This window comes from Falco biarmicus, chromosome 6 (genome assembly GCF_023638135.1).
Source record: "Falco biarmicus isolate bFalBia1 chromosome 6, bFalBia1.pri, whole genome shotgun sequence".
Lineage (NCBI taxonomy): Eukaryota > Metazoa > Chordata > Aves > Falconiformes > Falconidae > Falco > Falco biarmicus.
This window is the reverse complement of record NC_079293.1, coordinates 66,829,402-66,900,936: the sequence shown is the minus strand read 5'-3', so window position 1 is coordinate 66,900,936 and position 71,535 is coordinate 66,829,402. Positions and strand designations below refer to the sequence as shown.

At 42.7% G+C, this 71,535-nt stretch overlaps 3 protein-coding genes across 11 annotated transcripts in view; 1 reads left to right on the top strand and 2 right to left on the bottom strand.

The window, feature by feature from the left end:
• The first annotated feature begins 20,042 nt into the window (after positions 1-20,042).
• Positions 20,043-24,612, top strand: MTRES1 (mitochondrial transcription rescue factor 1). The gene is made up of 4 exons (XM_056342769.1): positions 20,043-20,201; positions 21,712-22,150; positions 22,986-23,058; positions 24,146-24,612. The coding sequence occupies exons 2-4, from the start codon at positions 21,720-21,722 to the stop codon at positions 24,320-24,322; spliced, it is 681 nt and encodes a 226-aa protein (XP_056198744.1). The 5' UTR covers positions 20,043-20,201; positions 21,712-21,719; the 3' UTR covers positions 24,323-24,612.
• Positions 24,613-30,975: 6,363 nt separating this feature from the next.
• Positions 30,976-52,833, bottom strand: BEND3 (BEN domain containing 3). Of its 7 annotated transcripts, none has more exons than XM_056342768.1 (6): positions 52,529-52,831; positions 45,519-45,640; positions 42,457-42,501; positions 41,766-41,989; positions 34,771-36,711; positions 30,976-31,776 (listed from the first exon to the last, which is right to left on the bottom strand). In XM_056342768.1, exons 3-6 carry the CDS (start codon positions 42,488-42,490, stop codon positions 31,762-31,764), a joined length of 2,214 nt encoding a protein of 737 aa, XP_056198743.1. In that variant the 5' UTR covers positions 42,491-42,501; positions 45,519-45,640; positions 52,529-52,831; the 3' UTR covers positions 30,976-31,761. The 7 variants fall into 7 exon arrangements, with proteins under 7 accessions (XP_056198743.1, XP_056198742.1, XP_056198737.1 ...); XM_056342767.1 differs by lacking the exon at positions 30,976-31,776 and adding an exon at positions 31,929-33,787 and having other exon boundaries at positions 52,529-52,822; XM_056342762.1 differs by lacking the exon at positions 30,976-31,776 and having other exon boundaries at positions 31,929-36,711; positions 52,529-52,820.
• Positions 52,834-66,174: 13,341 nt separating this feature from the next.
• PDSS2 (decaprenyl diphosphate synthase subunit 2) overlaps positions 66,175-71,535 on the bottom strand; it is a 120,141-nt gene continuing 114,780 nt past the window's right edge. For 2 of the 3 annotated variants that reach the window (XM_056343775.1, XM_056343774.1), the window contains one exon: positions 66,175-68,422. In XM_056343775.1, the coding sequence (XP_056199750.1) occupies positions 68,264-68,422 (159 nt within the window). In that variant the 3' untranslated portion in view covers positions 66,175-68,263. The other variant, XM_056343776.1, reaches the window with a different exon arrangement.

The following is a 71,535-nucleotide window of genomic DNA, read 5'->3' as shown; positions in this document are numbered from 1 at the left end:
AAACAATGAGGGTACTCAAAACACGGTTTCTACCCATTTTACAGTTGTTCAATAATCCTTCCTATTATGGCTCTAAATGTTATAATTAGCTGTATGTACTCAATCAGTTTTGAATCCTACTAGCCTAATCAATCAGACAATATGCATTTGTTATTGTAGTCTGGTCTATATACCCCTCCAGTCTCAAAGTTCAGTCTTACCCCTTAAAAACCATTTGAATTTTATACAATACATAGTAGACAAAATATACAGCTTTTGTCATGTAAAGTTTACATATTTCAGTATAATGAACAGAGACTTTTAAGTCCAGATTATGCACACTAAACAATCTGAAAAAAAGTCCACGCTGTGTTTTCAGTGACAGTTGTTGAAAAGAGGGAAGCAGAACAATTGCTTTACAGAGGCATTGCTTCCTTTAATAATTTGTGCCACATAAAGAATACTTTCCATGCTAGGTCATTCAAGAGAGATTTTGGTGGAATGCGATCATTCAGTTTATGCAGCAAAATCAAGCTACCACAATTTAATTCTGCTGTGTGCTCAATTTTTACATTGTGCACCCATCAGTTGTTAAAGCAACGCTCCTGCTAAGCTGAAAGCATAAAAGAGTTTCAGGTTGCTTCTGAAAAGCTTGAAAATGTTTTATTCATGTATTTGTAGCACATATATTGCAGGAAGTATTGCTGGATTCAAGAGAGAATTGAATGAGCCTTCACAGATGAGATTTTGTTAGTTGAGGATTTTGGTTGGGCTGTATAAAATGGATGATGTTTTTTCTTCAGCTCCAGGTCATTCATTCCGGACATTTTGATGAAGACTAAACCAGAGCAATTATGCATTCATGAGCAGGATGCTGAGGGCTTCACTTGGAAAAATGAAGGCTGATAACCAAAGTAAGGATCAAGTATCTTTCCCAAGGCTACTGCATAATGATGAAAACATCACGTCTTAAAGTACGTGCTGCAAAACAAAGCCTAGTGCTGCTTTTAAACTGCTGCAGATAAAATAATGGATTTAAAATAACCAGCCTCTTCGTCTACTGGAGCACAGTAGACCAGTACAGTGCATAAAATGTAATGTGGACTCTGTAACGAAGAGCTTTGTGCTGCTAAGCGGCAGAGCTGACAGATCCTATTTCAAAGTTATCTTTAATGCAAAAACAATTGTATCCATTACAACAAAATTGCTGCATGATAAAGCCTGCTACCTCAATCATTTCAGTCTCGTATTAGAAATCAAATCCCTGTGAAGCCTGAATGCACACAAAATGCAAATCACTCCAGACTGCCTCCAATATATGCATGTTTATATACATCCTGGCTTTCAGATACAAGGTGTCATTGTGAGCTCTGCTGCAGGGGCGGTGTAATCCGAGTGCAGGGAAATGCTGACTCGGAAATACACACGGCAAAGAGCCTAGCCCTGCAACTGTTTCTTCTCATGAGCCCTTACAGGTCAACGAGCTGCATAAGAACTGCTCTCAAGGGAAATGACTCCATATGAAATATTGTACTAATGACATTAGAGAGTATGCTACTGTCTTGAGCTAGCTTGAGAGCATTTGCATTGTACAGGCAAATCCTAAATGTTGGAGGGATTAAGCTAAAAGCTGAGAATGGCTTGTCAAAATAGTCCCAAGTTCATTTGAGAAGTCATTTATTGAGATGTTAATAATGTCACATCTCCGTAGACATAGTGGGGTTATCCTTCGCACAACAAAGCAGCACCATGCACGCTGCATGCAGAGGACAGCTTGGCATACATTATTTCATCCTGCTGAAAACAAGGAAGCCACTAGCAGAAGCTTATGGGTTTAACAGCATTGGATCTGGCCCAAAATACTTCACTTGGTGGAGATTTTTGTTGAATGAAAGCTGTTCATTCAAAGTCCCTGTAGTTTCTAAACCAGCTGAAAAACTGCAACGTGAAAAAACCTTAAGGGCTATTCAGAATATGATGTTGTGAAAGAAGGAACAGTAGGCTGCACACAAACTGTAAGTGCTCATTTTAGGCTTTTTCATTCAAATAATAGCACTATACTTTATTCAGGACATATGTGGCTAGCATGTTTACAACAAAAGCTGCACCATCCATCAATCAGAAGCAGAATTGTTTCAGAGTCATCACAATGTATGCTATCCAGACACACTCCAGCTGGACAGATTTGTGAAAGTGAGAGGTGTAGGTAAAAGCTGGTCCCAGCTATCATAGGTGTAATTTAAAAAAATTAAATAGTTGTGAAGTGCATAGGCTCCATTCTGCTCCCTTCCCTCCCACCTTCCCATGTCGTTAAATAAATCCATCATGTCCTCTTTGCCTGTGTGGATTTCTTCATCACTGATTCCATTGTTCTGTGATGGAATGGAACAGAACAAAGGTTACCAGATCATTTTTCTGAATCACTCATCTGGTCTGATGAAAACTCAGAAAATCAAGTGACTTAGATGCTATTAAAAAAGCAAACTGGTCCCATTTCTTCAAAAACAACAAAGCAGCCCCCAAAAGAAAACAAAAGAGCATGCCGCCAATTAAGCCAGCCATCCCAATCCACTTGAATAGTTAGCATAAACTTGATTTCAAAATACTTCATCTATTTTACTGGTACATCGAAGAATTAAGGCCCATTGTTGCAGCCTTTCTCATTCTGTCTTTTGGAGAGCACCTCCGTCTTCAGTGTTGGGTTTTTGTTTTGGTTTTTTTTTTTTAAAAGATGCATAGCCATGTGGTTTATCTTCATGCTTTCTTCTAGGGCATTCAGAAACAAACTAAATGAGGGATCAATGTGCTTTGATACTCCCTGCACATTCCAAGAGTTATTCAAATGGGAGCTTTGATAAACTCATCCTGCTCTTCAGATTTGCTCAGCCCACTGGAAAAGTAAAGGAACACAATCAGAAGCCTGCTGTGCTGCATTCCCTCCAGAGCCTTGGGAGGCCTCTCCAGGGGCCTCTGCCACTGAAAACTGCAGACCCTCCTGCAGCATGCCTAAGTAGCTAGGTGTTTTAAAACACATTTCTCACTGTCTAGGGAGTAAAGAGAATTGCTCTGAATATTGTTAGGCCTTTAAGAGTTATTAGAAAGGAGCATACCTGAAAAAAAAACAACCACCATCGAAGACAACTTTGGAATGTCGTGAACTGTAAATGCTTTTGTATACTTATCCAGTTATTTTTTGCCTTTCAACAACATATTGCACAAATTCCTACCTCTTCCAGCCTCTGTCCTTCATCAAGCATGGAAAAACTTGTATTATTATTAGGATATTCTTCTTATACTAGTGTAGTCTGCAGGACTCAAACCTCAAGCCGTTAATTCACATACTTGATAACCAGAAGCTGAAAGACACCTTTGGCCATTATAAGGCAAATAACTCATTGCCACAGTAAGAAATAAAGGGAAACTGAGCAAGAACTGTTTGTATAAAATTAAAGCATAGTAATACTTTGAAAGGGAAGAGGCTGTAATAAGTATGGAAAACTTAGTACAGTTACTAAAGATGTTAATCAAGTCTCACTCACTGGTTTCAGAGTAGCATCCAGACTCCCTGTGTCACCAGACCTTACGAAGAAATAAAACTAATTACACTTCAGCATTTCTAGACCTTAAGGTTTTTAATCACATATACTGTCTTGCTTAACAGTTCATTCACTTTATGCAGGCAAGTTACAAGTTTTTGTAGAAGTGTCTGGAAGTGCATCTAGAATGCATTGCCTGTCCACTGTTTTATTTACAGGTTTTTCCCAAATGAAAATCAGTAGCTAATAAATCAAAGCATAATTACACAAACACAAAAATACAATCATTAACATTTTACTGAGTACAAATGATAAGCATAAGGAAATGTCCATGTACACTCACTGACATGAATTTGTGTTAGTTTGCGATTAATAGATGATACTCTGAATTGGTGGTAATGTAACCAAAAGACAGATGTATATTTAAAAAAAATTGAGAGCCACCCATGTTTGACATAATATACTGAGATAAATATCTATACACAGTGATATGATCATGTATACTCACATGCGATCATATCAACTTTATTTTTGTTTCTCCCGACAAGATATTATCATCAAGGTAGTTGAACCTCCTCAACAAAGCTTGCTTTGATCAAGTACCAGATACTATTATCTAAACTGTAGGATGATACAGAAACAATCTGTGCAAGTGTAGCAATTTTGATTCAGAAAAATTTTTAAAAAGTAGTATTTACAAAGATTTCAAATTCAGTGATTAAGACTCCGGTCTTCATATTCCAAACACCTGATCATTTAATTTCTTATTTTTGGTCGTTTGCTCTCCTCTCCCCATTCCTTCTCCTCATTAGAAGTATTAGCCCATGTTTAAAGTAAACTATCACAATTAAAACTCTTCAAAAAAACCCCAAAGAGTAAGTTATTCACATTGTGCCAAAAAAAAAAGAAAAGCAGCACTAGAGCATTACTCAAAAGATTCCAAGATTCCATAAATCCTTCATAATTAAGGAAAGTTCCAGAAGCAAGAAGAACTTATATGACTTGTAGAACTTGGGAGGAGAAATAGGGAAAGAGGAAACTTCTACCTCTTGACTTTTTTTTGTTTTGTCTGAACTAAATTTACAAAAACCTCCTGGTACTTTTCCCAATGTTGCCACACCTCCTTTCTCTGGCACATATGGTTTAATATACAAACAATTTAAATAAAAAGTCAAATTCAAGTTCCCACCATAAATAATTCAACTCTTAAGAAAACTGGTGGGGTTTAGCTATTTCAAAACTAGCCCTGCCTGGCTAGCTATTTGGTTAGGACTCAGAAGTTAAATAAGAGGATTCTTACAAAAATTTAGTATCCTAGCCTTGTAACAATTTAAGTGAAATCTAGAAGAAACCCTTTCCACTGACATTTTGTTTCTTTTGCATGCATCCTACTACCCATAGGTTAGAACCACATAGCCTGTGCGAGAAACAGAACCGTTTGAGCTTTTCTGTGTTTTCTAGTAGTTCTATGAGCCTGTTGACTTTAATGAATTTAAACGGAAAATAAAGTCTCTTCAAGTCCTTATTCTATATGGTAGATAAACCCTGTAGCCTTTTTTCTTGGTGGTGTCACTATCCATCCATATTATAAGATACAGCATTTCTTCTCAGCTTTAAATCAGGGGTTGTCAATACTGTCTCTTTTTGCTTCCATCTTGTTTTTCGAATTCCAACTCATTTGGTGAAAGAGGTCATCATTTTATGTCCTTGAAGTCGGTCTTCTCACACTGGTCAGCTTTGGAAAGACAGAATACTGAGTGCTTCTCTAGGTCAGACTGGTACTAAATTGAGTATGGAGTAGAACCAAGCTGGTTTGATGCAGAGTTTGGACTGATTTGTTTTCATGCTGGGTTGGAGATCTAGCCATCTCAGATGGTTCAGGAAACTGGGTGGGGAGTGGTAGCCATTTCCATGCCAGAGTCTCTTAACAGCAAAAATACAGAAGAGAAACTGAGAGAATGAAAAGAAGACTTGTGGTTGAGTGAAGGGAATTTCCATGTCCCTGAGGGGTGGTATTGTTCACTGAATTTGTGACAGCTGACAGAGAAGTGGAACTTGAATTGTTTGAAGGTGTTGGATTTGTTCCATTGGGATCACAGTAGATCTAGAATGCAAGGGGGAGGGGGAGAAAGAGTAACAAAAAAGGGGGTTTGTCTTTTTTCATTTTTAGTTCAGAAGACAAGTTAGTAGTAATGAACAATGCGTAGCACCAGTCAGTCACAATATTCAGATATGATACACGCAATTGCTCTCATGACTCATGGCGTAGTTAAGGACAAAGACATATTGAATTGCACACACAGGATTCATTAAAGAAATAAATTAACATTTTTCTAAAAGTTTATGTTGTTACATAGTTATCACTTTATCAAAACCCTGCACTAAAACTAAAGTTGGAATAGAGGTAGCTTTGGAAAAAGCTCACACCAAAAAAGAAGAGTAAATGTAAAACTATGCAAAGGAATACCTTACAAGCAGAAAAAGAAAACCCAAAACTAAAACAACTGCACAAATTCATTGGCTTTGCATACTAAGCCACAAACAGAAATATGAGTAAACAATGATGATGAATCTATTGATACTGTTTCTGGGGCTGTTTTTGGGGATCCCTTTCAAGCAATGGTGAGGCTTATGTGAGCAGGGTTAGTATTTCAGCCTCTCTCCTACTCTTGCTATGGTAGTACTGAACTGCAGAACTTAGAACAATGGAACTACACTGATTAAATCATAACCTATCAGCATGCTAGAACATACAAAGAAGAAATGCAGTAGAGAAACCATATAGTATTAGCAAATTAAACAAATGCTGAGAGAAAGCAATACAAAAATACTCCCCCCCAACTCTGCATTATAGGGATAAAGCACGAAATTGTGCACACTATGTAACTTCAGTATCAAGCTATTTCCTACACATGCACAGGAAAACTTTCAGAGCTAAGCTAACATGGTCTTCAAGTAAAAAAAACCACACATGCAATTCATCAGGATTAAAAAAACAAGGGCAAGAATCACATAACTGTTTCTCAAAAATGACCATAATATAACAAGCTTGGCTTCAGCTCTGTGGCAAAAAGTTATATTGTACCAGAGCATTTTGGTAAGCTCTAGTAAGAGAGAGAAGTTAGTTCAATAAATAATACTCTCCATAAAAGGTGTCTTTATCTTACACTTTTAGTGCTGCCGGGAAAATTAATTTTCTTTAGCTGAAAAAATTATAGCCTCTCAATCCTGAAGCCATGAAGTCAATGTTATATTTGTTAGAAAATTGCATGAGTGTGTTCTTTAATTACTTTCTACAGAAAAAACTTATCATAAAATATCAGGTTGGTGTAAAGCTTCTGGTAGGTAGGGTTCTTGGCAACCAGCAACATGCTGGAAGCAATCTAGGACTGCAGGATAAAAATTACAGTGTGGAAGTTTCTGTTGAAATCAGTCCGAAAGTGATCAATAATGAATTGCAGAGTTAATAACCTACAGCTGGATACAAGGCAAGTCCCAGCCTGCCCCAGAATTTTTCTAGTCTTCACACAGAGTCTCCACTGCTGTTTCACATTTGGTTATACATTCTTAAAGTTTTCTTAGCCTTGAACAGAAAGCCTAGTTCCTGGATTTTTTTTCTTTTTTCATGGTGGAAAAGGAAAGGCTTAGAGCCAAGTTCTACAACATCACGGTAGATAGGACCCCAGACAGATCTTCTTAACATGCATGTGACAAATACTGGTAACTCACAGGGTCTGATCCTGTTCTCATCACTGATAAGGGCAGGACTCCACAGAGAGGAGTGGAGAAGGGATAACGCTCTTCCTCACAAACAAGGCAGGGAGGGGAATATTTAAAACGGTCTCCAGCAATCCTCTTGCTGTTTATTTTTACGATATTGTGTTATTGACCCTTTTCAAAAGGCAGCGTTTAGGAACAACGTCCACCTGAGAGCCTCACTTGGCTTAGCTGCATTCGTTACCCTGGCACCACGGGTACGGCTCGGCCAGCACAGCACCGAGACCGATGTCCTTTTGCTTCAAGCCCCCAGGTCTCCCGCTGCCGCCACGGGCCCCACCCACGGCCCCGCCGCTTCGGGGGTCCCGGACCGGGGTCCCGGTGCCCTCCCGCAGCCGGCTCGGGGTCGCAGGGGTCGCCCCTCTTCCCAGCGGGGGAGCGCTCCGCCGCCGCTCGCACCGCGGCTCTCCCCGAGGAAAAGGAAGGAGAACTCCGACTTTTTTTTTTTCTTTTAATTTGACCAGAGTAACCCACGGCACCGGCACTGCCGTCCCGGGGAGCTGGGCCCACACCCGCCCGGTCCCCCGGAGGGCGGGGGGCCGAGCCCACCCGCGGGCGGCGCGGCCCCTCCCCAGCCGGGGCTGCCCGGGCTCGCTTCTCTCGCACCCCGCCACCGCCCCGGGGCGGAGGCGCCGCCCGCCACCCACGGCTGCCCGGCGAGGTGCCGCGGCGGGCTGCGAGGCGGAGGCAGCACCCCTCGGGGCCACCCGCCCCACGGCCCCGCAGGAGAAGCCCGTCCCTCCCAAGGCGACCGCCGCGGGTGCGGGGCTGCTGCGGGAGGTCTCGGCGGAGCTGCTCTCCCGCCTCTCGCTCTCGGGCCGGCAGCGGGGAGGCGCCGAGCCGCTCCGGGACTCACCTGCGTGGGTAGGAGGAGGGCCAGGAGCAGGAGCCCCAAGCCGAGCCGTGCCGCCAGCGCCGTCCCCATGCCCGTCTGCTACTGCCCCGCTGCTACCGCTGCTCCTGCCGCTGTGGCTGCGGGCGAAAGAGATGCGCCGCTCGGCCGCGCCCGGCCTTTTTATGGCAGCGCGGGCTGCCGTGACGCCCCGCCGCGCCTTCCCCCTCCTCCTCCCCACACCTCTGCTCCCGCCCTCCGCCCGCCGCCCCCGCGGCCCTGAGGGCTCCGCTTCCCCTCCCCAGCGCCGGGCCGGGGCGCGGGGGCAGCTCCTGCGGGGCCGCGCTGCCGGCGCCGCGCTCGGGTCCCGCTGGCTGCTCGGCGGCGTGCCCGGGCGCTTTGTCTCCCCTCGGTTAGGGCTTACGGGCGGTGGTGCCTTTGTCTGGTGCCGGCGGCGTGTGCGGGCATCGAGGGGCTGGCACGGCGCTGCAGAGGTTGCGTTGCAGTGACTCCGGAGAAACGTGTTTGTAAAAGCATTAGACTTTTTTATCCGCGCCCTCCCCGCCCCCCCCAAAAAAATAATCATGAGTGAGTGAAGGAAAGGTAAAGGCTCTAAGTATTTCTGAACGAAGGGAACAGCAGATAAAAGGCCGAGGAGTTGAGATCCCGCCTTGCTCGGAGCTGCTTTACCACTAGTGCTAGGACTTCAGGCTGCAGGTTGCCATTTCAAGCAGTCTCTGGATCTAAATATTTGATCATTACCATTATTTCTTAAAGAGTAACAAACCTGTGGAACAGAAGGTTCTTCCAGCTGCAGCCTCTTTGTAGGTAAGGTTCCATCTCTGACACAGTAAATACAGTAGTTACGTGGCATCTCCACCCTCAACAGACCAGGACAGTCGGCTGTGCCAGCACCTCACCGAATTGGTCAGGCATCTCAGTGCACAAAGTAACAAAAATGGTCTGTGTCCACTTTATAAACTACAAAAAGAGACACTGATGTGCTGATTTCATTGTGACAGTTATTTCCATTGAAAAGAAGAGGAAGATGTTTTGTTAGCTCAAACTAATAAATGGATTTTAAAATTGGGTACATTCATGTTTACATCAGAGCAAAGTGTGAGGAGGTGTCCGAGCTCAGTGCTGCATAACTTGTTGGCCATCTCCAGGGGCAGGACAGCTCTTCCGAGGGTACTGCTAGAACTCAGTCCCAAAGCACAAGAAACATGGAGAGACACGCCGCAGACCCAGATGCTGGGACTTGTGTTAGGCGAGGATGTATCATTCTAAATCCATCCCCACATTATTTGCTTCAGAATGCCTGACAAAGCTGTAGTTACTTTGTTTTTGCAGGAATAAAGGTATTTGGTAAACCGTACCACCCAAGACACCAATCCTTATTCTATACCAAGATGGAGGATCTTCTGAGAGCTACACCAAGTCCAAAGCACTGATGAAGTAACATTTCCCTGGTTTTTTAATAAATCCTTGATCACAGTCAAATTCCAGTTCCTAACTATTAGAGGCATAGTCTATCTGTAGAGTAACTATGGCAATAGTCATCAATCTGAGGATCTTATGTCTTTGAATATTCACTGGTTGTCTGCTGAACGCTGGTTGCCAGAAGATGGGTTTATCATTATTATAGAGATGTAAGAAGAGAAAAAAGGAAACTGTGATGGACTTAAAACAAGAGAGGTGTGACAAAGCTGAAAACATTCCTGTCACTACTTTTCCTTGCAAAGAATTCCCTTTAGTTGTCACAGTTAAATGAAATCACAAATGGGAGGGAAGGTCACCTTTTCACTCAGTAGGCATGGCTAACGCTACAGAAAAGTGAAATTCCCTGTGAGAGAAGTCATGTGAATCGTAGCAATAAAATGAGGGCTCACACTATTCTGATGCCAGACCCCCTGGAGGAGATGCAAAAGGAAGGGAATCCAGTTAGGGCTCTACGCTAGCCAAAGCAAAGAATATTCTAGTGTAAAGCTGACAGAGATGGTTTCCATTATAATCTTTCCCACCTTGTCTGGGAGAAAACGAAGTGATACAGCTGTTGCATGATCCCATGGGGATCAAAGCTAGCTGTTTCAGGTTAAAGCAGCAGCTGAGACATGTTAATGTCAAAGCTGGGACAGATGAGAATGAGGGAACAACTCTCAGATGGCTTTTCCCATTCTCTCTACCCAGTGCATCTTAGCTGAGGTCTGGAACTGCACCTGTAAAAAATAAGGATGATGCACGGTTCTTGTAAGGTGACATGAACCAACACAGCATTATACAACTGCTCATTATTATTATGTAGTGTTAGCATTTTAACAAGTTTCAGCGAAAATGGGGATATCTTGCTAAAAATATTATTAACTCTGTTCCTTTCTATTTAAAAATAAATAAAAATGCAGAGGTTTTAAAACATTTGGCAGAAATTATAAATGGCTGAAACTATAAAACTATGTTAAATGTATGTTCTGAGGCCAAAAAACACGCCTTTCTGAAATATTCCTGACATACTAAAGCAAATAAGGAAATGTACTAGCAGCACAAGAGAAGCGCTAAAAATATTTTATGCCCAAGGTTTTCTTTGAAACTTTTGTCATTGGAAATTATAATTATAATGCCTATGTTCCATTAGATTCCTACAACTAACTCTCCCCATTCAGGAAAGCTGCAATAGTCTTGATTCCTCCTGAACACATAAATCACCTGTGCTCCCAATTCCAAAATCTTTACTTTTTGCAGCTGACATCTATAATGAAGTCTGCAAAAGATGTATCTGAGCAAGAGACCAGAACCCAATATACGGATTTTTCTATGAGGCAAGAAGCACTGTAATTGAGTTGAGAACTGTACGAAGTGAAGCACTGCTATCTGGTGGCCAAAAGGCACTTCTGATTTTTTCTGTCAGAAAATACAATATACTCTCTCAACCAAACATACCTTGATAGTGTGCTCTAAGAGCTTTCATGTTGCTGAGATACAGTGTTAAATATTATTGTTAAATCCCCATTGTTCTGCTTTCTTTTTTTTTTTTTTTTCTAGGTCAGAATAGTACTCAGCACCTCTCCCAGTTAAATGCATAATATCTGATGAGAAAGCTTAACAAAGAGAAGAGAAAACTACTTTGATCTTTTGAGTTAAATGTAAGTTCATCCATATATTCCACCAGTGACTTTTAAGTTGATTGAACTTTACAATAAGCATAACTTTCAGTCTAGTGTTCAGAAGCAAAACTTGTGCTGTTTTGTATAATGCATTATCAAATAAGATCAGCTAAAATGACTGGTAGAAAAAGAAAGTTAGCCATCTATAAAAGGAAGGAGAGAAATAGTCTCTAAGACACCTAAGTAATGTATTTAAATTTGGACAACTTTAGCAAAATAAGTGTTGTCACTTTTTTTTTTTTTTGAGTGAAATTCATGGGAACTAATTTTGACTTAACCATTAATTTACTCCTGCATTTTAGCTGCCAATCTTTATCAATCTAAACTTAAATATTTTAGGAGCATCAGCTGCCAATGAGAATCACTGGATCCTGTATTCCCAACCTAATCTTCATCCCTCTGGCTGTGCATAGACTAGAACTTACTAGACCTTGTGGCTCGTTGCAGGGCCTTCATCCATCTCAAGCTCATGCTAGAGTGCACTGCAGCTCTCAGTACTCACCTGGGTCCTATTATGAATTATTTTAGTTAATACCCATCTGTGAACATGTTATGCATTCGTATATTAGAACCTGACCTTTTTTCAAAGGACAACTTTGAAGAGAGAAATCCAACTTTGCAGTGTCTATCGACTAGCCCATATGTGGTGATCTACGCTGACACCATCTGTTGATAAGTTCCTTTGATGTCCATATTGCCATATGGGTTTTGCCTTGAGAAACTCACAGGTCACTATTTCCTAATATATAGGAACACTATTTTTTCATAAGCTAGGCTGGCCCTTCTCTTGCTACTTGTTTAGCAGAAAGGACGTATTGTGCAGCAGCATCAAAGCTCCAGCCATGTAATCAAAAATTGCTGGCTTTTTTTGAAGCATCCTTCCTTACAGTTGCACATTCACTATCAGTGCAGAACAAGACTGAAATACTGATGGGAGCTGACTGGTTGGAACAGATTTTAGGCAACAGGACAAAGCTTTTTGGCGTGTGTCTTGGGTAAGAACTCGAAATATATATTGAGGGTTACATTCTCTTTTCCAGTGGAGGGTTTATATTAAATTTAAGTTAGTAGAGCTTCTAATGGAAGGAATGGTTGGTGGTACTGTAAATCTCCACTTGGTAATAAATGTTGATTGGGTTCCACTATACGTGTCTTCAGACATGGGCCTTGTTGCTATAATCCAGACCCTCATTACACCAGGATTCCAGCAGTGCCACTGTTTCCCTTCTATGTCAATCTGAGGCAAAAAGCATCAGGCTGCTTAATTAGAGGTATATCGTTATGGAAGTAAACAAAGCCACAATTTCTAGCCTGGAAGTTTGAGCAGAAGTGAAAGCGTGATTCCAGAACTACTGTCAAGAAGAAATGTTTAAGAGCTGCTGCCCTCATACCCATGGATCTTTTGGCTACTGGGTGGACTTCAAGGGATGGTGTCAGCTTACACAGATAGGTGTGGCTTCAGATCTGCTGGAAAGCACACCTTTCTCCCTTAGTCAAACAAACTCTTGGGTGACATCAATAGAAACAAATTAAATGGTAGCAGAGCCTGTTCTTTGGCCTTGAGGCCAACTGACGTGTCTAGCTGCATCCATACTATTAAACTCTCCTAGCTTCCAGAAAATGGAGTCTGAATCTAAGCTGCCTATAGGTAGTAGTTGTCCCTGGCCTGGGCCAACCCCTGAATCATGCTCAGGAATTGTTTGAGATCATGCTATTTGGTATGGGACAAAACCAAGACAGAGCTTTCCTTCGGCTCATGAGGCATAATGTCAGATAACAGGCCTATAGACATGAAGAGGTAAAAATTATCAAAGCTCATTTTCTCCATCTTCTGATTTGAGGCAGGTTTAAATATAATTCTCAGACAAAATCCATGAAGGGTGGTTCACAGCCCATAGGCTTCCTGTTTCTTTGCCAAACTATCTTTGCAGAATATTTATCTTAATACAGAGTCTTCTTTGCTGCAAATTTAAAGTAATGATTCATTACATCGGCATAGTAAAGCACACAGATAGTAATGATGGCTAGATTTGTAACAAAGTGTTTACCAGCTGAAAATGTATGAGGCACTTTGCTTTGAGAGCAGAAAGGAAGGGTTGTGTGACAGCAGCCATCAACATCTAAGTGAGTCTCCCTGGAAACCCTTAATAGAAAAAGGGAAACCAGCGCTTCTATGATGTCATTAATCTCATTTCTACATAGACATCTGAAACAGAATAATCACATCCTGAAGATACCTAGGTCTTTTCACTGACTATCAAAAGAGTGTAGATGTTTAGCTCAGACATTTGCCACTATATTTTCCTTATTTTGAGGAACAGGTTGAGTTCCTTCATAGGATATGTATGCATTTTTGTTGCTTCCCTTTGTACTTCATTAGATCATGTTGCCCAAAGTAGCACACTCCACTCTGCTGCAGCAGCAGCAGCTTCATAATGTTTGTGGTCTGATGCAATTTTGAGATTATCTTGCTCCATTTCTTGAACAATAGTGCAACGTTAGCACTTTTACCAGCTCCTTGAATTTTCTTTCTTTGATAATACTTATTACTAATTGCAATTAGTGCAGCCAAGTTCTTCTCACCATTAGCTTGAGCCCTAGCTCTGTAACTCCAATTTCTCCCACTGGATATGATATTCTGCATTACCTCACTTACCAGTGGATGCAAAGTTAGTTATCCTGATATTATACTACTGCTTCATTCTGTGTCTTTCCAAACAAATGAAAAAATGTTCACTGAAAATCTCTGGATCCTTACTAGTCATTTTAACCATCATCATTAGTTTATGACTGTTGGGATTTCTTCTATCCTTGACACATTTCAATACTTATGTTTTTAGCCCTGCCTACCAAACATTTGATTTTTTTCTGGAAACAGTAGCAGTCTTTATCTTCTCTTGAGAAGTGTTGAAAATCTGTATTTCACAATTTGAATCTAGTATTCTTCCATTTCCCTTTTTTGTTTGTTGCTTGCTTATTTTTTATCTTTACTTTAGTGCCTTCTCTTTGCCACTAGACAGGGCAGATTTTTACCCACAGTTATCAAAAAGATAGTCCATATAAAAAAAGGACTGCCTTACGGAGCACTCACTTTCAGAATTCATTCCTAGTCATGACTGCCGCATGGCATCCTGAGAAGCTTATTCTTTTGTAACTTTTCTAGCTAATTTCTAGTTTGGGTATGGGACAGGCAGAGATAACAAGGTAATGCGAATGACTCATGGAGAACTCTGATAAACAGGAACAGAAAAGGTGAAACTGTTTATTTTAAAAGATGAAATAAGAAAAAATGTGATTCAAAGGTGTATAAATAGACAAGTTCTAGAAGGTAGATCAGCTCTTCTTCCATTTCATAATAGAAAAAAGGCCTAGCCTAGGATTTGAGAAGATGAACTGCTCAAAGGAAACGTATCATGTATCACCAGGAGTGTTAAAACTTCATGTATCTTTTAGATGGTGAACTGTTTCTCACAGGGTATCATTAGGCAAGGTGCAGAGATAGAGTCGTCACCTAGTGATGAGAACATCCAGAGTTTAAATTGCAAGTGTTGCAAGGACACACTTCCTTGGGAGACAGACCATCCCAGATCTTGCTACTATGTGGTTTACACATTCTATCCCTCCCTATTGCACCTTTATTTATATTATTTCTTTCTTTACATCAAAGCTTTATATCAAAATTTTATATCAAAATACAGATACATTTTTCTTTCTTAATGCTGTAACATTTATAAATGCTAACCAAGGCAACTTTGTCCTTTAGCCACAATGGAAGCTGAAGTACTTTAAACAGCTTTTTTTCTCCTTTAAAAAGCAAACCTCACACAAAACATAATCTAAAAAAAGAAAACTTTAATTGTACACAGATGGAGGAACAATCTAAATTTCCTCATTGGAAATCAATTATGTTAGACTTGCATGCATATATCTTGAATTAGTTACTATCAATTAGAGAAGATAACATTTTATTCTAATAGTAAAGCCATTAATCTGAGGAGAATACAGAGGAAACACAGAAGTAAACAAATAATTCAAACTAATTAACATTTGCTCGTGGAATGTGTAGTTTTATGGCTAATAAGTAAGGTTTGAATAACAAATGTTTAATTGATTGCTTTTGCTTTTTATTGCATTTGTCACCCACTGTTACCAGTAGCTCGATAAATCTTATAACAGCAGCCAAGACCAGCAGGACCTTAGCATGTTCACTACAGAATGAATGAAAGCCTGGAAGCCTGTCTTAGGGAAGAGCACATTAATTTTTCCTACCAAAAATTGTTGTGTTTTAGACAATTGGCAAAAAAGAAAGGGAGGGAAAACCAAACAAAAAAATCTCATTGCAAACCTCTCACCAAACTGGGGATTTGAAGGATTAGCAGTGAAACTGTGGAGAATTTATTTTCCATGTAGCTGGATTGGATACCAGGCTGACTGAAGGAAGTTACTCACTGTTTTCCTCCCATTTGCTTAACTACTGTTGTAACACTGATTTTCTCTGGCAAGGCAGCCATGTATTTCTGGTTTAGGTGGGTCACCATGCTCTGACTTATTAGGGTGGCCTCTATCAGCTTCTCCAGCACTAGTCAGAGCAGTCTGCACTGCCCATCTCCATTTTCTTTCTCATTATGGCTCAACGTAGCTTCTACTGTAAAAGAGAATAGGCAGACAAAAGCCAAATTAGTCAGGTAGTGAAAAGGATGAGGGGGAAAAAAGTTATACTTTAGCAAGGGCCTATATCTTCATCTATTAAAGAAATATAAAACAATACCTGAAACTCATCCACCTTACTTTACTCATCTAATTATCCATTGTGAGTTTTCAAGGAATAAGTAGGCGGCAAGCAAAGGTACTTTGTGAGACCTTGCTCACTTCTGGAAAGGGATTCCATGTGCAGGATGCCAGTGTGACTACAAGAAAAAGTGGACAGAAGTTCATAATGTGGTTGTTATTGCAAGAGATGAACTGGCAACACAGACAGTTGGTAAGTAGAGATGAAGCCAAGTTTCAGTGTGCATGGGGGCTGGACACATTAAAAGTATCTTAAAGAGCATAAACCCCATGGTTTATAGTAAAAATGGCAGAGTAGATGCTATAGGTAAATGTGTGAGAAAGAAAAACCAGTTTAGAGCAGCGTGCCAACTGAAAAGGCAGTACTGGAAGGGCTAGAAAAGGAGCTTCTGCTGCATGAAAGCTTAATTTCCAGAGTCAGCCTTTAGAGAAAGAAATGGTAGGATTATTTGGTCACAGACTGGATGCAAGTAACAAGCTAGAGGAATTGGCTCCAGACTATGGAATAAGAAAAGAGAACATCTCAGCACTTACAATAGGTGTGACACTGGAAGAGATTAATTAGCAGTCAGGGAGCTTTAGCTCATTATTCAAATTAATATGGACAAACTTAAAGGTGATGCTCACAAGAGGACACTGTGCTTTCCCAGGCTGCATGAATATGAATTGAACACTGTCTAGTCACCTTCTCAGTACACTTTGAAATAAGCAGTGTCATTTAAAAGCTGTGTGGTTCCAACAAGGTAATGCTGATGCTAAATCTGCAGTGACAAGTAATCTGGTGAGATGTGCATTGCAGGATGTTAGAGCTACTCACCGGGCTAGAATGGCCACATGGTGCTCTTGACTCTATTTTGAGATGCAACAAGCGTCAGAAGATCTGCTGCTGTCACTTGACCAACTTGCAGGAAAATAAAGGTAACAAAAAACCCTAGGCAGTGGGGAGAGAATTCCCAATTACAGATTCCAACATACAAGTCACAAGATATTAAGAAGTTTTCCTCTGAGCTATCCAAACTAAAAGACTAATCTCCTTGTGAATGGATCATAGTGAGTATATTGAAATAACAGAAAATGAAAACCGTAAGCAGGAGAGGAATTGCCCTTCCTAGACAGAAGATGCTAGACAGAAGATGACTCCACTTGGGGGGGGGGGGGGGGGGGGGGTGCGGGGAAAAATTTATAAAAATAATTCTATTACAATAACCATGGGAAGAAGAATACATCTTGGTCAGACTAATTTCTCACCCAGACTTCAAAAGGATACATAGACCACCACTCTTCTGCCAGAAATGAATGATCAGTGGTTTCAACCAAAGCTGAAACTTTTGACTGTATGTTGCTGAGGTGTCATATGATTTAAAAAAATAAAAAGCTTCAAATTGCCTGAAAGCAGCTTAAAGAACAGCCTTGTCACATACGTGTCTAACTACCCCGTGTTGGAGCAAAGCCTCTGGAGAGCGCAGCCTGGCAGCTTTGCGAGGGAGCTATTCGCTGCCATCTAATGGTAAACTGGAAGAAGAGAAAAATTAGATATTGGTTTTCACCCCTCGGAACGTTTTGGTTGTAATTACAATTTGATATAGTTAAAACAGGAATAATGAACATTAACTTCATCGTTGCCTTTTTGGCCATTACAAATGCATTTAATGTCCCAGGTTGGAAGTTGTCAAGACCTCACAACTGGAGCACAAATCTTGAAGACAATCACAGCCCTTCTTACTATGTGGCATGGAGGGAATCTGATGACAAGGAGACTGGAGTGACACTGAAGCTCCTCTACAGTATAGGGCTGAATGAATCCTGTCAAAAACCTTGGTAAGCATCTTCTTTTGTGACTGAGATATAATAGAAACATGATGTACCTTCTAACTACTGCAACTAGAACAATGGCCCACGTAGGTGGACTAGAAAATGAAGCAAGCATGACAGAAGTGGTGTCTCTGCGATTGTGCAATGATGAGATAAATCAGATGCACGATGCCTGTTGATGACATCCAAGTTACATTTCCTCTCTGATGGAGAGGGACCTGTCTGAGCACTGCATTATTAACCTTCTGCAAACTGCAAGGCCTGCAGGAAAGGATACCCAATGGTGAATTGATCACTTTCTGGTTTTTAAGGTGTTGCTATATTATCATATTTGAAGAACATAAAAGACAGAGTGACTTTAGGCATGTTCTTTACCTTGCCTTTCAATATGAAGATGCAATAAGGATATATAATGCCAGACTAACCTAGAAAAGCACTAACACATACTTTTGTTTACTAAGAGTAAGTTATCTTTCCTTTTAGCAAAGTTAGAGTGTGACTTTAATCCTGCATGAGACCTAAGAGCTCTGAAAAGAATAGGGTGTATGGAAAGCTGGGGGTGGGGTGGATGGGAGGTGTTGGGTTTTGGGTGTGGGTTTTTCTGCCACAGAGGAGGTAGCATTTCTGCTCAAGGAATCCTCACCGTTCGGACCTTCATTTCTGTTCTGACTCACTATGTGCCACTATGAATGCAAGAACGTTACTCTTACCAGCTGTATTTTTGCCTCAAAAAAGATGTATGTTTATTTTTTAGACACAAGGTGGGGTGGGGGGAAGTGCTAAAAAGCTAACAGCTATATTCCCAAGAGAAATTGATCAGAATCCTACAGAACTGGACACTGGAACATTCAACATACACAAAGACATAAAGATGTTCACAGCTTCCTTCCCAGTGAGGTTTCTAAAGAGAGAAAACAGCTTTGCTAAGGAATTGCTCCATTACAAAAAATCCCTGACATAAAAACCTCTCATTCAAATGTTTTATGACAAAGTTTATACAGGGTTAAAATTAAGCAATCACTTATAATGTCTGTACTAATTGCACAACTGCTGTGCACCGGTAGCTCCACAGTTGCACCACTTGCCGTATTTGCTGGTGATTTTCCAAGGGAGGATCAGTCTGCTGAGTGAGGTGACGGGCATTTTAAAGCAGAACTTTAAAGCTGAGAAGCAATTTCATTTGTCAAAATTAACCTGAACAGTGTACAGCCGTTTACATCAGGACAAAATGCTGCCAACCTGCTGGGGCTGCATTTTGTACCCGTTTTGTACGGATGCAGAGAGTTCCCCAAAGGCTGAGCCACCAGAGCATTCAGAAGCACCAAGAGAGGTGTGCTGGTGCGTGGCAGAGAGAAAGCTGGGAGAAGGCAGTTGGAAGGATGGGCCTCTCCTAGTTTCTGAGCTCCGAAGGAAAGGGATTACGAATTACCACCAGTAACAGAGGTGCAGAGTGAAAGAGTGAGATAAAATGGGAACGAAAGTAGCAGAGATAAGGACAGGGGAAACCCAGGCCACAATGGGATTTGGATTAGATTGTTATGGTGACCAAGCCTTTCAAATTAATCTGTGGTCAGAGAAAACCTCAGCATCTGCTGGAGTCATGTCCCCAGTGAGAGAATTCCACTGTCTTCTGGTTTGGGCATCTGGGCAGAGCCTGAGGGGCTGAAAACACGGGTTGGCCCTCGGCACTGAGGGCCGGGAGGCCTGAAGCAAAGTACTTCAGCAGGTATTGCAAAGGGAGTGATGAAAGGCATGTAAAATCAAGACGATACGAAAAGTATTAACATAACCACTCCCGAGTGTTTGGAGTGTGAGAGCCGGGGAGCAGGCCGAGCGGTGAGGGGGGGCAGGGCCCTGCCCGCCGCGGGGGATGCTGCCCAGGCACCCCCGCAGGCAAGCCCGCGGTCTGCCGGGCCCTGCCGAAAGCAGCGTACGCTGGAAGAGCCAACACCGGAAAAAACAACGATGGGGAATCAGCTCGGCCGCATCCCGGTGGGGCGGGAGAGCGGCGGTGGCGGGATAAGGGGCTCCGGCGGCTCCTCCCGGGGACCTCCCGCCGCGGGGCTGAGGAGCGGGCGGCAGCGCTGCCGCCTCAGCCCGGCACCCTCCCAGCTCCCTCCGGCCGCCGCGCTCAAACCGGCGGGCAGGGGGCGGCGAGAAGGGAAGAGCCACCCACCTCGCCCGCAGCCGGTCCGCCGGGAGCCGGCCCCGGTAGAGGGCGCCGAGCCCAGGCTGAGGCGGCTCCGCTGTGGCCTGCGAGCGGCGGCGCGGGGACGGCAGCGGCAGGCCCGGGCCCCAGGCGCCTGGAGGAGCCAGGTAATCGCGCCTCGGCCGCGGGCCCCGGGCCCCGCCGGGCCTCCCCGCGCGGGGGCGGGCGCCGGCCGGCCTCTGCTGGGGCAGCGGGCAGAGAAGCCGGGGCTCCCCGGGCGCTCCGGCCCGCGGCGGGCCCGGCACCGGAGGGCCCTACCGGCGGGCCAGGGCCCGTCCCTGGGGCTGGGGCGGGGTGGCCTGCGGGCCCCCACCGCACGCCGCGGAGGCTGGCGTCGGCTTGGCCACCTGCTTTTGAACGGGCTTCCAGCCTCCCGCCGCGCCCGGCCTCGCATCCCCCGGGCGGGCCGGCCTACCCGCGCCCGGGCTCCGTGAGGGGAAGCGGCCGCCGGGGGCGCTGCTGGCCCCGGGCAGGGGCTGCCGTGGCGCCCAACGCGGAGCAAAGATCGAGCGCCAAAATAAGTAATTACAGGTGTTTACACTTTCAAATAACTCCTCTAGGAATTTGTCCCCCAACTGAGGAGAGGCGTAAGTCTTCAGCGAGGACTGCACCAGCCTAAATTTTAAACCATGTGTTATATATTTTAAGTTCACATATTTAAATACAGAAAGCCGAGGGAGGTGTGGTTGGTTTTATTTGGACGGTAACTGACTCGTTGATCAGGGCTTTTTGCGGGCCACAAAAAGTGCCTCATTCAGATTTCGGCCGAGTTCACTTGGATGTGGGGAAAACAAACCCTAGTTTTGTGAAGAAACGCTCGTTTCCACACTTCCAAGGCCATAATAAAAGCCAGTGCCCCACGTAGCTAGGAAGGACTGTAAATCAATTTCTAAGAGAGCTGAAAGACATTTGGGGTTTTTGGGGGGTGTTTTCACCTGCTTTTCCCAGGCTAGAGATTGCTCCAGAAGGCAGTAGTACTGGGAAGCTAGCACATGAGAGGGTTGTTGCTGGTGTCCGTCCTGTTGGGGTACATGGAGGAGTGTTCCTTCTCCTGAACGCTAGCACAATGCTGATTCCCATTCAGAGAAGTGGGAGAACGTTGTGCAGCATTCTGCCATGTGGGAGTGTTGTGGTCTGAGCAGAAGCTGAAGTCAAGCTGCTTTTGACTCTTCTGGGCTTACTTGCTTGCAGTATTGAGCAAGCTGCTTTTATTGAGAGTGAGTGATAATAAATGTAGGTCTCCCTGTGGTTTTTATAACATAGTTAACTTCATTTCTGTTTATTTTGTGAATTGTATTTCAGATGTAGGGAGGAAAATGCCACAAATGTGTTGGACAGTTAATATTAAACACCAGAAAAGGAATTACGAAGGGAGTATTCCGCTGGGGGTTTTAGTGTTTGTTTTTCATGTGGTGTTTTAGCTCTTTGTAATGGTGGATAGCGTAGGAGAAGGGCAGATCCTAAAGTCAATATAGCCTTGTGCTTTTAGATGATGTACTGCTCTGTGGGGAACAAGATAATAATCTTTGCGGTAACTATTATGCCATACCTGGAGAAATCCTTCCAATAGTCAGAGCAGTTGCTAATTTTTACATATGAATGTTTGTTTTATTTTAGGGTATGCTATGACTGGCTTCAGACTCCCCGTCACTACTTTTAGAAAACTAAATGTCTGGTTTGGACTGTGGGAGAAATTCCCCTCTAATAAACTGTATCCCTCTTGGAGGAGAAGTGTATTCTGTAGCTGTCAAGCAAGCACAGTAAACTACAGAAGATGTTTCAGTTTTTCCCCAGTAAAACTCTGTGCACTAAAACTTTCCCCAGAGTATATCTCTGTACTTTCTCTGCGGAACAAAAGTAACAAAAGCTCTAAAAGGAGCAGACAAACCGTACAAGAAGAAGAGGAAGAAGAGGATGAAGATGAAGGGGAAAGCAATTGGGAAGATGAATTTGAAAATGACCCAAATGTAGTAAAAGATTACAAGGATCTTGAAAAAGTAGTGCAGTCTCTTCGATACGATGTGATCATGAAAGCTGGTCTAGACATTGCAAGAAAGTAAGTAAGGAAGAAACAACCTGCTGATGAGAAAGATGTCATGCATCTAAAATTTGAGGTTTGATACCCTTTTGTTGCTGGAATAACTCAGTATGTGAGTTTTCTTTGGGTGTAGCTGTCTTGACTGTCTAAAAATATGTTTCGGTTGTATGGGTGTTCTCGTTTGTTTTACCCTACCTCCCTTGAAAGAGCCTATTTTCTGCTTTTCACTGTCTGCGATATTTCTAAGATTGCTGTGGAGGCATTTTCTATCAGCCACTATTCATTTAAAATGAAGAAAATGCAAAATACTGTACTAAGTAATACAAAAATATCTAATCTGAGATTGAGGGAGTAAAGTATATGCTACATAATGGCTGTAGAAATAGGAGATGGTAAGTATAAACCTAACATACCAGGTGAACCAGGTTAATGTGCAGTCTATAAATATATCACAATGTTTGATCTAATGCAACCTGCAGAAGCCTTATATTGCAGTGTTGTTAGAACAGAGTATTAGTATAGCAATCACTTAAAAATTATTAAACTGGGCGGTGCAGGAAAGGGGACATTATTCGTTGGATATTCAGGGGACAGGCCTTTAGAAATGACTTTTTATTGCTTGCACCTGTGGCACAGAGCAGCTATACTCTATTCCTTTAATATCTATGAAAGACTTTTTCTTTAATTCCAGTTCAAGTCTCTCCTGACCTTAAATAAAGGTATCCTTTCTGCGCAAATTAGAGTTGTGGAAATGTGCCTTGCACATGAATGGTGTTCTTGTGTATCTGCAAAGAAACAATTGCATTTGGTCTGCTGCACATTGTAAATGCAATAAAACCTTGTTTTTCTTCAGTAAAGTAGAAGATGCATTCTACCATAATGAACTCAGGCTGAATGGAGAAAAACTATGGAAGAAAAGTAGAACTGTAAGACTTTTTAAAATTTAAATCTTTTTGTAAAGTGTAAGAAAATAACTAAGGCATGACCTCTTCTCCCTAAATCGCTCTGCAAAGGTGAATGAATAGCGTTGCTAACACCACTTCCAGCTTTGTGTGTGTGTGTGACTGTGATTCCCTGGGTAAGACATTATTATCCCCTAGGGGAGACAGGAGACTTGTGTTCTTAGAGTAAAATCTAAGGCTGAAAGTCAGGAGGAAGGCAGACGGCAGCAAGGGCAGAAGTTTCCAAGTTGCTGAAGGAAATGAATGATATATATGCAAGGTTGATGGAGTAGGAATTATTACATCTGAGATATTGATGGAGCAGGCACATGATTAAAGAAAAAGAGAAAGTTTGATGATGGAAAGGGATTGAAATTGGGGTAGCTCAGGACATGTTATTGTACCTGTAATAGAGCACACAGGAACGCAGTTAGGAGAAGAGCCAGAAGGGTTGCAGCCCATACTCTTTTACAGCAGAGCTCACCAGAATGGTGACATATTTGTATGCACCCCTTCTGTGAGGGTGATCCTAGGTGGTGTCATCAAAGGACAATAGGAAAAAAAGGTTTAGTACCCAATCCCTTAAAGTTAAGGCTAGTTTTTGATAGGCATACTGCTTTTGTGACACTTGAAAGGAGCACAAGCAGTTGAAGAGTGCTCTGGTTTTTAAAACACTTTAAACTGTTTTAAAGGCAGGAGGGAGAACTTTGCATTTTGCTGTTTTGTGTCAGCGTTGATAAAAAAAAGATTGGCAGGAAACACCCTTCAGGAAAAAAAAATACCACGTTACACCTTTTTCACTGAGTTAGGTGTTGGTTGTAGAACAGGAAGGGTAAAGCTCTTGGCGGAGAAAGTTGTGAGATTTAATTGCCTGTTGCCAGGGCTTGCCTAGATGTTCATAGCTGGAGGATCTATAGTCAGTCGGTCTAGTATTGCTTGCCTTCCTCTGCTGCTGTGAGATAAGGATATTAAACGGAACGAAAGGAACAAAATTAAAATTGGACGTAGACTGTGGGGATTTGTTTTCCCCAGGGAATGTTAATAATCACTCATCTTCTCTTTCTGTTTCCAGGTGAAAGTTGGTGACACCCTGGATCTCATAGTAGGTGAAGATAAAGAAACAGGAACTGCTGTAGTTATGCGGGTAGTCTTTAAAAAAGTATCTAACAAAACCGAAAGTGAAAAATACAAAGTAATTTTGAGGCGCTGGAAAAACTTAAAGGTGCCCAAACAGGATGTACTTAAGTAACAGTGGGTTGCATGTGGCACTGTAAGATTTTTGCAGAAAACCATTATTTGTTGTTAAATATGAATTTTGGTTAAACAAAATTACAGTACCCTTTTTTAAGGGCTTGTGTCAGAATATTAGCTCCCTCTGCTGTGTACATCAATATTCATACAATAAGCCTGTCATTTTTTGCTGTTAGTTTTCTTTCATGGTACTGTGGGATAAAAGAACCAACCCTTACGTTTCCAGGCAGTTCCCTTACAGATGTTAGAAATAATGAACCAATAAAGACTAATTTGATCAGTGTTTAATTGCTGTCTAATTTTGTTCATTGGAAAGGTTACATTAAAGCTGACAGTACCACAAGCAGAACTGCTTTCTTAGTTTTCTCTCTAGATTCGTGAAATAGTTAGGGATAATAGGGATAAAACCCCCAGTTATGTAAAATTGCTTCCTCTTTCATTATTGGTTTGGTCTTGGTTAAGAATACCAACTCTGTGCTTCTGTACGCTCCTGCTATACCAAGAATACAGAAGGATACTGATTGCAGCTGTGTATTTCTAAGCAGGAATCCTCACGGTGCCACAGAATGAATGATGGCAGTGATTGCTCTCAGGGAGAAGGCAGATCAGGGAGGATATGCATGTAGTACTGCTGATTTTTAGTATTTAAGTAGCCGTGCAGAGCAAAAATGAAATGTTGGCTTGTCACATATTCATTTCAGTGTGGCATTTAAGAGAATATTTAATACTTGGGTGATGTAAAGATCCAAGCAAAGGTCAGACCATACTGTGGTGAAAAGCTCATGTCTGTCTTACTACAGGAAAATACTGTCAACTTAGGACAGGCATCTTTGGAGTAACTGTTCACACTTGAAAACATTACAACAGGGGTCCTCAAACTTTTTAACCAGGGGGCCGGCGTGCGGATGCAGTGGCAGGCAGTCATCTGCGGCTGCTTGGTTTCCCCCCAACCCCCGGCGGGGGGGGCTGTAAATACCAGGGGCCGGATTGAGGACCCTGGGGGGCTGTAGTTTGAAGACCCCTGCGTTACAACCTATCCGTCTCCCAACACAAGCAACTTGTGTGAACTGTGGCACAGGCAGAGATTTTATTCTGTTTCTATGTGTTTAGACAGCCACAAGCAGGTGTGTGTGTGTAGGACAACTGGCCAGTAGGAGCAGCTAGCTACTGCTCGTCCAGTCCATGGTCTGCTCCCTACCTGCTCTGGAGAGCCCAGAGGGAAGAAGAGAGTAGGCAGCAGGAGCATATTCCAGGACACATTTTCTTTGGTGTTCCTGAAATCTAAATGCACTGGCAAGGAACTGTTGCTCACAAAGCAGACCTAGTGCTCTGGTTAAGCATCAGACTATGAGGTAAGCATAAAAGCTCTGGGAAAGCGATGACTGGTTTTCACTGCATAAATTGTCTCCAAGGTGAGAGGAAGCGATACTGCTCACCTGGTCAGGAGTGCATGGGAACTGTTGGGCTCAATTGCCAACAGTTACTTGATGACTGTTTAAGCAGGCTGTACCTGCTGCTGTCTGTAGCCTTAAAAGTGGTGGCTACTGTGTGTGGGATTTAAAGTAATTTCTAGCTTTCTTTAGGCATAACTAAAATCTGTGCTATTTTGGGCTTTTTTTAATGAATGTGTAGATGCTTAAAGATGCAGATATATGTGTAGTTAATATTTTAAAGGCATAGTGACCTTTTAAAAACATTGGTTCTTGAGAAGACATGATCCTGGAAAGCTTTCCTAAGGGATTTTGGTGATCCTTATACTGCAGACGTTAAGGAATTCAGCATAGCAAGCACCCAGAGGAACATGGCAGGCTGTACTTTCATTGCGGGCATTGCTGTCTCCACTGTCTTTGTTGGAGCTTGCACCAAGTGCTATGGAAATAAAGAGATGAGCTGCATCCTCTGCTCCCCCATCCCACCTACCATTGCTATTGTAGGTGGCTCCCATAATCTCCAGGGTCACCGAGAGAAACAAGTAGAAAGATGTAAAGCAGGGGTCCTCAAACTACGGCCCGTGGGCTGGATACAGTCTCCCAGGGTCCTCAATCCGGGCCCCCTCACCGGGGGTTGGGGGGGAACCAAACAGCCGCAGATGACTGCCTGCCACTGCATCCATGCACCAGCCCCCTGGTTAAAAAGTTTGAGGACACCTGATGTGGAGGAATGAAACTGGGTTAATTAACATTGATAATATACAGCTGTGGGCTGGCTTCAGGGGTGGTAGGCTGGCTGATGGGATAAGGTGCAGCTGTGGCTGGTTCTGTGAAGTAGTTGAATAGCTCTAAGGGGTATGGAAGAGGAGCACTGGATGAAGAGAGATCTGGAAGAAGTGGAGGAAGAAGAGAGAGTGCCCTGGATGGAGACGAGAATGATGCCGCAGAGGCAAGAAGCAGAGGGACCAGCCTGAAGAGTATGAAGAAACAGCATGAACAGTAGATGAACTGTTGAAACCTTGTGGGGGATTGGTGGCTGTGCTGGGGCAAGGTGTGGGAGCCACTTACTGAAGTTAACCTGGTATGGGATGGTAAAAGCCTTGTTGCAGCCGGCTAGTTTTGAGAGTGCTGTGACAGAAAGATGTGTTATGAGCAATATGTCAGTGAGCTCCAGTTGCTGGTCAGTGACCAGTTGTTACCTAAGTGCTTGTCAGAATGTGGTCACACTGCCTGCCGCCTCCAGCAGCAGTAGCTTACACACCAGCGCTTATAGGGCCAGAATAGGACCCCATCCACGAGCCCCAGGAATGCTTTGGGGCTTGGGGATAGCCAAGGTACAGACATGAAGGAATTAAGTTTCTGAAAGAGTCTGTTCTGTGCAAGATAAAAACAGTTAACAACAAAAAAAGCCAACGTCTGCCTGGCATCCAAGATGGGCAAGAAAGCTGCATCCCTGAAAGCCAATGACTTAAGACAGAGCACTGGCAGGGTAACTTCTTGAGCTGCACAGAATATGAATACAGTATTAGGCCAGAGCCATAGATTTTAACTTCTGCAAAAGTCTATTGGGAAGTAAAGTAGACAAGAGCTTGCAATCAAGACTAGCCCTTTCCTAATGATGACAGAGACCTTTTACCAGTCTGTAGTGACAGAACAAGGGGCATTGGTTTTAAACCAGAAGAGGGTAGATTTAGATTGGTTATAAAGAAGCAATTTTTTATTATGAAGGTGGTAAGACACTGGAACAGGTTGCCCAGAGAAGCTGTGGATGCCCCATCCCTCAAGTGTTCAAGGCCAGGCTGGATGGGGTTTGGAGCAACCTGGTCTGGTGAATGATGTCCCTGCTGATGGCAGGGGGTGTGGACTAGGTGATCTTTAAAGGTCCCTTCCAACCCAAACCATTGTGTTATTCCGTGACTGCTACCAAAACCAGGTCTTCACTGACAGATGGAAGGTAGAAGCGGGCTTTGATTGGTTTAAGTGTTGATCCACTAGCGGTATCCGCACAGTAAAGGAAACCAAAGGCAGGCTTTCTAATGAAGTGATGGCTGGGAGCACCCTCTGTGGATTCAGGATTGAAATAGTTGGAGAGAGAACTGTACCCATTGGCTTCAGGAAAAAAAAGCTTCAGCCACAGGCAGGGTGATCTCGGAGGGAAACTATGACAACAGGAAGGTGAGTAGCTGTTCCACTTAGCTACATTGATCAGTGCTGGATAAGCTTCTCTGTATTGATCAGACCTTTTTATTGGGGCCAGATGCTGCTGAGCAGGTTGCGCTTGTTTCTGCAGCCTTCAAACATTTGGACTGTGAGCTAAAGAAGGACAAGGCTTGGTTAATGACTGATGTGTGTGCCAGGTGAGCAGAGCCTGTATGAGTTCTCAGAGGTGTAGGAACAGGCACATCACAGCCACAGTTTTTGCCGGACATTCAGGTGGCTTTTAGACAAAGTAGGCTCACATAGAATGTGTGTATGTAAAGGACACCTAAACTTATTCGGGAATCGTCTGTGCATCTTCCCTTTATCAGCTGGGAATGGAAGGTGATGGAGTTCATCTGATAACATGGTCAGGTGTCTGGTCAAAGGACACGTCAAAGTAGTAAGAAGTGGTCAAACAGAAGTTTTAATGATCTTCCTAAAACGGAGACTGCCACTAATCAAGTACAAAATTGCTACTGCCACTGACTGCTGAGTGGTGGGAGACATATACATGCTTTTCCTTCTGCTCAAGAGTTCTGGGTACGGACAGTGAATGGGTAAATGATCATCGCTTCTGCCCTTCTCTCACTGCTGTAATGAATTTCCTGCTCCAGGATACAGGCATCTGCATGGTGGAGGAACTACATGAAAGGGCTTCCTCGCAAAGATACTGCCGAGAGGTCATAAAGGATAGTTTGGACGGCTTGACACGTGACTAAGTTCACTGGAGGCTGCCGAGATGACTGTGCTGTCCCAGCTACGTCTGCATTAACCACGGACGAATCCAACCTTATGCTGGCTGCCAGGCGTGGAGCCCAGAATGGCCACCATCCCTGCCCTTGCACAGAGGGATAACCTGATCTAGAATTTGCCTGGTCCTGTAAGAGGCAGGCACCGTCAGGTTGTGGGTACAGGACCCAGCTGTCACTGCACAGCACCCAGCGTTATCTGACAGCTTTGCATGTTCCACCTGCTGCAGGAGCAACGTTACATGCTGCAGCACCTGCTGCATGTGGGCCAGCCTGCGTTACGGAGCAGGGTGCGGGAGAATCCTGTGAAGGAATATTGGGGAATCGCTTACACAGGAGCTGGACTCAGGTCTAGCAGAAGAGTCAGCCTGGGCAACTAAAGCAGGCACATACTGACACTCCTGAACGGGTTCTGAGTTCTGCTGCCTACAGATCAACGTGGAGGGGGATTACACTCTGACTCCTTTGGCCCCCAAAATAATAGGTAGTTCTTGTTTCCTTAGAACAGAAAAGCATCAAAGTGTTTCTGGGTTTTATTTGTTGTTGGTTTTTTCTGTAATGGCACATCAGAACAGGACAGCCTACCTTCAGCGCTTACCAAATTACAGCACCCAACCGCCTGTGCAGGCCAGCTGCAGTGGCCATTCTATGATAGCATGTGGGGAAAGGAATGCAAAAGGGGGATGCGTGGGAGCCCTGCAAATCTGAGTAATGCTGAAGCCAAAATTCTTGTTTCCAGTACTTCAGCATTCAACGTATATATAGACAAGCACTTCAAGGAGACCCTGGTTTTTTTTTTAATTCTTGGAACAAGAGAGATAGAGAGCAAGAGACAAGGGAGAGCATTACATGACATAAACCCAAACTCTAGGTTTTATACGAGGGATCAAATCACACATGTAGGATGTGATCCTATTGAGTGATTCGTTCCTGCTGCTGACAGGTACCTCTGGATTTTTCTTTTTCAGGAAACGTTTGTAGACCTTGCTAACACATGACCTTACCAGCTAACCAAAGTGGTACAGTCCTCAAAGTGTTAACATTAAAGGAATATTTTGCCTCCCAGAGAAGTAAGCACTAACACACAAGACTACAAAATGCCTCTGGAAACAATCACAAACAACTGTTTTGCCATAATGAAATTTGTGAAAGAAACTGGGAATGATTACTTGACATTGGGGGTGGGGAGATACTAATTAGCCGTTTTCCTCCAGTCTTCACTAATCACAATTTGTTTCCATCTATTAACACAAAGTTTAGTGTGACTGGACACGTGGTGATTTTGCCCACTTTTTGGCTATTACAGCTCTTCACTTCCTGCAAGAATCAAAGTTCTTTCTGAATTGTTAATGAAAGAAAAATGTTCAGTGGGGACCACAGCGCCCATCATGGAACAGATCAGGAAATGGAGTAAGCAGATGGTCTGCCCATGTCTCAGGCTTTTATGGCCACTAACTAGAAAGGACAGCATCTAGAAAATTACAAAAACGAACAGGCTGGATAAAAATAATACAGTGTAAGGGGCTAATCTCCTGCCAGTCAGATGAAGTTTAAGGAAAATGAGTATGATAGAGTTCTGATTTTGTTAGGAGCCATCTGCTTCCAGTGCTGAGACTGGCCAGCCCAGGGCAGCTCCTTCAGCCAGGACTGCTGCAGGAGAGCTGGCTTCTCAGAACAGGGTTTGTATGAGCTGTGACAAAGATAACGATGAGTATTATGTATTCTGTGAGAAACTTCTGTAAGAAAATAAGACTATCACTACCAGTGAGAAGTTTAAATGAAATGACTTTTATGACGGAGAGGGTAAAATCAGAATTTTGAAAGCACTGTCACTGCTATGAATTTAGCCGTCTTAATATTTACCAGCACAAAAAAAGTAGGTAGAAGACAAACCTTCTTTCTTTTTCTGCCTTTCTTAGCAAAGACAGAGAGAATTAAGACAGGGAACTAAACCCTCACTTCATCTATCCATTTTAAACAACTTCAAGCACATGTTTTCAGAATATTCCTGAGAAAAAACCCATAACCCTGTTGATGCTGAGTTGCAGTAACAATGGAAAAAAATCAGAAAGTCAAACTGTGGAAATGAAGAAATTTTGGCAATGACAGTGATGGAGTGCGTTTCATTTACTCATAAAAATCATAGGCTTGAGAACCTGCCATGATTGTTCTCCCATAGATTTTAAGTACAATCAACTAAAATATGCATGGTAAATAAGAACACCTGTCAACTTATGCCCCATCCTCAACACATGCAAGCTTAAGACACTGAATTTTCCAGCTGTTTCATATCCCTTTAATCAGCAAAACAAAATCTGAATAAAACCAAACTATGAATAAAACCTGCGTATCATTTGCTGTGCTTCTTGGGGCTGTAGAATTCATGTTAGCCCCTTCCAGCATGAAATAAAACCTATTGTGCCTTTGTAGTGTGGAGCACACAATCCTGTTTCTCTCTGCTATAATATAAATATCAAACAATAACTGAAAAGAGACAAATGACAGATTTAAAAAAATGTACCTAAAAATAAAATTATATGCATTTTGAAGATAAGAAAAAAAGTCACAAACATTTCCTAGAACATGAAACACTTCGGTGGCTGTAATGCATCAACATAAGGTTGACTTCAAGTAAAGATTTTTCTCATTTGCAAACTTGTTGATTCTGTCAGCTGAATACAGTTAACAGGCAATGAACTGTTGCATACTTATCTCCGTTCTGGTGTGCTGTTTAACATTGTTTACAGAGCTTCTAAGTCAGTCTTTCATTTGTGAAAAATGGGCCAGACACAAAAATAGACAGGATATATTACACTTTCTTTCAGAAAGCTGTTAGAAGTGGGCTATTCAATGCTAATCCAAAGTTGATAAATTTAAACTGTAAGAAGTAGATAAAGACACTTCATATTCACCTTAACGGGCTTTACTGACCTGGTAGGTAGAAGGTAATGTTCATCCATAGGAAGTCAGTGTGCGCATGGCTATGCAGGTTCCAAACGCTTCAATACATAGCAATCTTCCTATCATAGCCTCACTTTCAAAATGACAAGTTTGTTCTTTTAAACTAAAAAGGTCTGAAAGACAGGAAAATTTTTAAAATGGCTGCAGCAAACCAAGGTTTTTTCATTTACGTATTGTCCGACTTGCTAAGGTTATCTCAGATCTTAGTAACAGACTTCAGGAAAAGATGCCTGCTTGTGCTCAAGCAATCACCAGACAACATTCCTCATGTATGAAAATAATATACCTTTAATTTATTTACAAGACTGACCAACTGGATGAAGTGGCTGTACTTCAGATGCACTGCAAGAGCTTTCATTAGTGAACTATGTCGCTGTCCATATGTCTGTATTTTCTTGATATGTTATAAAACATACAATCAAATGACTCATGATAGGGTTGTGAAGAGTGAGATAAAAGGAATGTACGCAGCAATTAGACAGAAGAGAAAAAAACAAAATATTACTATCCAACTTTCAAAAATGTAATTTAAAAGGTGAAGATTCTTTTTTCACTAATTAGTAGATAATATGAATGGACTGATTTTTTTATTTAATCTACAGTAAAAGTCAGTACATCTCAAATTTGCATGCTAGCTAGTAACATCTGTCAATCGTACAAAAAATTAATATATATTGAATTATTCTGGGAGCTTCAAAATCACTAAGTGGTGAGACATGTATGACATTAAGATAAGAAAATGTAATTATATTTCTTACCTTCTGGCTAGCCACTCACAACAACAAATTAAGCAGCTGTTAATATTTTGTCATTTTATATCTCCCATGAAAGTGCATGTAAAAAATTTAACAGAGGTGCTAGGTAGCATACAATTACAAGATAAAATCCTGGTTTCCAATACATTCAATTTACTAAATTTATGCACTAAAATGAAAGGTAAGATGCAGACATTGTGGTATCAGTTCTTTATCTTTGGTAAAATGTTTTCATTTTATTATAGCCATATTTGCTCTGATATCCATTTTGTGCATGGTCTGCTATTATTTAAACCAACGGGAAACATTAAAATGGATATAAACAGTATCAGTGTATTATTTAGTACATTCATGACTTTCTTCATACATTCTTTGAGAATGTTGCTAGCATGTGGGGAAAATGAGCAAATGCTACTATCTATTATGATTTACTCCTGGTTTAACATAATTTTACTAGTTCTTGCCATCAGAAAAAAACGTTTTGTTTTGCTTTCAAAAGAAAGGGATCAATATGACTCTAAGAACAACAAATTCTAAAAATCTGAAGTAAAAATATCAAGTATTTTGTACTTTCTTAAAAATTCTACAATAGAAAATTATACTGGAACTGACTTCAAATTTGATACTATGACCCATCTAAGGAAAAAAAAACAAACCAAAAAAGGACCACAGAGAACATCAATTGCTTCAAGGTGTTCCAGTGATGTCAGTAAGCAATCACTGCCTTTACTGTCTTAAAAGTCCATGTTTGACTCTCACCATTTCTATCAGCATCAAAAGAAAAAATAAAAGAAGAAAAAAAAGAGGAAAACTAGTTTTAAAGCAGCACTCTTCAGTGACAAGTCATACAGCAAATTCATATTGGGTTCTGGGGGGTCTTTGTTACAATTGAACATATTAATGATGCAAACTTGACCGTATGAACCTAAGTTATACCTACACAGTTATGCCTCCAAATAACTACTAATTACACTAAATCAGTTTGGCAAAGTGAGGGAGTTCAATATCCCTACACCCAAAATATTCAGACGCTGCTGCATTCACGCAAAGAATGAGTTACATTACCACAGCTCGTACATGGGGGACCCTGAAACACTGAATTTCATCACAAAACCAATCTTTGCACGTACTTTTTATATATGTATTTCAATATGAACACTGGAAACCTTTGGAATCATATTGATAGAGAGTAAGGTGTAAAATTTTTTCTAAGTTCCTGTTTCAGGTCTTTTTTGTTGTTGTTGTTTCTTTGTTATTTTACAAATAGAGTGGCAAGCAGGCGATGGCAAGACATTCCACGGGTATAGGCTTGGGTCTGTTCTGCTGGCTTTATTCAGGTGAGCCATCCTCAGTCACACCAGCAGTGACACTGGACAAAACAAAAAAAAGAACTCACAGGGGCAGGATCAAGCTTGTGGTGTCAATATAAAAAAAAAACATTCACATTGCGTCTATGCTCATATCTCAATTCTTCAATAGTTAATTTGACATGGTATTATTTTCAGTATCTCAGTATCACCAAGAACAAAACAAATGGGAAGCTGCAATTACTGTAGAAGCACAGTCTAATATTCCAATGATTTCCAATGAACATGGCACTTTCAAATTCAAATTAAGTTTAAATTTCAAAGACTGTTTATAAGGGTATAATGAAAAATTGCCCCTGAAGAGCATGATTTAAAAAAAATAAAAATTATTTATTACTATAAAGTGAAAAAAAGGAAGATGCAGAAATGGGGAGTGGTGTGATACAGTTTCAATACATGTATTTGCACCAGTCAAAACCATGCTTTCAGTGAGTCATTGATAGCTCTATCACCAATGACTTACGGTCTTTAGCCATGTACAAATGTAGTAAGCCACTTCCCCACCCCTGCCGTGCCCACATAGATGCCACACACATTAAAACGCAACAAACTTAGTGCCTGACTGTCCTAGATGCTGAGCGCTCTCAGCTCTCGACAGGCCCTTCAGTCTAAACCAAAGCATAATCCTGACAATAATTTAGTGGTCAAAGTCTTATGAATTTAAAAGAGCCTGTCACTTTTTTTCTTTCTTTGCTTTTTTCAGTATATCACACTTTTTTCTGTTAGGACGCCGGCATCTTTCATCAATGCTCGGTATACATTCATAATGCCATACTTCTTCCATTTTCTCCACAGGGTAAACTGCCTCCACGTAATGACGGATCAGTCTCAGTCTGATAGGATCGAGCTGTTTTTTGTTACAAGCACCTGAATGGTTGTATTGCAGTCTGAGATTCTCCGGAGTAAAGAGCTCGGGAAAGAGTCTTACGAGAAGCCTGGCAGCAAAGTTGCCGACAGACAGGCTCTGCTGCACTATCTCTCTTACCTCCTTATCAGACAGCAAATACAGAGAAGGCACAGGGAAGTCTGGATTAGGAACAACGAGTTCATCGAGTGGTATCTTGCAAAAATCCTTGCTGCTTCTTTCTGGTGGCAGTGGTGGCCCTTCGAATTCTTCTCGAAACCTCTCGGCATTTATTGCATAGCTGAGAAATTCCCTCCTGTCGGGCCCTGGTATGTGGATTTTCCGTTGCTGTTGGTATGTGCGCCTTTGCTCCGTGTCTCTTCGTCGACACCTCTCGTCAAGCTTCCCAACAAACTCCAATGTCCACACTCTGTCATTCTTTGCTCTGGGGTACAGTATCTGCACATAATGTCGAATTAATTTAATTCTAGTGGGGTCGAGCTGTTTCTTGCCTAAAGATCCACTACAGTTATATTGCTTCCGTAAGTTTTCATGAGTAAACAATTCAGGAAATAAAAGAACAAGCAATCGAGAGGCAAAGTTGCCTATGGAAAGACTGCTTTCATATATGCTTTTAATCTGTTCTTTGTTCAACAAGTAATCCGGCACAGGGACATCGAAATCAGGAGGGGGAAAGTCAAGTTTGTCAAAGTCTATGGGTACAAGCCAAATTTTTTTTGAGCGCCTGCCAGGCTTTTCATATTCAAAACTGTCTTCTACTTTTATTATTGATACATCATCTGGTAAACTAGAAGAATCGTAACAGTCATCTCTCATCTGATCACATTCACTCCCATCCATATAAGTATTTTCAAGCTCATCATTTATTCGTTGAACACATTGCTGCAACCAGGCTGCTTCTTCTTGCACATCTGGAAAGTAAATTTCAGTGTACCTACGGATTATTTGAAGCCGATGAGGATCCAGCAGTTGTTTTCCAGAGTCTCCAAAGCAGCTGTACCTTTCAGCTAATTTTCTGTGGTCGAAGAGTTCTGGAAACAATCTGTGTAACAAAAAAACAGAGAATTCCCCCGGAGAAGAAGCTTCATCTAAAAATTCATTGAGATCCTGAGCATCCAGCATGTAATCTGAGGCAATAGCATTACTCCTGTCCAAGGACAAAGCTTCCTCCTGCTCTTTATCCTCCATAAAATGAGAGGATTCGACCTGCTCAGTCTCATAAAAACCAGACGACTGCACACTCTGCTGACTGTTTTCCATTTCCCTTTGAGCCCAAAATCTATTGAAAAAATCATTGACTTGAGGCAAACACTCCACCTGCCACACAGCTGTATTCTTCACAGAAGGATAACAAACTTCCACATAGTTACGGATAAGCTGTAGATGAAGAGATTCAAGTTTCCTTTTGTTGAGAAAGCCACATGCACTGCAGCTTCTGCTGAACTCGTCATCGCTGAAGAGCTCTGGGAAGAGCTGCACTAGCAACCGGCAAGCTAGGTCTCCGCCTGATGTGCTTTGATCCATGATCTGTTTGAGCTCTGCAGAAGTCAGCTGATACTCCGGGGGAGGCTTGAAGTCTGCAACGGACTCTACTGGACTGACTTGCTTTTTAATTCTGCTAACCTCCAAAGACAACAGGTCAACTTTACTGTGAAGCTGAGTCATATTGGTATTGAGGGTGTTAAGCGTGTAAAACATTTTCTGTATCAAAGAATATATATTTGGGTCGGCATCTGTGGTGGCTGCTGTTACGGCTATGGCTGTAGCAGAGTCCCTTTTCCGTTGGTCATTCAAAGTCCGAAGATGTGAGGGACTGCTGGGGTTGATTTTTTCAAACAACTCATAAGAAGCAAACTGCTCTGCTCCTGGTGGGTTCTTCTTCTCCGTGATTTTGTGTGAGATGCCATAGAGAGGTTTTTTATAAGATGGAGTTGTTACATCACTGAAGGATTCTTCTTCACAGAGCCATGTTACGTTAGGATTCTTGTTCTTGTTTGGCTGCTCTGCATTTACCTGAGTGGGTGAGCCAGCATCTCTGTTCTTCATGTTTGAAAGGGAGCCCTTTGAATGAACAAATACTGTATTAGTAAGACTGCCTTAAAAATATTAGCTGTAAGTATGTGTCCCTTAAGCAGGCATTGTTAAATAAATATGCTAAGTCAAATTTTCTCCAGAAGGACTTAGTTAAGTAGATCAAAATCAATAAATACAGTAGGAAGAATGAGAATAAATACAGTAAAGTATTATTTAGGTGTTTGGGTTTTGTTGTTTTGGCTCATAGCTTTCTCCATGGAATAGAAATGCAATAATCCTTAGTACTCTCCCCACAGAGCTCTAAATACTCTCCCAAATTAAGTATCATTATGCTTCACCTTGCATACGAGGATCTTGGGCTGTAGCAAATTTGGGTGGCAACAAGTCAGCGACAGAGCCAAGAATAGAATCTAGATTTTCTGACTCCTGACTTCTGGGTCCTGTGACCTTGCCACTGCCTCCAACAACTGCATTTAATGTTCCAGCACTCTCTTTAGGTTAGCGTTTGAAAATACCAGGTTATAAAACACCAGAATTATGCTTATTCTCTTCTTTTCAACGTGAAAGGTTTATGTAGAGGTTTTTTTAATCTTTATTATGGTGTACAACTCCTAAGCAAGTTCTAAGAACGACTATAATTTTAAAAAAGTATTCTATATAAATAATAAAAAGTGAAAACCAAAGTGAAAAGTACCTTGGTATTGTCTTTTTAAAAAGAGAAGCCTAAGATTTTTGTAATTCTTAAAGGCAGGGAAGTTTAGACTCATGGGTTTCTAGTTTTCAAAACTATTTATATAAATAACAGTAATGAGTTCCTAAGGAATTAATGTTCTTAAGACTTTCTAGCTCTTCCTCATTGCTGGAAATCGGAAGCAAGCATTTTCACCAAATCAGAGCAAATATGCAGGGCTTGGGTGGGTTGGTGTTTTTTGCAAACACATGGCTGTTGCAAGTAATTCTTAGGAAGCAGATACAACAGAATCAAAATCCAACGTATAGAATTAAAATATGAGAAAACACACAGATTTTAGAGAAGGCTGTACTGCAACGTTTTGCTTGGCTTGTTCCACAGATTATTAATTAGATAAAAAACATAATTTGCATTCAAGGATTAAAACAAATGGAACACGGCCTTGAGGCCTGAGCTGAGAGTCACAAGCAATTTGAAATTCTAGTGAAGCCCCCACTACGTCCTACAGTGAGGAATTTGAACTGAGGTTCCTTTCTGAAAAAAATAGAACTGTAACACTCATGAAATTAATCTGGTCCCTATGTGTACTCACACTTGGCATCTGCTTACTGCAGTGACAAACTGAATCAAACTACTTTTAATTTCTAATGCAATATACACTCAAAACAGGCTCAGAAAGAACAAGCTGGTTTCTGCTCCAAGTTTAGAAACAGCAGACTCGGCTAGATTGAAGTTGTGTTTCCAGGTTCTGCTCTCATTCACATCATGCAACCCTACATATGAAACCTCGTGTTTTCACATCCAAAGCTGATGATAAAATGAAAGCATAATGCAAATGCAATCTATTTCACAGTGCGCAAAATTCCTAGCTGTGCTGGTATAGGACACCTGACTTCCAGGTCCCATTTAGAAGACTGTTGCTCCAGTCCCACCCATTTGCTATGAGGACAGCAAAGAATCAGAGTCCTGTAACACCACCCGCTAATAAAGATACCACCCCAGAATGTGGTATGATACACCCTAACTAAATCAGCTCTCTGTGACTTGTAAAATACCAGAACACAAGAGACCAAATTGGGAGCAGACTGAGATCCACGTTGCTCCCACCTAACTGCAGGCTTCTACGCTGGGACTGAAGGTGTCATACACCACCTATACTTGTCAGCGGAGAAACAGAGGTATTTCCGGATGGTAATAAGGCTCTCCCAAAGAGACATCATGGGAAAGCAGGTCACAAAAATCCCCACTGACATAAACGTAGTTCTGCTCCTCAGTCAGACAACCAGACTGAATTACAAATTACTCTTACCATTTTAGATCAAAAGAACAAAACAAAACAGCAATTCTGGAGAATACATTTCTTAGACATAAAGTGAGACCTGCTACCTAAGTAGCTAGCTCTTCCATTAACACTCCTATAGAGCACATTCCAAATACTCCTTCACAGACGGAGTATGATCCATTCAATTCCTTCTCTACTAAATAGCTTGCCATGGGCCACCAGCTGTCTGTCAGTTCTCATCAGAACTCCTGCCATACCTTTTCCCTGATTAATTTATAATAAAACTTGGCAATGTGAGGTTAACTTCTATTAATGCACACCCCACATCCAGAGCCAGGGCAAAGCAGTATTGGAAAGTGTATTAGCATAAACTCATTGTCTTGCACTTTGACAGTGAGTATTGTGAAAGTCTGCATTCTCAGTTTTTGACACCATACTCTGGATGAGGAGAAGCGTGCACGCTAAGAGCAGCAGATCACTGCTGCGATGGCAGCAAACTTCTGCCCTTTCACTAATGCAGATCAGAGTGTTTGAATACAGTTGCAGGACGGATTTGTTATCTGCATTTCAAAAACACACAGTCAGTGTTTGACTAACAGATGACAACACATTTGGGCCTATATTTAAGGATTTTCTATTTCAGATGCATACTTGTTTTCTTTCCTTTTGCTTTTAATTATCTTGCCTTTAAACAGTTTCCATCTGGGAACGGCAGTATCCACAGCATAAATACATGGCTTTTCATAAATTGTCCAATTAAACTAGTATTACTATTTTTTAATTACTTTTCTGTAACACTGATCTTTACACATCAATGTATTTCATCTAATACTACACCTGTTTAAGATGATCAGTTTTAATGTACCATCAAAAAATAAGCAAAGATGTTGTTCTGTGAGACTCAATGTACATAAGACAGTGCTGACTTTTATACTACATTTGCAAAGCAAGTTTTTATATTTTATACATTCTTTGAACATTTTCAGAATGCACAGTGACCAATATAAGTAACTGTGAAATAGTCTCACACGCTATCTCTCAGAGTCCCGAGACAAGTTTTAAAAGTTTAGTTATTGCTCTGTTCAGTGCTAAAGTCCAGCTAATTTGTGTACCTTATTATACTTAAAAAAATGAAGTCTAAGTATCTGTAAGAATACAGAGCATAATATTCTAGCATATGAGTAAAGAAGAATGAATACATGAGCAAGAAACATATAAAGAGATTCTATCAAACACATGAGAACTTGGAAATTTCTTGCACATAATTTTTTAAAAATTACAACATTCTACCCTTGTTTTTTAAAAGAAAAATAGGGAAAATGATTTTCTGGTTATGAAGTCACACTTTTTTTAAAGAAAATTAGGGAAAATTAATTTCAGGTTCTGAAGAGACAATCAGAATTTTAAAAAAGCTAAATGTCTTCTGATAGAAAGTCATTTAGGATTATAATCACCAGCCCAATACTATGGTTATATAACACAAAAAGTACAACTCTGCTTATATCATACATAGTAGCCTATGTGATGTTAAAATATACTAAAAGCACAATATTCTCAGAAATCACAAACATTTTTGTCCTCTGTTTAAACAGACATAGTTGGTGAAGTCAACTAAATCAAAACATTGGTACTAGAAAAGCAATTAACTTTAAAAATGTTAGGATTGAGGGCTATTTCTGGTTGGTATTTTTAACTAAACATGCTGATTCACTGGGGTCAGTCAAGAATGAATTTTCATCGCTGCTACTGGGTCACTTTCTGATATTAGAAGACCAAAGTTATAATTAATTTCAAATTGAAATTAAAAATTTAATAAAGGCAAACAGCAAACAGTAAGATCAAAAGCAAGCACAGTTTAGAGACCATTATGAAGCTCTTTAAGAATCTGAATGTAAGTAAAACACTTGTAAAAAGAGAAAGGAAAAGAAAGACACCATGTAATAAGATTAAAACCTACCTACCAAAGGCATATGGGGAAAAAAAAGCCCCAAGAAGTCAGAGAGATGACAGTCAAGAAAAAGAAATATGAAGAGCTATGGCTAGAAATGAGAAATAAAATGCACAAATACAACACAGAATAACTGGCTAGGTAGCAGAACAGCAGAAAAGGATATGTGCATTAGAGTAGGTCATAAACTAAATATAACCCACGGCCTGAAGTTATTCAAAAGCGGATGAATTTGAATCTAGGTTATTTTAATAAAGTGCTGAGTGTGAAAAACAGGAGGTCATTTCACTGCTCTAGAGGGTGTTAGAAGAGATGTGACTATCCAACACTGGACACTACACTTTCAGGAATCTCAAAGAGAACAACAAAAATATAAGGCGACTCCTGAAAAAGAGCTGGAAAAACAGAATTACAGTCATGGAAAGGAAGGGCTGAGGGTGGGCAACATCACACTGATTTTCCGACGTGCAGAAGACTTTTCTAGGAACAGATGATCACTGCTCTCCCTACTGAAAAGAACAAGGACAAAAAGAAACTTGTTCAGTTTCAGCAAAGACTAATGAAAATCTCCAATTGCTAGAGAGGTAGAACACTAGAACAGGGTAACCAAAGAAACTTGGGCATCTCCTTCACTAACTGGATTGTTGTGAGATGCTGCACCAGAAGTTGTAATACTTTCTGCTCTTCATATGCTGAAGTCTTCTGCATCCCTGCATTTTTATCTTTCAAATAATACACAAATTTATACTTGTCTCACTGGCATTGAAATCTGTGTCACAGAAGAAAGAATTACAGCCTGATTTTATTGCTGTGGATCCAGCTGAAGGACTCTGTGACATGAGAGGGCCTGTAATCAGAGTCATGCTCAAGTTAATTCAAATCACTACCTGCTCCTACATTCTCTGACAAACAAGAAAAATACACTTCACATGAATGAATTAACCTAGAACTGTATTTCATAGATATGATCGCTCCCACGTTATTTAAAGAAATACCCAGACAATAATGTGTGCAAACTGGGTTAAGATTAGCCATGTTTGTCTCAAACTCGTTACTAATGCAAATCTAATTAAATGACTTGCATTTTGCTTATAGCAGCAATAATTTAGCCTATGAAATAAAAACCAGAAAAATCACAGAATCGTGTATAGAAAAGTCACCTCTTGTGTAAAGCGTCTTTTCTTCACACTGGGTAAGACATCTTGCTGGCTCCCTGAACCATCACAACCAAGTGAGGTCTGTTTCCGTTTGCTGGAATCCTGCAGGCAAGTAACTGCGCCATCCAGTGAGTGTTTCTCAGCAGACCTGGACGTTACCGAGCAGTCTAGAGCTTCATCTTCATTTTCTGTTTCTACTTTCACAACATTATTTTTAGGAATTTTTACTGGAAAAATAGAAGGTTTAGAAAGATAAAGCACTCTCTCCAGAAAACCATGACACCCTTAATACAATCTTTTGTGGCTTGTTTCTTTTTATGAAAATGTGTTTTGAAGAACTTCATTATACTTTATGACTTGTACAATGAAGTGCATGCTGAGGCCACCTCAAAGTCAAGTGATTATTATGCTAGGAACTATTCAGTCATCCAGTAAATCACAGTTTCTTCCCCAAGGAAGAATCTAAAGTATAAACAAATACAGTTACAGCAGGAAGATTTTTTTGGAGGGGGAGGAAGGATGCAGAGCAGGAAATAAAATGAGTAATAAAGGTGATGGTGTATTTTAGATACCTCTTTAAGAAACATTAATGTAATTTGTCTTGATCCAAGTGCATTCTTTATCAGGTTATAGAGGCTTTAACTCAACAAGTATTTTTTCCTGATCATAAATTACACAAAGTATAATATTTTACCTTCATCATCATCAGTGATTTCAGCTGAATTCATCTTCTATCCCACTAAAGAACAAAACAAAACCACAAAGGTAAATATCAGCATCTTCTGGAATCAGGAAACATCTACATCTGTTTTTATAATTACTTTTAATCTAGAGCCATTGGGCATTAACACCCCACAAATAATTTCCAGTCTGTACGTTTTAATAACTAGACCTGCCAACATGCAAACTATACTGCTGACAACATATGACAGCTAGGAAAGTATTTAAAACTACACGTCTTTTTCTGGTGTGGACAAAACTAAAAGTCATTTTAACCTTCTCTATAAAGTATCTTGGCACTATATAAATGGAAGTTAACTGTATTAAACTCTCTATCCTGTACCAAGTTACTGCTTCTTATTACAGTCCAATGTTTTTATATTGTCATTGTGGGTGACTCAAAGTGATCACAGAAGGAAAACTCATCATAAACTGTAATATACTTGCAGGATAAAAATCTCTGATTTTTTATATGGATTGCATCAATTCAAGCAGAGCAATCTGAAGATCTACAGTAATTCCTCTTTTCCTAACTGTCAGCCTCTAAATAATGCAAGAATGTTTTTTGAGGGAAAAACAAATATATGTATTATTCTAGCATGAATTTAGCATTACTTCTCAAATGAAAGACTGGTTTGTATTTCTGTTTCCTTGAAAACTAATTTTGCAAGTTACTTGAGGGCAAACATCGATCTGTGGACATGTCCCTAAAAGATATTCTAAAACTTCTGGAGATCTGCAAAGCAAGTAACCTAATCAGATCCCACCGACCGTGGGCGCACAGCTGCAAACTGATACTCTCAACTAGTGAGCTGGTGACTGGTAAACTGTCACACACCACTCCAGTTCATCTACACACAGCATTATGTTTACTTGGCCTCAGAATATTATTATTTTACATTTTCCACATTCTTCCTTCAGATAGTTTTCTTTTCAACTGTTCCCACTTATCCTTTAACCAAGGTCTGAAATCAAGACAGACTTCTCTCTGGTTGGAGCAAGTGAATAAAACCAGTCAATCAAAACTGTATGTACAGCCCAGAAGTGGGAATTATAATGAAATTTAAAAGACAAGGAGAGAAAGAGACAGAGAATTTGTTTTGGAGAAAAATATATTCTCTACCTTTCTTCTAAATAGTGTTGAATATTTTTTTTTTTAAAAAAAAAAGCTCAAAATACTGTTGAACTCTTGTAAACACTTGAATGCTTTGTAGCTATGAGTTTTTCTTCACCAGCAACTGATGGCTGCCAATGGTAAGTATGAGGTCCCACTCTGGATCAGCTTTTGTACAATGGCAGTACAATGAGTAGCAAACCAAATGGAAAATGCATGGAGTTATAAAATCAGCTCATACTGGGCCACTCTAGAAGCCAAAATACCTTTGATGGGCTGACCTTCAATGTGGCCCCTATGTACAGCCTTGTGAAGGGCACTGTCAAGAGGATAACAAGAGATTGTCTTCATCATCATGTCACCAGAAAGTCTCCAACAGTTGGATCTAGAGCTACTACAAATCCCTTATCTACTCCTTTTACCTACCACAATTCCCTGTTTTGGGACTTGCATTTATGAATTGATCCACAAATAAATTATGCCAGCTTAGTTGTAATATAGTCACTTCACTTAAACTTCTGCAAACTCTTTAGAGGCATAACAGCATGAAACTAAGTGGCTCACACCAACTTCTAAGACACCTGGCAAGCACTGGTGAAGGTTAATACCAAGTCTTACTAAGTCAACATTATTTATGAATTTAGATGCAGTCACCACAGACTGTTATGAAAAATCCTAAGACAGCGTACTTCATACAGCACCATCAAAAATCTAAGCTGGAAAGCAGCACATAGCACTAAATATTTGTATTTTGCCCTGATGTCTCAAATACGTTGATATTCAGTGCCTGTATCCTTCCTACAGTTTTCCACACTGCACTAGGCTCAGGCTGAGGGATGTGGTACGAGATGAGACCAACACGTGCCAGTGCTCAGGAAGTGTGACACAGAGCCTTTCTGTGAGGGCCTGAGGTGACAGCAAGCAAATCAGCCGATACCACTACAGAATACTCTGTAATGGAAATCAAAATGGTTTTCCAGATAATCCTAGGCTGCTCTATCAAAGCAAAACACTAAAAGATGGTAAACACAGAGCCAGAAGGGAAGACTGTGGAGGTGGCAGCAGCCATAACACCACAAAATATTTAGGAGGGGATATAGGGAATTATATTTTCCTTCTAACTCCTGCTATTACTGCTATTTAAATAGGAAAAAAACTTTAGGATAATTCTTCTGAGACAATACAGGCAAACTGGAAAGAGAAGATAGTAAGAATCTGAATAGCCACTCTAAAACTGGAAAAAAGTGAAAACTAAAGCAAAGCACATACCCTGGGTAACAGTTAACTTTCTGAAGCAGGTAACATCAGTAGATGAAAGCTATCCCAAACTCAGGACAAATAACAAAGTCAAAACATTATTTCAAAAATTTGAAACAAAGTGTTATTATGTATTTTTTGTTTTATTTGAAAACTGCCAGAATCCAATTAAAAGTGAATAATCCAAACCAGCATCAGAATCAATGAGGCCTAGAAAGACTGGGGCGCCAAACAAAGCACGAGCTCCAACCTTTTCCTTTCCACAAGCCCTAGAAACATCAACATCTGTCTCCTTATCTGGTTTCTTCTTTGTGAGATTTGTAAGAACTTAGGTAACCTGAGAAAATGACACAAATATAACAACTTCTATCAAGAGACAGGATCCAACTGCCCCTCTGATTTCCTGCCTCATAACCCCACCTGCTCCCTCAGTCAAGCGTGAGTGCCAGCCTTAACCTTCAGTGAGCTCTTTCACCTTGACAAACTGACAGAAAACAATTCACTTCTTTGCTGGGTTACTTTTCTTCTAATTCAGAGAGGTAAAGGGTAAGGCAAGAAATTGGGCCAAGAGTATGCATGTGATTTGGGACAGAGAGGAGGAATTAATCTCTCTCATACCCGCAAGCCACTGGCTTGGTTCAACCGTTTCACAAAACTTCACTTACCACCTATTTACACCACCATCTCGCTTCAAATTTGGGTAGCAATGGACTCACAAGTGAGTAGTGAGTGGACACAGAGATGTCAACACAGCAACTGTATCATCACCTCCATAGGAAATTAAGGCCTGTGGGAAGAAGGAAAGTATGTGGGCATGCGTGATCATGTCCATGCATGTACACCTGTCTATGTAGGGTTAACAATAATTCTGTTGATCGTTCACAGTCTGCTAAAGATAACACATTTCAGATTCTTTAAAATACTGTTTGCAGTGAATAGGTACTTATGAATAATTATTATTGGCTTCATAGAAGAGGCAGCAGTGTCAAAATCTGCTTTGAGGTAGCATTCTGCCCCAGACTGCGAGAATAAGCAAAGCTGGAGTAAAAACGACCTAGGAGAACTTGGGAGAAAATAGGGCAACAAGCAACTGAACAAGTAATCCACCTAGTAAAGCAAACACCTGACAGTTGTTCCTTGTCATGTTGACTATACAATGATACTTTGTTCTTATATCGTATTTATATATATCTTTTTTCAAAACAAAAGGTAAATATATTTATCATCTTTAGCCTAATACTGCCTCAGCGCTATCTACAGGACAGCAGTTAGCCAGTTCTAGGAAGGAGTGAACACCCTGTGCTGAAGCTGGGGGCCTGGACCTGCAGCCATGACTGGCAGAGCAACCTGTCTTGGCAGCTTTATCTTGCTGGGCTACAGACAGATGCTGCAGTACATCCTATTTTCTGGTGAGAAGAGGATCTGGAGGAAGGATTCCAAAACATACCAAACATCTACGTCAACAGCCAGATCTTGATCCTAACGAAGTTGACTGGAGCTGTAACCTAAGCACTTGTATGTCTGAATTTTAGCTGAAACTTCTTGTATTTTCACCTGAACTGACCAAAAAAATAATGCTTTACAAAATATGAAAATATGAACTCATTGTCTCAAAACCAAACACTTTGCTGACTATCAGCATGTACTCACCTTCCTATCTAAACTGCCTGGATAGCTGCTAGTACGGGTACTGTACCTGTGCTAAGCCACTGCTAGGTGTCACACAACGGAGCCTACGTGATACCAGAGCCTTCCTGGGACGACAGAAACATGCCTTTGGGCTCAGCCCTCCAGACTCACCCACAGGTCCTGATACTTTTGAAACAGTTAAAATAGATGAACCAAAAAGGACAGTTTTCTTAAGGTGATTAAGGTTTTGTTATTCTAAGAGAAATGAATAAAAATACCTGATTTGTAATCATGTAAATGAGGATACTGTTCATTTTAAACTAATGTACGATGAGCCTATTTGGAGAGAATTGATGCGATATACAGCATTTTGTCCTGTTTCAAGTTAATCTATTTCTAATAAACTGAACATGCATTACAGTAACTCTAGACACCAACCTAAGGGTGTTTGATTTGTGATCTTGTGATTTGCAGCAAGATCCAGAAAACCCACTCAGCTACCAGCTAACTTGTAGCTGGTTACAAATTCTAGATACCAAGTTGCTGGCAGACCAGATACACAAAACCTTTTGAGCCCTGCTGGGACTGCTCCACTAGGACCTCCTCTGCATCTGGCCAGCTGGCTAACATTCAACAGCCATTTTCAGAACATGCTCAGTACTTTTGGACTCTCATAGAGGACGGTCACAAGTAAGTGTAAGGTTTTTCACTTAGCAACGGCACAATGTTTAAAGAGGTATTTGGGAGCCAGAAAATCTGTTGGGGTTTTTTGTTTGTTTGTTTGGTTTTTTTTAACTTTCCTGCCCTTGATTCTGCAGCAGAGACAAGAATTCAGGTCCCCAAATCCTAGAAGAGTGATCTAATCACCAGGTTATAGCACGCTGGAGGGCAAGCAGGAAGAAGAGCAGTGGGTCAGAGCATGAGGGGGCTGGAAAAGAAGGGGGATCCCAGCACACCTTGGCCATCACTACCGGCCAAATCCCCTTCCCACAGATCCCGCTCTCCCTTCTTCTCATCAGATTAGATGATGAATGAGACAGCTCAGTGAAGGGACTTACCCCTCCCTACTTCCATTGGTATCACTTAGACACATGTCTCTATTCCAAAGACCTAGCAGGTTATGACACTTAAATGTACCATCATACCATTTTGGTAACAACATTCAACATTGAAATGGTATTACCTGTGGCTAACAGGGAAGCTCAATGCCTAGTGCAATGTTGCAAGTTCCAAAGCATGGAAGAATACATTTAAAAATGCGGTTTTGGAATGTTTCTCCATGCATTTGGTGCTAACTACCACCCTGATGATGCTTTTGCAAGTAGAGCAAAAAACGCGATTCATTTATCAAAAATGCGCCTACCTGAAACATGCACTGAAACCTTAAGGATTTAAAGCACTTAGGTAAAGATTTTATGAGCAAGAGAACAAATTGCAAATCATACTCTAAACATATTTCAGTCTCATATCATCTAGTATAATGCATAACGCTACTTAAAAGTAGCATAAAAGTGTACCTACTTATTGGTATATAAAACAGACTTGAATCATAAGCCTAAGTTAAATCATCCCATAACATGCGTTCTCCTATTTACCATCTAACAATTACTCATGTGTTGGCCCTGGAGGATGCTTTCCCTACCTGTCTTATAACTGTGACCATCGTAAAAGCACAATGCAAAGAGAAAAGATCTTGCTGATAACGTAAGATCAGGGCAGCTCTCTGCCTTTGCAATCAGTCTTAAAGAAAGCCTGATTGATCAGTTCCAAGTTCTGACTTTAAAAAACAAACAAAAAAAGTCCACCAGAAAAAAATACTGTTGTTCTGCTGTTCATAAGTAAAAAACTAACTCTTTAAACTCCCACATCTAATGTAGTAAGTTCTGACAACTGAAAAAAAGAAGTGCAAAAACCATGTAGAAAAGCATAAAAGTGTATACCTGCTGTATGTGGAAAGCAATTCTGACTTCATAACACCTGTTAATTATAATCACAAATCTAAATGAATCATTACCTTAATGAATACGCTTTACTATAATAAGAAAGCCTGTTATCAGTTTTATACAAGTTTGCTATTTAGAATTTAAATGCTTGCATAACCTTGTATTGTTCGGTTCATTAATGCACAGTAAATGTGTAGATGCCGCTTTTTAAATGCACACTGTCCCACTAAATGTTTTAGCATCTTCCATGTACATTGGAAGGAATGCTTTAGTTCTTTATTATAGACTATAAGAACGTTACTGAAAATACAGGGGATTAGATATTGTGTATGATGAGATGTTTATTCCTTTTAAAGCCTCATGGTGGCACATTGCTTCATATATAAAACTCGGAGACTTCAATGAAAAGTATTCTACTAGGGTGTCATATGCTTCTGAAGAGGTGAACTGTTCTTTACATTTTGCTCAAAAGCTGAGACACATGTGCTTGCTAGTAACATTACATATGCGTTTAATAGCCTGTGTGGCTGCTCAGTTTCCTTGTTTTCAGCATGCTGTGAAAGATACAACACTCCTCTTAAAGCACAGGTAACCTAGTAAAGTTAAATAAATTATGGGAATGCCAAAAAAGCTGATATTCTGAGTAAGTAACACTGGATATATTTTACAAGATCTGTACATTGAATCGCTGTTTAACAGCATCTCCTCTTACATATGCCTTCCTGTAACAGGACTTTATCCCAAAATTGCAATGGTCTTATGCTACGTAATTAAAGTGTGGTTTATCCATAGCCAACCAAACCATGGTACAAATACTCATCCTCAGCAAGGGACAACGATTAATCAATCTAATAGTTAGACACTCACCAGACAGTCAAGTGTCTGAGGTACTGCTCCCTGTCTCTGGGTCTCTCTGTATTTTGTATGAAACATGCACTGGATAAAAACCAGAAAATGACCAATGCTTCCCAGGGGAAGCCCACAGTTTTGAAAGCTGGCGTGGGTAAGTGGAAGCAGTCCCGTCGCTTTGAAGCAACAGCCCTCATTCTCAACACCAGCCCTGCAGTCCCAGGGGAAGACAGGACCCAAGGCACAAGCCTCTGCTCAGGCTGCCCAGGAGCTGCCTCCTGCCCAGGGTGTGTGGTGCTTTCCAGGCTGCCCCTTGGAAAGCTCTCCTGCTGGGCTGTAGAAGCAAACCTAGAGAACTGTATGTTCCGGGTTCTGCTTCAGGAGCCAAGTAATCTGCATCTTTTACTTCCTAGCTGTAGCACTGGGTTCAATAGTTTCAACATTGCAATTATCCTTGGGGTACATTTGATTCCTCCGATTTGTAAAAAACCAATGCAACTCAAATTGAATTCAACTGAATTATATGCAAATACCACTCCAAAACTGAGCCGTAAAATGTATTTCTTAGAGGCAATGTTTGCCTTCTGTTCAATTCTATGGGCCAGTGATTTGACTATAAGTATTACAGAATTTCAAGAAGGCCTCAAAAACCCACAAAACAATGCCATTTTTTCTGGACTTTTTTTTGCATTTTCACTAAAATTTTTGTTTTCTATTTAAGTATCCTTCTATTACCGAAAACCTCATGATCACACTCATTGGTATGATGCCCAGAATAAGCAAATAGCAAGGAAAGGATCACTGTCAGTATGCTGCCTGAAACATTTTTACTGACTAACATTACAAATTACCTAAAATTATTATAACAGCCAGAAATTGGGGAGGGAGGGGAAAATCTGTACTGTTTGAGCTATATACCTGACTACACTTTGTATATATTTAGTCAGGTTTCCTTAAAGCTCGTAACTTTTCTGAGCTTTGCTGGGAAGTTACTTGAAAAGGGAACACTCCGAAGAAGTCTGATACTTGAAACCACCTTAGTTAAGAAAAAAAATATATTTCAAATTGATACCCATCTTAAAGAAACTGTGAAATAACAATATTACCTCGTTCACTGAACTGTAAGCAAAACACAAGCAGACAATATAAACAATACTAAAAGCAGATGCTTTCTATTTTAATAATTTTGAGATAGTAAAGTGCCGCTAGTGACCCAGGAGTGGAGTTTTTGAGTCAAATTTATTCTTGATACCCAGTACTGACACTTGAAATATTAAATACCTTAGAAAACAGTATTCCAACATTGCAATCACATTCTGACTATAAATACATGTATAACAAGTTCTAGAACTATGAAAAAATACCTTTAAAAGAACACGCAGATGTCGTTGGAAGCGTTGCCCTTACAGAGAATAAAATCCCTATATTTAACATAGTTTGAAAACCTCCTCTGCTGCCCTGTGAAGGACAGGAAGCCTCAAGCCTCCACCGAAGCCAGCCCGCTATAAGGGCATTTTGCCAACAGGACTTACAGGGCATGTTCTCAATTTGGGTCTTTTTTTGTTTCATTTTAGTTACATCTGCAGATGCAATTTAAATAAAAAAAGAATAAAAATTACTCTTCTCAGTTTTCCCACAAGTTGCCTAAAGCTGAAGTTTTCTCAACCTGTCCCCTGTACTTCATCAAACACCAATTTAATATTGCAGTGGTCAGCAAAACAGTAACCTAGCCGATTTCCAGCATTCATGCATCAGTTCGGTTCCTCCTCAGTCAGGTGTTTTCCCCTGGTCTATTAGAAACATTTTGTTTTCCTTAATGCTTAGTTCTCTCTCCTCTTGTTCTTTGCCTTTATTTTAAAATACCGTTCCATCTGAGCTTCGTACAGGCAATTTAAAGTCTCCTCCGAACTGCATTCGACTTTCCTATTTTTATCCACTGGACTCCGCTAAGCTATGAAAATACTCAGCAAAGATAAAAAGGTGCGGCTATTCCAACGCCGAGTGCGACTTAGCAGGGGAGAAAAGGTATCAGCACAGAGTGGCAACCATTCCTTTTATTCGACGGGCAGTCGTTCCAGTAAATTCACGATCTGGTGACTCGGTGGTCAGCCAGAAGCAGGGAAGAGGTCGTTCCTCCCCTGTTTAACTGCCTGTGCCCCAGGGGTCGGGCACACGCAGTGTTTATGGGTGGCAGCGGCAAACTCTACCCGCACTTCAATCCAAAAAGCTCCGGGACTGCGTCAACGCCATGTGGAAGCCGTCACATGGCCGCTGGCCCGCCGCCGGCTCGCGTTCTGCTGCTTCAGAGTTTGTTCCCGTCTGTTTACAAAGGGCTGCGCGGACGCACCGCAGGGGAAAGTAGGGTAGAGGCAGCGGGCGGGCGCCGGGTAGAGGCGGCCGGTCCCGGGCGGCGGCGGCCGCCCCCGGCCCCCCTGGCGCACGGCTCCCCGCGAACCGACGCGGGCTGCCACCGAACCCCGCTCGGCGCCGCTGCCGGGCGGCACCGCGACCCCCCCGCCCCCGCCGTTACAGGACGCCCCGCGAAGCCCCCGCGCGGCGGCTCGGCGGGAGCCGTCCCGGGGGCGGTGGCGGTGGCTTCTCCCCCCCCCCCCCCGCCCCGCCGGGGCTCCCCGCGGAGGGGCGGCGGCGGCGGCCGCCACGTGGGAGCGGCGCGGCGGCGAGGCCCCGCCCGGAGGCGGGGGCTGCGGCGAGGACGCCCCGCGCGCCCCGCACGCGGCGGCCGGGGCCGCTTCCGCGGTCAGACCCACGAGCCCGAGGCGGCGGCGGCGGCGGTCGGCGCTTCCGGTCCGAACCCTGCCCGGGCGGATCCGTGCGGCCGGCGCGGGGGGAGGGGACGAGGTGAGGCTGGAGGCGGCGGCGGCGTGACCGTCCCACTCTCCTCGCCGCCTCTCCTTCCCCCGCCCCGCCGCCCGGGCCGGGCGCGCGCGCCCTCGCGCCGCAGCGCTATAGCAACGTTCCAAGCAGCGAACAAAGAGCCCCCCCGCCCCCGGCGGCCCGCGCCCCGCGGCGGGGGGGTGGGTGCGGGGTGGAGCGGCAGGGGCGGGGGGGGGCCCGAGCCGCGGCCGGGGGGAGGGGCCGGCCCCGCGGCTCCCGCTCCCCGGCTCGCTCGGTCGCCGGCGCGGCCCCCCTCCCCGTTCCTCCCCTACCCGCCGGGGCGGCGCTCCCCGCCGAGGGCTGCGCGGAGCGGCGCCCCTCCTGCCGCCCGGCCGGCGAGCGGCGGCGGCGGGACTTACCTCGGGTCCGCGCGGGGGCACGGCAGCCCCGGGACGGCGGGGGCGGCTGGAGCGGCCGCCGCTGGTGCCCGCGTTTCCCCCCCGCTCTTTGTGTGCGAGGGTCCGCGCGCTGCGCTCTCGCGTGACGTGACGGGACCGTGTGTCATTTCCGCACAAGGACACTGAGCCCCGACCCGCCGCGGCCAGCGCCACCCGCCGCCCCGGGGCAGGGGCAGAGGCGGGAGGGGAGGGGGGAGGAGCAGGCCGCTCTCCCCCCTCCCCCCCCTCCCCCCCCCGCCCTCCCCGGCGCTGCCACAGGGGACGCGCAGTTCCCACTGGAGACCCCGCGCGCCCCCGCCCCCGCCGCGCGCGCCCTGCCGCCCACTCGGCGCCGCGCGGGCAGCCCCGCCGCCGGCCGCCCCCGCCGCGCCCCGCCCCCGGCCCCCGGCACCCGCGGGCGGCGCGGCGGGCACGGCCGCACGTGGGCCCGGCTCGGGCCGCGCGCGCCGCGGGGAGCCGCCGCGTGGAAGCGCGTCCCCGGCCGCGGGTGCCGGCGCCGCGGCCACGCGAGACCGCGGCCGGCCGCGCACGTGCACGCGGGGAGGCGGTGGGAGCGGGTGTGCGCGTGCGCCGGCTGCCGGGCGGCCACCGGGCGGGGGGCGCGGGTGGGCGGCGGGGGGGACCGGGGACCGGGCCCGCGCGCAGCCGACGGGCAGCGCCGCGTGGCCACGGCCGGTGACGGGAGGCAGCTAGCACGTGGCCGCGCGGCCCCCGCACCGCCGGGGACGGCGCGCGGCGGCCGTTATCCCCCGCGGCCTGAGGGCACCGGCCGCTGCCCACCGCCCCGCTCGCGTCTCGCCTCCGCCGCCGCGGGCGGGCGGGCTGCCCGGGCAGCCGAGCCGGGTCATCCCGAGGCAGCGGCGGGCTCCGGCCGGGCGCGGGGAGCGGCTGCCCGGCGGTCCGAGCCCCCGGCTGCGGCTGCGCCTGGGGCCCGGCGGCAAATCCCCCCGCCGCAACGGCCGCGGGTCACCCCGGGGCAGCCGTGCGGGCGGTGCGGGAGGAAGGCGAGCAGCGCCTCACGCAAATGGGTTGTGACACCGGCACGTCGCCCCTGCGCAGCCACCAGCGCCCCCCTCCCCCCCCCGCCAGGCTTCCCCCGGCCGCCGGCACCCCCGGGAGCGCCGCAGCGGGCTGGCGGCACCCGCGGGACCGCCGCCTGCCTTTATGTAATGCCAGCGTGGGCTTCGGCGTGCGCTGCCAAGTAGGAAAGGCTGGTGCTTGGTGCCATTTTAGGCTTAAGCCTACACTTTAAAAGTTAATTCAGTCAGTTGGTTTAAGCTTAAGGATTTTATGCTCTTTCCCTGCACCGTTTTAACAAGCGACCGTTCGCATGCTTCACGTTCGGGGTGGGGGTGGGTGGCAGCGATGATTTATAAAAGAGAGATCGCATTCTTTTTTAATTAAGTATCCTTGTAGATTTTATCTTCCCCGAATTTGACAGGAGCACGTAAGACATTACATGAGTCTGGCAAACCTTACCTGCCCTTTCTACTAACAGCTTGTAGAAAACCACACCGTTTCCCATTAAACAAAAAGAACCAAAACAAAACCCAAACAAAAAAAAAAAGGTAAGGTGGGAGAGGGAAGTCCAGTTTTGTAACCTATGGCCAGTTACAGCAATTACATTTTTTGGCTACATGTAATGACTGTGAAATTAGCAAAGTATCCAACTTGACAGCTTTTTGTGAAATGCTTTACTTACGCAGTAAACTCGGCTGGTGCTGCCGTTCCTATTGAATAGGTTCCTTTTGCCTTTTAGTAAAACCACACAGCCAAGTGCTCTAATTATATTGTAATGGTTTCACTTTTTTTCCAGAGTGAAAGGAGTTAAGTCTAAAGGTGTTTATTGTAAAATAAATAGGTTGAGGATGGATCCTGCCATGAAGGCTGATCGATTCCAGCATGAAGGGTGTATCAGATAGAAGTAGCAAGGCAAGTACACAGCAGGCAGGTTGCAAGTAAATGTGCAGGTTGAACAGGTGAGCTCTGAGCACTGATGTGAATTTAACAGATAAATCTTTTGTTTGTTATCTCTGAAACTGCATTTCCCTCTGAGAAGCCGACTTTTCTGTGTTGTTTTTTGTTCATTTTTGTAGTAAAATCAAATAGAAAACCACACAAGTCAATAGAGAAATAAGGGGGGGGGGGGGGGAATCTGAGATACATCTTCTGCTCCACAAATAACTCAGCATTTTCTAGATACTTGCTATTTTCTTTAGACCTAAGCAATACAAAGAGCATCTCTCTCACCATTTCAGATTTTCAGCGCTTCCTTTAGAAGCAGTTCTTTAACATTTCATTCTTCCATTTACGTTGCTCTTCTAAATTTGGCATTTAGGGCTTTTGGCATCTTTACAGTGTCATATTCCATGAATAATCCTAACAGATAATAGTTTGTTGATTTTAACTTTGACTGCTCTTTTTACTATTATTAATAGATAGCTGTTTAAAGAAGCCCTTAAGAGCAGGAACTACCAGCATTGTAACTCCTCCGATGATTCACTTGAATGAAGGATACATTTTATTAACAAGACAAGTGTTCTGCAGTTAGCAGTTCATTCACTCTTTAAAAGATGAAGAGAACTTCCCGATAACTTTCCTGAGCCTGTTAGCACTATGAAGGCTGAAGTTTATAGTATGATTTGCCCTCTCCCTTTACTGTAAGGCTAATTGAAGGTTTACTTAAAGGGTACCATGTTTTGACACCTGGCCCAGATGCTAAGTAGTGCCAGATCTCAGTTGGATTCTGCTTGAATGCTTTACTTAGTGGGATTAAGGAAAGGCAACCATAAGGCAAGAGCAAGCCAGTGGAATCCCAAACTCAATTTCAGAGCCCTTGAGAAAATACTTGCCAGTTTGAACTCCACCTCATTTCTGCTCTATAGTGCTGGCCTGAGGCGTTGTAGCTACTAGGGACCCAAGCCCAGGAGGAGACCTGAAGGGCCTCAGCTAAGCATAAAGAAGCACGAGCATATTGTTGCAGTAACAGCATTCATTGAAAAGGGAGTGAGCCAAGTTGTCTTCAGGCAATGCAGGTAGCAAGCTTAGATTGGCTTCCCAGCCAGACAAGTCCCGGTTTTTTTTCACCATTTGAACTTGTGCTACACAAGTCATTTATTCAAATGTTCATTTTTTCCCCCCTTCATGCCTTTGGCTCAAAAGCTACTCTGTGACACTGTGGCAATCTCTGAAAAATTCCAGGTCACCAGGGAGGGGAGTTGTGGTGCTACAGCAAGAGAACTCTTTAGGAAAGAAATCACCGTCACTCTCAAGTACAACGGGCCATTACTCACTTGACCACACTGCAACTAGACTTCAGCCACTGCCACCTACAAAAATGTGTTCAGAGCCCCTGGAAAGCTGAAAGCACTGTTCACAGTTGTGTGGAGTTTTATAAGGATGGGCTATGGAGGCTCCTTAGATGTTTGCCCGTAGAAACTGTGAGGTGGCAGGCCCTCCCACTGGAGAATGCCCTCTCTGTATTAGTTCAAAGGATCTAGTCAGCTGGAGATTCCCCTGCGCAGCGGTGAGGAACCACGGTGGCTAGCAGGCAGGCAGCAGAGCTGGCAGTGCTTGTTGCTGCAGCAGGCCCTGAGCTGGGAGTCGGAAGACCTCAGTGTGCTGAAAATTGGTTCGATGACAGGGAGCAGAAGAATGATCCTAAATTTAGAGGCCTTTTTGCTTCCTGTGCTGTGCCACATACATTTGGAACAAGCAAGAATCCGACCCGAAACCTTTAGCGAGGCTTCTTGTAGATCCTTGCAATAGCCTGCAGCACTCAGTAGGCAGAGATACGGCATGAGATGTCGAAAGCACTTTCAGCACCAACTAATTTTGGCAGTTTGATTCTGTAAAAACTATTGCTATGGTACCAGTACATCGTCTATCACATTTCTCTACCACGCATCTTGAAACTAGGCCACCCTGCAGCTAGACGCAAGAGTCATGGAGTCCAGAAGGAAAGCAGAGCACTCTGGTGTGCGGAGCCAGTTCCTTGCAATTTACATGCATTTTACATTAAGAACCTAATGAGCAAACAAGTCCCTTGCCCAGAAAGACAAGCCCCCACCGGTAACTAGGCTTCTTTCTGCCTGCTCTTGGGATGACTTTTAGTGATGATTCCTGTGTTGCCAGCCACCCCATGTGTGCAGCTGGAGGGGGTCGGTGCCCCCTCCTGCAAGGCAGCCCAGAGCTCAGCAACTGTCTTCTGGAATAGGGCGCAATTTCTTTACCTGAGTGTGCTGCCGCTGGAAGGGTGCTTCGCCCTGGGGATTGCCTAGTGGATGGAGGCTAATATTTACTGCGGGTTCCTACGTGCTGGCTAGGGTTCAAAGGGACTGGATCAGATGGGCTGGATTGCCTTCTAGAGGGAAGCCAGGTAGGCTGGCCCCCTGCCCCCGCGGCGGGTGTCCAGCTGAACTCTGCACTAACCGCATGTGCAATGTCAGGAGTCAGGCACTGACTCACTGAAATTGGGCAGGTACTTAAATTAGGGAGCTTGGAATTCACCTTAAATTATTTAGGCGTGTATTTGATATAAATACACTTCAAAGAGACTGAATAGGTTTGCCAAAGGAAAAAAAAAGGAGAAAAAAAAAAAGAAAGCACACAGGTTCCATCTTAGATTAAAATTAAAAACCAAAGCGATTCTTAGGACTTTCAGAGAATCTGAAAGGCACCATTAAAAAAAACAAGTCCAATTAACTAACCTGGTTTGCAGTATAACGTGGTCTGCAATTCAAAGTTTATAAAAACTGAAAAATTTAATGGCAACATGATAACCAACTTTGCATACCTTAATGCTTTTCATTGCCAGTCAGATTGAAAGGACATGTATGGACACATTACACAGGAATATTTAGAATCTCTGTTGGCCCACAGGCAACAATACTGAACAAGTAACGTGCTGCGGGCAATATCCATACATTGTTATAACCCAGGCAGAAAAGAACAGTGGCAGACACCTGAACTTCATTTATAGTTTTAAACTTCCTGTGGCTGCAAGCAGCATTGGAGGGTTCTGCCAGCAACATATTACACTGGTTGGGAAACAGTGGCTTAGAGTGCCAGTTAATATAATTGGTGGGTTGTTTTTTTTTCCTGAAAAACAAAATTGTTACATGATATTCTGTCTTTTTAAAAAAATTATTTTATAACACCACTGCATCTTAGAATCATAGATTCATAGAATCATTTGCAAAAAACCTTTAAGATCACCGAGTCCCACCATTAACCTACCACTGCCAAGTCCACCACTAAACCACATCCCTAAGTGCCACATCTACATGTCTTTTGAAGACCTACAAGCATGGTGACTCAACCACTTCCCTGGGCAGTTTGTTCCAATGGTTGACCACCCTTCCAGTGAAGAATTTTTCCTAATATCCAATCTAAACCTCCCCTGGTGCAACTTGAGGTTGGGTACCCTGAGAACAACTGCTCTTACTATTAAACACAGAGGCAAAGAAGGCACTAAGTACCTCAGCCTTTTCCTCATCCTTTGTCGCTATTCCCCCCTGCATCCAATAAAGGATGGAGATTCTCCTTAGCCCTCCTTTTGTTGCTAATGTATTTACAGCACATTTTTTATTGTCTTCTACGGCAGTAGCCAGATTAAGTTCTAGTTGGGCTTTGGCCCTTCTGATTTTCTCCCTGCATAACCTCACAACGTCCTTGTAGTCCTCCTGAGTAGCCTGCTCTCTTGTTATTAGGTACAACGATAGACACTGTTGGAAACTTTTCAAAAATGCTGTTTACCTAGCCTTCATGGAGATGGCTAAGAAATAGCATTATTGTATTACTTGCTGAATTGACTATATCAAAATAGAGAATCCACACGGTATCTTTGGATATGAACCAAAAAAAAAAAAAATAATAAAAAAAGCCAGCTCATCTCCAAATGCATGTGGGTTGGAAATCTTACACTTAAAGAGTTTAGCTCACAGAAAAAAAGTTTCAAAGAAATGAACATTCATTATAAAAAAACCCTTTTCTAGTCTGAAGTAGCACCAGAGCACACTGGCAAGACAGCAGATATGTAACAGTTGAGCACCAAAGGAAGGAGAATTTGATATAAAAGCTTAAAAAAAAAATCAGATCAAAGCTGCAGTGGAAGACGGAGTAGAACAGAAATGTAAAGGAGCTTCAAGAACAGAGTAACTAACCCAGCGAGCAACCTAAAATCTCCTTCTGTGCTGCGGCAGTTTACTTATACATCACTTGCACCCATAACTGTTTAAAAACTGACAAATGTGAGCAATTTCACTCTTGGAAACACAAGCCTTTCTTAATCTCTTGGCAATGAAATCACAGTTCTCTTTATAGTAGTTCAGCCAAGAACTGTGCCATTGTATGTTCTCTCACAGCTTTGCATTTAAAAAGAAGTAATGCTCACTTAATGCACAGTCATTGTATTATCTACACCATAACTAACTCTCAGTGATCAAACATTTATCCCATAACGGTCTGTTTGCGAAATTCTGTCTTATGTCTAAAAGAGGTAAATACAGCAGGGAAAGTCCTTTCTCTCAAAGACATCCACATCTCCCAACCGAGTGCAAACAGCACACTCCCCTTTGTGTGCTTAACACTCCATTCCATATCCTGCCCATTATACAGAGACATAATATTTTGGGCCTGGTGCATAGCCTCATGCCTCATTAAGATCGGTAAGTTTAAATTTTTGTAACAATATTATAAAAAAAAAAGACTGTGGTAAGTAATGTAGAAAACTAGGTTTCTTTGAGAAGTCAGCTGGCTGATTTGCTATGGTTTTTTTCTATGTAAACCCTTCTCTTTTTTAAAAATGGAAATAGCAGTATTCAGACTGCAGAAATCCTTATGGAAGGAGTCCTCTTTCTTTCAGAAGCTAAAACTGAAACAGCCTTTGTAGTTTGAGTCCTAGCTGCTTCTCTCATGGACATCATGTTGTACAATTCCTTTGACAAACAAGTCACTGTCTCAGAAGCAACTAACGATCTCTTTCCGGTCTTTACCTGCACTACTGTTGGGAAGCTACTCCTGAACCTTGCTCTTTGGGTGGATAGGAACCTTCCCTTCCGAACTGGCATTAGCATGGATCTCTGGTTCAAGGTTACTAGATCCTTTCACCCATCTAGTTATAACCCATCTAGTATAACCCAGTCATAACCTATGGTAATGACTTTGAGAACAATCACGTATTTAAAAAGTAAATGTATTTTGTTCAATATAAATTTGCCTTTGAAATTGGGAAAATTTAATCTGGACTGATTTTTTAATAAAAACTGTAGGTATGGGGACCTGGGTTTACAGGAAGAACACAAAATCCCTTAGCGGTTATTACTATATTAGAATGGGATTGAAAGCAATTATTTTTCATAGAAGTTCACATAAGAAATACTTCCAGTCATTAGTAACGTGACCATTTTTAGCAGCAGCAGTTCTCTTTAAGAAATACTAGATATTTAAACCCTGTTTATTTTTCTGCAGATATCTTATCTTAGCATATGTACGTGTAAAAGCCACCTTTAGCTTGTGGGCATACAGCATCTGAGCAGAGGTAAGGATATTCATAGTTTTTGTACATTGATATAAAATGTTAACATATTAACTTCCATAGGTTGACAAAAGCAACACAACTGTTTGATTAAAAAGAAGTCTTACAAATATAGACATTTTTTCTGTAATGTTCTCCTGCTAAACCCATTTTTTAATGAAAATAATGATGTGAGCAACTAAGTGTAATTGTAGAAAATTATTGCTAGTGATTTGCATATGAAATACACACCTTTTACTGCCTCTAGTTAGCATTGTTCAACTAGCTTATAAATAGTACAGCTGAAATGCTGCAAACAGAAAACAGTTTTCGATGGGCACATGCTATGAATGAAGAAATGTTCAGACACAATGTGCAAGTTGGAGAGCTTTCATCAAAACTAGCCAAGAGGGAAAAAAGCTTCATTTCTTAATCACGCTCTGTTTTGGATAAGCTGGTCACATACAGAAAGCATCATGCTCATCTGCAGAGAGTAACGCTTTTTAAAATGAGTGTTTATGTTTTTTCTGAGGAGAAAAAAAAAGAAATCTAATCTATCACTACTTGTTTTAGATTTTTCTAATTACTTCTACATAACATTTCATTTTTATAATTTGCATTTAATAACTGCTAAAATGTGAACCTTGCAGTTGATGAGAGTCATTTACTGTAAACATTGAAAGCATAAAACTGTCTAGTTTTAAGATAGTTTTCTGTGCAAGTAAAGTACTCACTTTCATGTACAATTTTAAAAGTAAAAATGTTGACCATTGTTCTAATAATAAAGCAGAGTATTTTTAGTCTTCAGTATTTGGGGGAAGGGAGGAAGGCAAAGTGCAATAGGGTAAAGAAGAAAACTTTAAAGCAAGATTTTTCATAATGTTGCTGCAACGTTACAACTCTCCTATACAGTTGTATTAAAATATGCCTCAAACTGGATTTTATAAATAAATTTCTTAAAAACCTGATAAATCTGAGAACTACTGCTTTATTTATCACTGGGACACCTGTCTGTCACTATTAGCCAAGACATTTTCGTATGATACGATCCCTCTTTTCTACTGCAGATAGACTTGCAATTTCATTACGTAAAGCTGGTAGAATACTGTTGAATACTGCTTTCCAGTTTACTAAATAAATTGTCTCGTTGCTGTTTCTATTTTGGAGAAAAAAGTTGCCTTTCCTCAGGAGCTATACCCTGACAAAAGCATTTTGCAAATAGGAAGGGATTAAAGTCAACTCGATGCATTGCAGAGAACAAATCTCCTACACATGAGGGAGCCAGAGCATTCCTCCAGCTGTCGGTGGCTGCGGATCTGGCAGCAACACCGGGAGCTGCGGGCACAGTCACACGCAAAAAAAAAATGCCCGAAGATGTGGACAAAGGTGATTGCCATGAAGCTTTGGTGTATCGACGGTCAATTTGTTTTACACCTGCTTCTCCCCTTCATGATTTACAGTAAGCTTTGTGCTTTATCTTTTTGCTTATATTAAAGGCATTTGCTATCAGGATTTTAGCTTACTGGCTACTTTCTTTTAGCTCTAGAAAAACAGGCTTACCCTAAATGAGAAGCACGTGAACACTAATTATGTAAATAATTAATGCATTTTAGGGATTGGTTTCTGAAAGGAAAAAAAAAAAGAAGATAATTTAATGCAAAGACTGCCAAAACAGACGACTTCCACAACTGGAAATACTCTTTCCTTTGAACTGCTTTGAGACTGAAAAGCAGTTTGAGACTGTAAAGCTCTTTATTTTTTGTAAGACGCTGTGCAGGTAAAAGTACTTTGAAGACTACAGAGAATAAAAAAAAGTTTCATGCCTCACTTTTCTGTGAAATTGAAGTAGTTGATGAGAGTAGTGACAGCTAGTGATCTGACCTAGAAGCCACTTCCTTGATAAATCTGCAGCATGCCACAGTTGCTTGAGCTCGCCTTCCACATCTATGAAAATTCAAACACTACCTGCTCAGAAGAAAAAGCAATGGAGAGATCTCCCCAGCAGGTTTACCCCTGAGGAGGCTGGTCAGGCATCTTTAACAGCGCTTGGGGCAAGAAGCATTCCCCAGCTGCTCCAGAGAATGTTTCCTTAATGTTTCCATTAAACTAAAAAGGAGCTTTTTAATCTTTTAGCAACTTCCATCAAGTAGGACGCTAAGTTGACTGTGGGCCACCCGTGTACTCTTCATTGCAAATAAGGCAAGGCAGACGCTGGGTTACGTTAGGAGAAGCACAGCCACCTGATCAGCTCTGCCAGGCCATTAAATCCATGCAGTTCAATAAGCCTGGTTGTCCCTTTCCTTCAGCTGGCCAGAGGCAGGGACCCTCTATTCCTTGACAGAGTGTTTATTACCCAATTCTTGTAACTGCAAACCAGAAGTTCCTTATTTGGGTCAGAAGGAGTATGAGCCCTTGTACTCTATCCAGGGAATTGCTCAACAACTGGAAGGAAAGCTGCTGTGTTTCCTCACAGTTCAGATACCCCAGCTTCTAGGTTCCAGGTGGGTTCACCACCCTGCTTCCTCATGTCCTCCTTGTGGTCATGCAGACAGAACCGCAGGGTGGCATGCAAATGTGTCTGTGGTACCTTTCCCCTTGAGCAGAGAACACCTCACTTGATAGCTGAGATGATAGCTGGTATGGGCAAAAAGGAGAACATACTGTCTTCGAATAGCTGGAATTGGTGGGACAGTCTCTCCCCAGCCAAGCCAATAGGCCTGTAGGGTTCGGATGGAAGAGAGATTCTCTTCAAATTGCTGGAGCTGGCCAGCCCATCTGCCCACAGCTGGGGCCTCGATGTCTGGCCAGCTCATCAGCATCAGGGTGCTGACGTACGACGACAGTGCCCTCCATACAAACCTCCGCTGCATGGACTGCACGCACTGGACTTCATCCAGGTCTTTAGATACATGGTTTTTGTCCAGGCTGTACATCACCTCTACCACTGCAAGTTCCCTCAGATACTGGATACCACTCAGTGGTTGTCCACTTGCCTCAATAGTTTACAAGGTCTTCCTTCAGGGGATGCCTTTTCTTTGGACTCCACAGGAGCTGCCTCCAGAGGCTGCTGATTGTTGCTCCTTTTCCAATCCTTTTGCTGATGCTCCAGTCCCTCAAGGGGGATCCTAGTCGCTGGGCTTCCTTGCCCTCTAATTCCTGACTGTTGGCCCCAGTATCCCAGCACTGGAGCAGCTGGCTGATAATTAGCTCACCAGGTTGATAGCTATAATTTTTGTGCCTATCTTGCAGCTTACTCAGGGATAAGGAGCTAGCGATTTCTGGCTCTTTTATTATTTCTCTTTCCTCTCCTGTTCTTGTGACTGCTTTGCTGCACAACCGGCTGCCTTTCTGATTCCCCCTCCTGCTCCCTCTTAGAAGCTTCTTCCTCCCTGACTAAACGAGTTGACTTCTGCTTCCATTGTTTCTTTCTGACTACAGGGGTGACTGATACAATTGAGAGTTGGGTGACTGGCTTAGCCACAGTCCCATTCATATGTCTTCAGATCCAGAGACCCTCTCTCCCCCCCGAGGGTGCTGAACAGTGCTCAGCAGGCACAAGCCAGGCCCAGCATGGTGAGAGAAGTTGCAACCCTTTAGCACAGTTAGGGCATCCTTCTCTAAAATGTTCTGTCACTTTATCAGGATCCTGCACTTGTTCAGGGGTCAAGTCCCACATCACTGGAGGTGAAAACTGTTCTAGATACCTGCCTATATTCTCCCATGCACCCTGCCACCCATGCCCACACTGCCTCAGGGCACATCTCTGTGTGATATTCTTAAATAGTTAACCTCAGGAAAAGCTGGAAACAGATTCTTGAGACACATCAGTGTGAGCATTCTGATTACCCAGGGATGTTAAAAATACTGAATAGTCATTGTAACAAGGTGGAAAGCCACAACCCTGCAGGAGATAAAGGGGAAGGTGCTGTTCTTTGTTTCCTCAAAAATTGGTTCTCAGAGGAAAAGAAGGAAAAGGTGTAATTGTTAATTGTCTCCACGAGATGGTTCCCGAAGTACTGGGACAGCAGCAATTCAGTGCCCAAACACCAGATAAGGCTCAGGGCCAGTGCTTTCGTCATAGTTCTCCTGGGTAAAACACAACCCAGTGCTACGTGGCACAGCAAACTACAAAAGCCAAACCCAGCCTTTAACAAGCTCTCTAATTTAAATGTACAGCAAGAGAGGGAGCATGACACAGAGTGGGTAAGGGAACAAATAAACCTGCATCGAGAACAAATAACATCGCGACCAGCAACAGTGGTATAGTAAGTTCCCTCTAGCACACACTGGTCAAATGTCTCATTACCTTGAACCCTGCATGTCCTACACTGGCTGCCAAAAAGGACTGTGGTGGCCTCACCCTGGATGGCAGATAAGCACCTCACAGCAGCTCAATCACTGCCCCCCACAGCAGAATAGGGGAGAGAATCAGAAGGGCAACAGTGAGAAGATTTGTGGGTTGAGTTACAGTTTAATATGTAAAAGGAGAAAATGAAAACAAACCAAAGAAAAATGAGTGATGCAAAAGCAATCGCCACCAGCCAACTGATGCCCAGACAGCCTCCAATCAAGAGACCCCCCGGAACACCCCTAACACCCCATCCACAGTTTTTATTGCTGAACATGATGTTATATGGTGCAAAACATCTCTGTGGCCAGTTCAGGTCAGCTGTCCCAGTTGTGCCGCTTCCCAGCCCCTTGCCCACAACCAACCCACTTGGTGGATGTGAGAGGGAGGGGCAGAGAAAGCCTTGGTGCTATGCAAGCACTGTTGAGCAACAGCCAAAAGACCAGCATATTAGCAACGCTGTTTTGGTCAAAAGTCCAAACACAGCACCACATGGGATGCTATGAAGAAAATCAACTCCACCACAGCAAGACCCAGTACATCAGGGTAAAGTTTTGTTCTCCTTACCATACCCAGTGAATCTGCTCCTGAACTGGCTTATTTTGGGCTCACAGCCCAACAGGGATAATATGAAAGTCATGCAGGTCATGAGAGGACTACCCCATTCGTCAGGACCCAGCACACATGGCCACCAGGAGAGGCTGACGGAGCTGGGGCTGCCCTGCCTGATGTGGCTAACAGGCAACCGAACTGCAGCACACAGCTGCAGGATTGGGAATTAGCAAAGGTACTGGAGCCAGACAATTCTTAGCAGCGGCAGGTGATAAATAATGGGCGACAGCCACCAGCTATGGTGAGGGAGGTTCACGCTGGATATCAGGATAACTCCTTCAGAAGGAAGGTGGAGCAGCACTGGGACTTGCTGCATAGGGAACCTTGTAGAAGCTCCATGCCTGGTAGCAGCTCATGCTGGCAAACAGTTCACTTCAAATAGGAGATGTGACTAGATGACTTTCAGCAGTCCCTTCCAGCCAACGTTTCTATTCTTCTAAGTACCTCATTTTCCAAACAACCTTCCTGTACAGTGTTATCACAATTGTGGAGCTGGAAACACTCATTCGGCAGTTAAATGGCTTTCCACCACAGACCTACGAAACAGCCATTCTAGCCACTGCAGATGTGCTCTTTGTAGGAGATGAAATTAGTATGGTTTAAAAAGCAGTTAGGACCTTATCCTGTATTTTGCACACCTGTAGAATAGTCCAGCAAAGCAACACCTGGAATAAGTTCGGAGGAGCAGCCGAGAGGCATGTCTGGTTGAGCAGCTGGATAACCAAAGTAAATGGTGTGAATGCCATCCTCAGCCACCCCACACAACCACAGGCCTCCCTCTCCCTGACCGGTCGGTGGGGAAAATGAATCAAGGAGATAAAAATAAAACCAGAACAGCCTTAAGGTTCTACCATTGCTCAGAAACTGTATAAGGTATGGGAAGTACATCAATGCACAGCAATGACAAATTCACCCACAGTTTGACAGAGGTATAACACTTTGCTTGTAGTTTATCTGGACGAAAAAGGACAACAAAAATTTCTCAACAATTACAGGCAAATACATTAAATAAAAGATTACTTGATAATACTGATAAGGGAGAATACATGTTGATTTTTTTTAAAATTAAGGTTGAAGAATAGTTTAAGAGCAATCAAGACATTGTGGTGATAAAAATACGAAAAAAGGTAATTAGTTTTTGCCAATTTCCCTTTATTAGTAAAAAGTACAAATAAAAAAAATTGTACTTTCATGAAAAAATAAACCAAGTGTACACAGTTTTGCAGTACGTTTTGATATTTCTTTCATGCAGCTGAGGTGAAATGGCTCAAAATATCTCCAGCAGACTCTAGCTTCTTGTAGCCCTAAATCATTATGAACCAATTATTGTAGATGTAAGACAAAGACAAGATGATGTATGGCTCCTACTGCCTGTAGTATGTAAAAAACAGGGCCAAACAAAGCTGGAATATGATTCTAGTTGAATTTAGGTATTTCTTCCAAGCACTAGTTTTATGTTTGCAAAACTTCAGAGGACTTCACAGGTGAAAACGTACAGTGGTTAGCTAAGGCAGATGCCTATGACTGCCACAGCCTGGGCTAATCCATCCTTCTTGGCGCCCCTGTTCCACCTCCAGCCTTCCTGCTGCAGCAACAGCACAAACTCAGGCGGAAGTACCAGAGTCTTGGGAAGACAGAAAATGCCAGGGCAGGCAGGAGAAAGAAAGTGCAAACAAGAAGGGGTCTGGTATTGAAGCCACTCTCCGTAACAAAGTGAGTCCTAAGTTCTGGATGCTGCTCCTAAACAAAGATTGTCTCTCAAGGTTGCTTATTATAATATAGGCATATATTACACAGAATATTATGTACATTATGGAGGATGTATTTTCAGTATATTTTTAGAGGACAGTTTTTATTTATATTTTGCATTCGGTGGAATGCAACATGCTGGTCTATGACAAACAAGCTGTGTGACAGGGGGAAGGAGTTCAGGGGGAGAAGAAAGGAGGAGAGAATTTAACAGAAATAACTCCACTTGGTGTTTGAGTGAGGGATGTAATGAAATCTGTTTGCTGTGCTAGCTGTCTCCAGATTGGGCTGTAATTACACCACAGAAGGAAGAAAGGTAGCTGAGTCTCAATCTAGATCATTTATGTAAACTCAGCCTTCTTGTCAACGGCGCTCTCGGATTGCATGCATGCAAACCACAAAAATCATCTCCTATGAACAAAACAGAGACGGTCTCCAGTTGCAGGCTTCTGATACACCTTACATGCTGTCTGTAATTGGACTTTCAAATTCAACACACTGAGGTTCAGAACTTCTCCAGTATTTTCTGCATTTATTCAGTGCGGTGAAAGACTGTACTCACAGAAGAGCACTCCTTCTTCCTTTCTGCCAAAGGCCGATGTCTAGCTTTATAAATTAACATTTATTTGGCTTAAATGAACACAAATGTCACAAGCCTAGGAAATTCTTTTGTGTAAGACTGTGTTGAAATAAACCGCTGGATCTGAGGGAGGGATATTCCCTCCCCCCGAAGAGCTGGAAAAACCTCATTCTTTGACCTAGAGCAACATATTATATACACGCAGTATAAAACCCGGGCAATCAGTTCCCTCAACAGAGCCAAATTAATATTTGATTAAATATTTTAAAGCTCCTACTTACCATGCTTGACACATTTTCTCAGCAAGTTTCTCAAATACGGAAAGCATTAGGCACAGGGTAATTTTACATTTGAATACATAAAAACAGTGTGAAGAGACACGACCGCATGCAGACAGAGAGAGGATTTCCCCCCATGAAACCCCCGAACTGCCCTTCCCCTCGATAAGCGGGTACGTTAATTCCTGGCTTCAGCGGCTTGCTCCCTCCGGGCAGGTTTGAGCAGGTTTCTTGTGACACCTGGATCTCCACGTCCCTCCCTCCATCCCCTCCCTCTGGCAGGAAAACCACCGGCCTCCGCCCTGGCGCCGTCCCCACCGGTGCCCAATCAATACCCACTTATTTCCTGTCCATTTGCTGAGGTCACGGAAACGGGACTCATTAATTATTTCTACTGGTGCAGCCTCAAGTGCGCTTCTGGCACGGCAAGCGAAAGCCGCCTGTGACCTTTTTTCTTCCCCCTCCTGAATTTTGCTGGCGGCAGAGGCAGCCGGCGCGCGTTCCTCTGTCGGGACGGGACGACGAGGTGACCGGTGGTGCAGGGGTGCTGCCGGGGTCCCCGCCGGGCTGCTCCCACCGACGGAGGGACAGCGGCTCCTCCCAGGGCGGCGGGTCAGGGAAACCTGGTCACGGCACAGACGATGTTGGCCAAGGCTGCCCTGGCCTCGGAGGGAGGGAAGCGCTCGAGGGCTGCCAGCGCTCTGTTTCCGTGGCAGCGGCAGAGGTCGATGGCAGAAGTCACACCTTTGCCAGCCTTGATGGCTTCCTGCAGCTGTCAGAAAACATAGGCACAACGGGGTGGGTTTCGGCAGTGCCGGCGGGCAACCACTGCCCAGAGCACAGGGCATCCGCCGCCCCTTCCCGAGGGACAGGCAAACACCAAAGCAGCCAGACAAAGCTCCTAAATACTCTCAGCTGCTCTGGCTTGGCTTGCCACTACAGCAAAACTGCGGGTATTTTAAACTGCATCACCCATTACTTCATTACCTGAAAGATGCCGGCTCTCCAAAGGGCACACTTAATTAAAAAAAAATAAAATAAATATCTGGGCATTTCATACCTAAGCCACTGCCCGAGAGCTTTTGTGCAGAACTGGCAGACCAGCTGCTCGCTCGCGCTCTCATTTTCTGCAGTGAAAACCTGGATTTTATGAACACCCATTCCATCCCGCTTTTGGAAACAGGCACAGGATGACACACATTGAATTCTTGTCTTTTGTAATGCAAGTTTCTATTTATATGATTACCTTTGTTGTAGTGGACAAAAGCAAATTCAGTCAGTAAAATGGGATGTGTTAAAACTATCGTATTGAGCTATATCCATGCAAACAACCTTCTCAGTGAGGCTAGCAAATCTGACAGTGGTTTGGTGATACACCATATGAGAAACAAAATATTTTCATGGAGTAACAGACATTTCATGGCAAGCTGCTGGAAAGATTTGGCACCTAAAAAACTTGGGTAAATGACAGGTTAAATTTCCTATGAAATAACACAAACAAAAATGACAAACAAAACATGTTGTTTTTTCCCAGTACCTCAACTTAGCTGAAGCTCTAAATAGTAATCACACTTATTAAGGGCTTTTTTATTTTTAATTATTTTTTTTTCCTGAACAGCATCATGAGACTGTCATGAAACACTGTTATGTTTTCTACCCTAAAATACAGGTGTCCCCAGACCAACTCCAGCCTGAAGCCTCATGCCAGAGCCTGGGAACCAAGGCCAGGTGGATCTTCAGGATTTAATTATCCCAAAAGCATGACAGCATTTAATGATCTTTAATGTGCCCCACCTGGCTTTCATAGCTGGCTTACAGCACTGTATCGGCTTTTAAAAAAAGGGCTCTTCTTGAATGCAGGTTATCTACAGAAACAAGGTTTTATAAATTATGTTTTCCTCCAATACACAGCCCAATGTCCCAATTAATTTACAAGTGATTAAAACCAAAGAGATAAGGTTATATTTATCTATCAAGTTTAAATTACGTAAAAACCCCCAACCCCTAAGCTATGACCAAATTGGAAGTCAACCATTTTATTTAGATACTTGCATTCATACAGAATGAATGATGTTTCTTATCTGAATACAAACTGAAGTGGATTAATTATCTGTATTTAAAGATGAAATTAGCTGAAAGCATATTACAGCACTTGAGTGTTCAAGTCCCAGTTCATAAAAATTTTATTCTCCACTTCAGTTAGAATCTTGCTGCACTGTGTGCCAGAAAGGAACTTGTCCTGAGGCATAAATGCATTGCACAGCTAATTCAACACATCTTCTAACGAATGAGAATCAGCCATATACCCACAGCTCTACAGCAGAGGTGGGGACAGGTGAGAGGAAGTACACTAGCAGTGTGAAAAGCTCTTTCCCCTTCCTTGAGGAACTACTTTGCGAGATGGTAGAACCCACACATCTTGAAACAAACCCTGCTGATATGATAAAGCTCATTACAAAGGTTTAGCACACTTGTAATACTCATATAAGTATATATTGAGATGTAAACAGGAAAGAAAGTAGCTCCTGAAAAGTCTTCAAATTGGTCAAAGGTCAGGGGAGCTTAGCTTAAGCATGTATGATTGCATATACATACTATGATTTACTCTTAACACTGAAATCTGGAAAGGCAGAGTTCTAATGCAAGGACAGAATCCATTTACACACTTTTCTTGTGTAAGCCCTCAGACACACAGAGCGCCTTGAAGCCAAAACAACTGCAAAGCTCGTGTCAAATTATACGCAGAGGAATCACTATACAAAAATCAGACAGCTCAAAATGAAAGATACCTGCTCATATGGCAAGCTCCTTCCTCAGCTTCTCAGTCAGAAATCATCCTAAGTAATGAACAATTTATAGTCCTTAGGAACTTACTTGTTTTATATTCCATTTGCAGAAGCAGCCAATCAACTCAAATAAGCACACACTGAGGCAAACCGGTCTGGATTAATCAGACTGCATGCCACCTCTATCTCAGCTGAGGAGGGAAAGAAAAAAAAGAAAAAAAAAAAAGAAAAAAAAAGTAGTACAAATTGGGCTTCTTGTAGTGGGATAGCTATTAAAAAAATACAGCGTATAACTCCACAGGAACCCTGGCTTCAGTAGCCCTGCTGTATGCAGGAGAAACTAATTTAAGACTTAGCTGTACCGTTAGTTGTGTTGCAGTTACACTTTCACACTCAATTTTTGAGCTTCAATGATTTTTACGTAATGAACTTCACAAACTAAATACACAGGGAAAAAAAAAAATAAATCAATGTACCCAGTTTAGATGTATTATTTTTTTAATTTCATTTGGATAGGAACAGCTAATTTTTGAGGCAAATAAACAGAAAAGCAAAATGAACTGCTTTTATTTGTTACTTTATGAACTTTAAACTCCCTCATAAATTTCGTCTAAATAAAGGAATCTGCTATTTTAGTTTGTACTTATATGGCATCACTTTGTACATCAAATGTACTTCCAGTTGCAGGAACAATTTCATCCATCATTAAAAAACCCACAATCTTCTTCAGAGTAGCATTCACTAGTTAGAAGTGAATACAAGTCAAAATAGATTGCTTCAACACACTTTTCTCCAGCTGAACTGCTAGATATACTGGAATACTTCATTTTAACTTTCAAGCTTTTGTTCAGACCATTGGCACTAAAGGTCTACTTTATTCTAAAGGTGCCAAGAATCTGCAAAAATCACTGACTGGTGTTTGTTATTTAATTTCAGCTTAAAGAACAGTCTTGCAATAGCGCAGCCAAGTTAAGACTCAGATGAGAAGTGATGCTCCCTGCAATGTACCAGCACTGTTTTCCTTCAGCACCTTCCATTTTCCTCAATATATTCATATAATGACCAGACTTGACAGTTTTGCCTGGTACACATGAAACTC

Bases quoted from the DNA above. Each gene is read 5' to 3' on its own strand.
- MTRES1 (XM_056342769.1), top strand. From the start codon at position 21,720: ATGACTGGCTTCAGACTCCCCGTCACTACTTTTAGAAAACTAAATGTC. The intron at 22,151-22,985 runs GTAAGTAAGGAA...GTTTTTCTTCAG, and splicing joins GGTCTAGACATTGCAAGAAA to TAAAGTAGAAGATGCATTCT. The intron at 23,059-24,145 runs GTAAGACTTTTT...TTCTGTTTCCAG, and splicing joins TATGGAAGAAAAGTAGAACT to GTGAAAGTTGGTGACACCCT.
- BEND3 (XM_056342762.1), bottom strand. From the start codon at position 42,490: ATGAATTCAGCTGAAATCACTGATGATGATGAAG. The intron at 41,990-42,456 runs GTAAAATATTAT...CTATTTTTCCAG, and splicing joins AATCACTGATGATGATGAAG to TAAAAATTCCTAAAAATAAT. The intron at 36,712-41,765 runs GTGACTTTTCTA...GTTCATTCAAAG, and splicing joins AAAGACGCTTTACACAAGAG to GGCTCCCTTTCAAACATGAA.